This window comes from Camellia sinensis, chromosome 12 (assembly GCF_055761805.1).
Source record: "Camellia sinensis isolate YWXY chromosome 12, ASM5576180v1, whole genome shotgun sequence".
NCBI lineage: Eukaryota > Viridiplantae > Streptophyta > Magnoliopsida > Ericales > Theaceae > Camellia > Camellia sinensis.
In genome coordinates this window covers 97,824,409-97,896,497 of record NC_138972.1, presented here as the reverse complement: position 1 = coordinate 97,896,497, position 72,089 = coordinate 97,824,409, and the positions used below count along the sequence as shown (strand labels likewise).

Genomic DNA, 72,089 nt, shown 5'->3' with positions numbered 1-72,089 from the left:
CGCCAGATGGGCGAATGCTGGAACAGTCTATTCGTTTGGGGTTTAAGGCCTCAAACAATGAAGCAGAATATGAAACACTGATTGTAGGATTAAAGTTGGCAGTAGCAATGGACGCCGACGAGGTGATGGTCTTCTGTGACTCCCAACTTATCGTTAACTAGGCAACGGGCGAATACGTAGCCCAAGATGAAAGGATGATGGCCTATGTAAAGGAAGTGGGCAGACTGGTAGTCTTATTCCAGAATTGCCGACTACAACAAGTTAGTCGAGATGACAACAGCCATGCTGATGCCTTGGCCAACCTGGCTAGTGCAATGAAACCTGGAGAGGCAAGGACAATAATAGTTGACTGCTTGTTAGGTCCAAGTGTAGAACCACTGAACATAGAGTATGAAGCAATGTGTGTGGAGATGGGACCAAGTTGTATAGATGCGATAATAGTATTCCTTAGAGATGGGAAACTACCAGATGATCACAAAGAAGCACACAAGATCAGACTGAAGTCGGCAAGGTTTAGTCTAACAGCAAAGGGACATCTCCACAGAAGATCTTTTACTGGACCCCTTTTGAGGTGTGTGCATCCTTCACAAGTTGAAGACTTCCTATATGAAATACATGAAGGCGTATGTGGAAGCCATACTGAGGACAGGTCACTTGCTCATAGGGCCATTACTCAGGGATACTGGTGGCCCTACATGCAAAAAGATGCTGAAGTTTATGTCAGAAAGTGTGAGAAGTGTCAGAAGTTTGCACCTTTGATACACCAATCAACAGTGGATTTGAACCCAATGTCTAGCCCTTGGCCATTTGCCCAATGGGGCATGGACCTTGTTAGACAACTGTCTCAAGCAACTGGACAAAGGAAATTCCTGCTACTAGCAACAGACTAATTCACCAAGTGGGTTGAAGCTGAACCCCTTGCAAAAATTCGGGATATTGATGTGAAGAACTTCATATAGAAGAACATCATCACTAGGTTTGGGATACTGAGGGCAACAATAGCAGACAATGGTACGCAGTTTGACAGTAAGATAATCAAGAGCTTCTGTACAAAATACAAGATCAAGAATTATTACTCTACTCCAAGCTTCCCTCAGAGTAATGATCAAGTAGAAGCATCCAATAAGGTTATCTTGGATGGGATCAAAAAGAGGCTGAAAGCAACAAAGGGAAAGTGGGTGGATGAGTTGCCCAATGTACTCTGGGCATATCGGACTACGCCAAGAAGATCAACTGGAGAGTCCCCATTCGCCATGGCTTATGGCACCGAAGCAGTTATTCCTCTGGAGGTCGGCATCCCAGGGGTCAGAACCCAGGGAGTAGAAAATGGGACCAATGATGCATTCTTGGCCAGAGATCTGAATATGTTAAAAGAAAGAAGGAAGAAGGCGACAATTCAGCTGGGGGCATACCAGCAGCAGCTTGCCAGGGCTTATAATAAAAAGGTCAACCCACGAGAGTTTCAAGTTGGTAAGCTCGTCCTGAGAAAGGTCGTCAGCAACAAGAAGGATCCTAGAGAGGGCAAGCTTGGCCCAAATTGGAAAGGACCTTATAGAATCATCTCGGTCCTGGGGAATGGGGCATATCGGCTTGAAGACAGTGAAGGCAAAGAGTTGCCAAGACCCTAGAATACTTGCAACCTAAAGTTTTTCTATCATTAGATTTCTTTTTGTTTTTTGTTATTAGCCGAAGTAATAATAAAATTTTAGCTCGTTTTTTTTTCAAACTTGTGTAAAATGGTTGACTAGTCCCTTGGCGATGTTTCTGATTAAAGCATGACGAATAACTTAGACTTATTATATGGCAGAGTTGAATTATACTTGCATATAATAGAGTTGAACTAAGTTGGCAATATTTTTTATTGAAACATGACAAATAACTTAGACTTATTATATGGTAGAGTTGAATTATACTTATATATAATAAAGTTGAACTAAGTTGGCGATGTTTCTGATTGAAACATGATGAATAACTTAGACTCCTTATATGACAGAGTTGAATTATACTTAGACTCCTTACATATAATGGAGTTGAACTAAGTTGGCGATGTTTCTAAATGAAACATGACGAATAACTTAGACTCATCATATGACAGAGTTGAATTATACTTGCATATAATAGAGTTGGACTAAGTTGAATTAACCTAGACTTGTCATATCAGCAGAGTTAACACACAGATTGAAACTAAGTGCATAGAGGAACCAAGGTTGAGAACCTCGGCTAGTCTCTGTTTAGATATAACTTCGGCGACGAGGTCATAGCCACATGCTTAATGAGAACCCAAGTGGAACTTAAGTTCACATTAGGGGGCAGAGAGCTAGAGAATGATGCTTGGGAGTGAGAATTTACAAGCTAAAGTTAGTTTAACACTTGTTGAAATTTTAAGAAAAATTTACAAGTTAAAGTTAAACCGAGGTTATTCTGAAAGAAAGTTGATTTAACACTTGTTGTAATTTTAAGAAAAATTTACAAGTTGAAGTTAAGCCAAGGTTATGTTGAAAGAAAGTTGGTTTAACACTTGTTAAAATTTTAAGAAAAAATTTACAAGTTGAAGTTAAAGCCAAGATAATGTTGAAAGAAGTATCCACGTACTTGCCGATATTACCATGTTGCCAGTACTTGGAAGATAATGGAAGACAAGAGTCTTGATAAATAAAAGTAAAGTGGCAAGTTTTAAATAACACTTGTGAAAATATTTTTTACAATGTTTTCAAGTATTAAGCTAAGATCGAGATGAACAAGATTGGAAGTTATGTCCGAGGTATGTTAATCTGAGGAGACTATACAGCTAAAGGCATAAACTGAAGACATGCAAAATATTCTTAGTATGGAAGCAGTAGAGCTTACAAGCATACAAAACACTTGAAAGAAGAAATTATAGAATGCATTCAGATAAGGAAGTTCAAGAACAAAAAGGCACATCGGCCAAATAAAAGCTAAACATTGTTCAAAAGAAAAAAGCACAAGGTACAAGAAATAAGGAAAAACTTCAAAACTAGACTATTCGGCGTCATCGGCTAAATGGGTTTGGTGCTCAGAAGACATCTGGGAACTCTTCTCGGCAGCCTTCTCAGTCGCGAGCTCGGCATCGATCTCTTCAAGAGTCTGGTCGAGGCTCTTCTCGGCGATAGGCGCCTCGGATGTTGTCTTCCTAGTGAAGACACCTTTTAAGACCTCGTCCCCCTCATCTTAAGTCAAGTCTAAGACTTGCTTATTCAAAGTTAGGGACTTGGCCCCAGCAGTTTCGGTTTTCTCAGACTTATCGGCTTCGGCATCTTCCTCGGACTCAGCCTTGTCCTCGGATTAGCTTGGAGTGGGGGGGAATGGCAGGACGAGGAGGTTGTTATCTCAGAAAGTTGAGTCCTCGGGGATAGCCAACTCCTTCAAGGCAGCCATCCAACTAAGGGTATAACCCTTGTTACATGTCTTTTTGACTTGCTTCTTGTAGTCCTCGTGGATGTCAGTTGCCCCCTCGGCATATGCCTTCTCGTCCGCTGCTTTGATCTCAGCGTCCTTTGTGGCTAAGACAACTAGGAGCTCGGCTTGGGCTTCGGCAGTTTTTGCTTCGGCCTCTTTCTTCTCGGCGTAAGGACCTCAGTAATGGCCTCAACAGCGCCTACCCTCTCCTCGGCCTCGTCTTGAGCTTGCTTAGCTGCCTTGGCCTGGTCTATCATCCCTCTCATCTTGGTCTCAACGTTGTTTAGCGATTTGAGCAGGCCAGCAGCTTTCTTGGTCTTGCGGGCCAACTCCTTCTTAATGTCGAAAGCCTGCATCGCGAAGGAGTGGACATGCTGGATCGCTTAGAAGAAATGGAGAAAACAAAAATTAATAAAACTCTCTAAGTATTGAAAAACAGAAAATAGAGAGTACCAAGTGTTAGGAGATTACCTGTACAGAGTGCTGCAACATCAGTGTGAAATTTTCGTATTTATTGACCTCAGCGTTGCGTTCGAGGTCTTGGGGAAGGAGCAAGGCAGTAGAGAGGGCAACGTCGACTTCAATGTCAGTTACGCTGTTGCCGACTCTGACTGGCTTGTCCTCGATTGTGATTGAAGGGGCCTAGGGGTCATCGGATTTCATGGGCCCCGAGGTCGCAGCAGACTCTAACCTCGGCCTCTTTGATAGGGTGGATTCAGAGGGAGTAGCCACTGCTGGTCTCTTCTCGGCAGCGGAGGAACTTTTTTCTACCTCGAACATTTTTGAAATTAGCAAGGTATCCTCAGAATCGATTTGAGTTACCGTTGCCTTTGCTTGGGCTTTCTTCAGCCTCTTTGGCTTTGGCTTTGGCTTTGGCTTTGGCTTTGGCTGGGACCCCGATGAAGGAGATTGGACCGTGATAACGTTGGGGATGTCGGCTAGAAGGTCATCAGCAACAGCCTTCTTGCGACCCATCTCGTCGGCAGCAACGACGACGGTGACTCTAGTACCGAAGTGGATCGCTGGAAATGCAGTTGGAGGGTTGGCTGGATCGTAAGAGGACGCCTCAACACTTCGGCGTCTTCGGCTACGAGTTTTGCCTACTGGTGCGAACTGCGGAGCTCGACGTCGGCGTTGGCGTTGAGAAGGTGGAATCAGTTATGGGGCAAAAGTTGATGGTTGTTCTATAGGGTCGGATGTTAAGGCTTGGTCGGGCCTTGGTGATGAGGTAATTAGGGGAGTTATTAGTGAGGGTGGCGACTTGCTCTTTCTGGGGACGTTAGACAAAACAAATTTGTAAGTTGGGATGTAGTTAAGTAGCAGAGGGGCTTTCTGCTGCTCAACTGGCAAACCCAACAGCTTCTTGAAATCCTTGCTGGGATAGAAGCTTTTGCGAAAGTCCTTTGGTGGCTGGGGAAGAACTGCAAGTAAACAAGAAACCATTAGAACATATAAGAGGAATAACAATAATAAAGACTTGAAAGCGAGAAAAATGACACTTGGCTCTTACCGTCTCCCTCTCTGAACACTGATCGGCTTAAGGGGTAGAGGTGAAGGTCATCCTCTGGAGGGAACTCCCAGCTACCTGAGACGATGAAATAATCGTCTCTAGCACCCTTGTTGGAATCAGGGGGGTCGGCGATGAGTTTGTTTTCAGTTGACCTTGGCTTAAGGTAATAAATGTAGCTTTTTTTTGACTTAAGGCCATACATGGTATAGCAATATTGGATGTCGGCTAGGGTTATCCTAGCGTTTTCTTGGTGTGCTAAGGCAATGATACCGTTGATGACTCTATAAGAGTTAATAGCTAATTGCATTGGGTTAAGCTTATAGTAGTGAAGGACTTGGCGGAAAGGATGTCAAGAGGGAACCTAAGCCCAGACTCAATGAAGGCTACTACTAGGAAAGGCATGGAGTCCCCATCAGGCATGATGGAGTCCTCCTCCCCTGCCAACCTAGGGTGGACATCGGCAGGAATGGCAAACTCCTGCCTGAAATATTCTAGCTTAGTTGGGGTGTCTACCCTCTACTTCCATATACCCATGACGTCGGCTAAAGGGGGAGAGTGTTGGATTTCAGAAGGGAGTGGTTTGTTAGGGTTTAAAGGACCTCGGCTTAAACTCAAAACAGAAACTGGGGCAAGGGTTCTTCAGGATCTAGGAGGAGTTCGTTTCAATTTTTCCTAAGGATAGGAGTTCTAAAACAAATCCCAAAACCTAAGACTATGAAAACAAGAATTGAAGGCAGGAATTTGGAAAACACAACAAGAAAACAGGGCAAAAAGCATATTCAGACTCAAAAAAGTAGCAGAAAATCAAGAACAGTGATAAGCTATCAAGAATGTCAAATGTATGCACTGCATGTGTGTGTGTGTGTGTATACCAGAAACATATTGGACAAAAGCAAGCTTATGAAACAGAACATGTTTAAACGTGCGAAGGATGAAATTTAAGCAAGAGATTGGAGAATATGAATACATTTACCATGGCAATAAACAGAGGCAACAGAGTGTGAAACTAAAAAAGGGGAAGATAGTAACTCACCGAAGAAAATGAAGCCGGTGTGAAGTACGTCGGGGTCAGACGATGGCAGTGAATGGAGAAGAACAACAAATGCTTCGCCGGAGGAGGTGAACGTAGAGGTTACAGGGAGCTCGAAGAAGGCAACAATGGAGGTAAGGGATTTTTAGAGAGAGAAACTTGAAAGCTTGAGGGAAATCGAAGAACGTAAAGTGAAAATACAGGAAGAGGGGAGAAATTTTGATCAAAACGCGAAAATACGACAAATTGCAATTAGTGTGCCTAGGATGACGTTTCTGTCAGGCGACGTACGCAGGAGCGACATGACTTGATGGCTCGTGTCCGGTACGGTTCACTAGGGAAGAGACACGTGGCAGAAATGGTTGAGTTACTGTGCGTGACAGCTCATATGTGTGTAAAAACTCTTGGAGTTCTTGATTTAATGAAGCAAAGACCTCGGCTAGGGGAACAATCTCGGCTAAAAAACTTGGAAAAACTTGGTTCTCGGTTCTAAGGCATTGATGAAAATAGACTACAAGTCTTCGTCATATGCAGCCGATGAATGATGACCTCAATAATAAAGGATAGAGCAAGCTTAGCCGACGAGCTATATAGTCAAATGATATAGGTTCCATTACCTCAGGAGGCCGAGGTAATAGAACATAGAGGGCAGTTGTGGGGACATATTTTTTAAATAACAAACACGTGGCCAAGGTGGCACCGAAGTGCCAGCCGAGGTGCCACGTGTCCTGGTTATGGCGCCGAGGTTATCTCGACAAGGCCGAGATTATCTGCGGGAAAACCAAAATCTAAGATGAACGGATAAGTTATAAGAGTCCTAGAATGGGGGAGGACCTTAGCCTGGATAACGATAAAGCTCTTAGGGAGTTTATCTTTATCTACTAGAGAGTCCAAGATAAGCATTCGGCCAGAGTCCAAGAGAAGCTAGGCTTCTACAGGGATCAGGTTAGTGCTGGCTATAAAACAAGGGCACCCTCGTGGGTCTAAGGTACGCTTTTTGTATTCTAGCTAATAAGTTAAAGCACCGTTTGCTATCTGTGAAAGATAATTGTGTACTGACTTGATCGTCGGAGTGCCCTCGGGTGGACGAACCACCGCCGGAGTCTCATCTTTTTGTGACAGGTCGTTCGGCGCAATCTATTCTGCCGATGTTCTCCAGCTGAGTTATTATTTGGCAGTGTGGTCAGAAAACAACACACATAGTTTTATATATGGCTATGATTCTACTTTAAATGGTCCCCAAAAAAATTTCAAATTAGATAGCTTAAATGATGTGTTGCATGCCTGTCTGACTTGTTTCTTGTACTCCTCGCGGACGTCAGCTGCCCCCTCAGTATAGGCCTTCTCGTCTGCCGCTTTGATTTCGGCATCTTTTGTGGCCAAGGTACTTCGGAGCTCTAATTGGGCTTCGGCATCTTTTGTTTCGACCCCTTTTATTTTGGCTTTGAGCACCTCAACAGCAGCCTCTACAATGCCTACCCTTTCCTCGGCTTGATCTTGGGCTCGTTTAGCTGCCTTGGCCTGATCTAGCAAAGATTTCATTTTTGCCTCGACATTATTTAAAGACTTAAGCAATCCAGCAGCTTCCTTGGTCTTGTGGACCAACTCCTTCTTCATGTCCTTAGCCTGCATCGCAAAGGAGCGGGCGTGCTAGATCGCCTAGAAAAAACAGAATGAACAAAGTTAGTAAACTTTTTTAGTATGAAAACAAAGAATGAAGAGTACCAAGTGTTAGAAATTTAGACAAAATAGATACAATATTCTTCCCCCTTTCTTTTTTTTAAACATTTCAGATCATGTTAAAACGCCTCATAGTTCAAAGGAAAAAAAAAAAAAAACGTAAATAATTTTCAGGTGTGCAAGGTAAAAACAATCAGACTCGTACACGTGTATTTTTATGACAAATGAAACCTGTGTTCTAATCAATGGAAACAAATTCAAAAAATCTGGAATAAAATCGAAATATCTAAGAGAAACGGATTGAAACTTTCAACTCCAAAGGCCTACTAGGAACATTTTTAATAATATAGGTTTCAAGAGGGACACCCTCCTCAAAACACAAAAATACATGGAAAAAAAAAAGGTGCTTATAGATACATTCCCACACCCATCTTAGAGTGTCCCAAGAGATATTACATTTATGACTCACAAAATCACCATTAGATAAATTCTACATAATCACAAATAAACAAAAACAAAAACAAAACAAAAAAAAAAGACATCACCAAAAAGATAAAGAACAGTTTTCGAAACAAAATTAAAAAGGACTCAAAATAATAATTCAAATTAGCTTCGAATCAAAAGGCAATAGAAGCAATGCACCGAGCACAATCAACCCACCGAACTTGATCAAAAAACACTGTTGTTAGTCCACCAAGCCAAACTCACCTAATCAATTGATCAAATATATTATAGTAGCCGCACTATCTCCCAGAAATCAATTAGCTGCTGCTATATACTTCGGAAAAAGCAAAGACAATATTTATATATATTGTTGAATCTTGAGTTTTTTTTATCAAAATCCTAGTTGCTACCAAACTGAATATTAAATACCTATTGGGCTTTCAAAAGTTAGATATAATATATTATAGCCAACACCAAACCAAATTAAATATTTTTAATAAACTAATTGGGTCTCATACTCTACTAAGGAGGTATACCCAAAAATTCTCCTCCTACCAACTTAGGTGGAGACATTAACCATACCTGCCGAAGTTCGACACTTCAAATATTTGTCCCTCGACAAAGTCTTAGTCAACATATCCGAAATATTATCATCCGTGTGAACCTTTTCGAGTTGTAACAATTTCGAATCTAACACATCATGTATCCAATGGCATCTCACATCAATGTATTCTGATCTCGAATGAAAAGTAAAATTTTTACTCAAATGAATATCACTTTGACTATCACAATAAAGCACATACCTTTCTTATTTCAAACCCAACTCTTGCAAAAATTTCTTCAACTGTAACTTTTCTTTACAAGTTTTAGTAATGACAATAAATTCAGCTTCGGTAGTGAAAAATCTAGAAATCCCATAGATATTGATTTGTGATTATGCATCAATTTTAAGCACTAAATAACAATCCCAATCAAACAATCAAGACAAATCGACACAACGATTTTAACGTAGAAAAACCACAATTGGAGCGCCTTCAATTGTAATAAAAAAAAATCATAGGCAAAAGCCACAAAAAAATCCACTAAGAAAATATAAAAGAATTACACAAGTGTACTCTCAATTTCTTAGCGAACCCACACCCAAATCGAACCAACCCCTATGTGCCTCTTCCAGCTCCGTCTTCACCTCAGAATTGTCTTGTACAACGTTGAATCCACAACGCCGACGTCGAATCCACGACAATGAGCCACTCCAGAATCCATCAAAGCTTCAGGCTCAAATTCCATGGAATCCAGCGAAGAACAACTCTCTCTTTTGTATTAAATGAAACAAACAATCATTTGATGTATACTTCTCAAGCCATGAGTTAAACTCAAACAAACATCAAAGAAACTAGCAAAGAAGCTCCAGATATAAACCCTAATATCTAAGAAGAAGATTTAGAAGTCGTAACCCCAAAAACGGATGAAACCACATATTTATAGAAAACTAATCCGCGATCTCCGCTCGAGTGCAACAATGGCCGCTCGAGCGGACTAACGCTCGAACGCAAAAACACAACTTCTAGTACTTTTGCAGACAGTTCAAACTTCTGGAACATTCTCTGTTCGAGCACATAATTAGCCGCTCGAGCGGACAAGCAACTTCGACTGCATTTTTGTCAACTCCAACATAGTCAGCGAAGTGGAAAATATGAAATAATCATCACATACTCCTCTGCATGGGCACAATTCGGGTTGGATTCGTATCTAAAACTCATAGCCTCACTGAAATAAAAGATCGAATAAAATTACAACTGAAAGAAGTTTTGTCAAACGAGATTGCCAAGAATAAAAACCTAACAGGTAGTTGAGAGAGCAACAAATTTTTTTAATTTTGATTGCCATGCCACAGCTCCCCCTGCAATTGTCATCAAATATCCCAATGTAAATTTTCTAGAATCAACATCATCGGCTGTGTCAGAATCCGTGAATCTATCAAGCATCGGCTTACCATCCCCAAAACACAAACACACCTTCGAAGTCCCTCGAAGGTACCCTAGAATCCATTTCACTGCTGCCCAATGTTCATTACCTAGATTAGAGAGAAACCGACTCGCCACACCAACAGTGTGAGCAATATCCGGCCTTGGACAAACTATAGCGTACATCAAAGAACCAACCGCTAAAGCATAAGAAATTTTTTGCATCTCTTCCTTGTCTTTTTCACTTGTAGGACATTCATTCAAACTAAGCTTGAAGTGACCCGCAAGTGGACAACCAGCCGACTTTGTGTTATCCATGTTGAACCTCTCAAGAAATTTTTCAATGTAACTTTCTTGAGACAACCAAATCAGCCCCTTTTACGATCACGAACAATTTTCATACCAAGTATTTGCTTTGTCGGTCCCAAATCTTTCATAGCAAAAGACTTGCTCAACTCTAATTTCAACTTGTTAATCATAGTGTCATCTTGACCCACAATTAACATGTCATCAACATAAAGCAGAAGAATAATAAATTTATCATCCAAATTTTTTTTCACAAACACACAATGGTCCGAAGTGGTTTTAGAAAAACCATTATTCATCATCAAAGAGTCAAATTTTTTATATCATTGCCGCCGGGCTTGGTTGAGGCCATACAAACTTTTCTTCAATTTGCCAACAAATTTCTATTTCCCTCTCTCTACAAAACCTTCCGATTGCTCCATGTAAATTTGTTCTTCAAGGTCACCATGAAGAAATGCGATATTCATATCAAGTTGCTCAATTTCAAGGTTCATACTTGTGGCCATGCCAAGTACAACCTGAATAGAAGACATCTTCACAACCGGCGAGAAAATCTCATCAAAGTCAATACCTTTCTTTCGCCCAAAGCCTTTCACAACAAGACATGCTTTGTACCTCAGATTCTTGCCATCATTCTTCAATTTGAAGACCCACTTATTTTTTATAATTTTTTTCTCCTTAGGCAACTTGACTAAATCATAAGTGTGATTTTTAAGTAAGGAATTTATCTCCTCTTCCATGGCCTTTTCCAATCATCTTTCTTTGCATGCTTAATTGCTTCTTAGTAGCTCTTAGGCTCTCCTTGATCGAAAATCAACAAAAAATCATTGGGAGGATACTTTCTCAAAGGTTGTCGGTCCGTCGTAGATTTCCTCAACTTAAGTTGTGGTGACGGTTCTTAAGTTGGATGCTCTTCCTCAATTTCTAGATTAAGTTCATTAGGATTGGTATCATCCTCCACATCTTCAATAGGTGGTTGCACATCTCCCCCATTTTCATCATCCACCGAAGATGAAGGAGATGGATCTATGTCAATGAGATCACTAGTGTTTTTCTCCGGTTGATCACTTTTGCCAAAGTCTTCAATTGTTTGGTCTTCAAGAAACACACCATCACGGCTTCGAAAAACTTTCTTGTCGGCCGGATCCCACAATCTATAACCAAATTCATTGTGCCCATAGCGAAGAAAAATGCATTATCTTGACTTCATATCAAGTTTGGATCTCTTATCCTTTGGAATGTGAACAAAGGCTCGGCAACCAAACACTCTCAAGTACTCATAAGACACATCTTTGCCAATCCAAACTCTTTCGAGAACATCACCATTCAAAGGATAGGAATGAGACAAATTGATCGCGTCAAACGTTGTCCTTATTGCCTCACCCGAAAAGGATCTTGGCAATTTAGCATGTGAAAGCAGATACCTTGTTCTTTTCACAATAGTGCGGTTCATCCTCTCGACAATGCCATTTTGTTGAGGAGTCTTCTTAACTGTTTTTTTGATGCCGAATACATTGGCTGCGACATCAAATGGCCCAATGAATTCACCACCATTGTCTGTTCGGATGCACTTCAATTTATGTCTTGTTTTTCTTTCAACTATGGCCTAAAAATGCTTACATACATCTAGAACTTGATCTTTAGTTTTTAGTATAAAAACCCACACTTTCCTTGAATAATCATTAATGAAAGTAACAAAATAAAGTGCATCACTATGTGTTCTAACTTTTAAAGGACCACAAACATCTGAATGAATCAACTCCAAAACATTTTCTTTTCTAGAAGCAACATTTTTATGAAAAGAAACTATATGTTGTTTACCCACCAAACAATGAACACAAGTTTTAAGATGTGCTCCTTTCAAACCGGGTAGAACCTCTTTCTTAAACAAAACTTGTAATCCCTTTTCACTCATGTACCCAAGTCGCTTGTGCCACAATTCGGTAAAAGTATCATCTTCAAGTGCATTGACAATACCTTTACAAATTTTTCCTTCCATCGAATAACGTATATGAGTCTTCTTGCACTTAGCCACCAACAAAGAACCCTTTGTGAGATTCCATATTCCATCACCAAATTTATTATTGTAGCCTTCATCATCTAGCTTCCCGGTAGAGATTAAATTGAGGCGAATGTCAAGAATATGCTTCACATCTTTAAGCAACAACTTGCAGCCCAAATTTGTTTCCAAGCAAACATCATCCATGCCAAAAATCTTGGACAAACCTTTATTACCCATTCGAACACAACCACTTTGGTGTAGATAATAAAGAAATCAACTTGAGAAGTCACATGAAAAGAAGCACCAGAATCAAGCACCCAATTGCTCTCTTGGCCTACAAAATTAACATAATCATCTTCACAAACGACCATGAGATCACCATTAGTAGTAACTACTGTTGTATCTTCTTGTTTCTTATCTACACTTTTGTCACGAATTTTCTCCTTATTCTTTAGCTTTTGGCATTCCCGCTTCATGTGTCTTTTCCCATGGCAATAATAGCACTTAATGTCTTTCTTTGAAAAAGAACCATCTCTGATTTGTCACGGCTTTGATCACGGCCATGAGGAGTCTTACTCCTCCCCCTTGTTTTGCTTTGACCTCTCACAACAAATGCCTCCGAATGAGAAGAACCTGTTGATTTTCTTCTAGTTTCTTCATTCAACAAGCTACTAGTGACTTGGCTCATTGTGACAACTTCATCGGGCGTTGAATTACTAACTATCACAACACCAAAGTCTCCCAACTTTCGAGCAAAGAACTAAGTAGCATTAAAGCCTGCAACTCATCATCAAAACTAATTTTCATAGAAGCAAGTTGGTTAACAATACTCTTTATTTCATTCAAATGTTCTAGAATATAGCCGTCATCTTTATATTTTAAATTAACTAACTTTCGAAACAGAAAAATTTTATTTGTGGTTGATTTTTTGTCATAAAGACCTAATTTTTTCTATAAATCATGTGCCGAAGTTTCAGTAGCAACATGATGAAATACACTATCATCAATCCATTGACAGATAACACCAACGGCTTTTCGATTAAGCCTTTTCCATTCATTATCTTTCATACGATCAGGTTTGCCACTATCACTCTCAATATGTCCATACAAATCTTTACAAAATAATAGATCCTCCATTTTAGTTTTTCGAGTTGCCCAATTGCTTCCATTGAAGCTAGACATATGACCCACATTCCCCTCCATTGATTTACACAAATAAATAAACCCAAATAAATCGTAAACTCTGATACTAGTTGTTAGGGAAAATATATGATTTCCCATAAGTAAATCAATCAATGGAAATAAAAACTAATGCGAAAAAATTAAATCAACAACGACACAAAAATTTTTACGTGGTTCCCTTAATGTGAGGTACGTCCATAGGATCAAAATCCGATTCCACTATCAACCAGTTTTCAAACGATTACAAATGAGACATGAATGGTCTCACAAAACCACCATTAGGTGAATTTCAAATAATCACAAATAAACAAGAGGAAAGATCTCACCAAATAGATAAACAAAAATTTTCGAAACAGAATTGAAAAAGGCTTAAAATAATAAATCTGGGTTAAGTTATGTGTGGCTCACAAGAATAGCTTATGAACTCTGTTTTGGAGATTGCTGGTGATGATATCTTTTTCAATCTTTTCAGTAGAAACAAGGGTTACAATCTCTTGGTATTACTAGTAGCTATCAAGAGGTTTCTTCTTTATCAAGTGGGTTTTTTCATATTCAAGTCAAAATCAAAGAAATCCTAAAAATGTGTTTTGGTCCCAACTCTCCATAAACATGTACATATTATATATATATATATATATACATGTATCTTGTAGTAATTATTATTTTTATTTGTATATGTAATTATATATTCACATTGCATGTATATAATTTTATTCTCAGAAATGATACAGGCCTTTTTTTTTTTTTCCATATAACCCTCACAGACACATGTCAGCCAGAGATGGGAGAAAAAAAATAAAAAAACAAAATAAAAATAAAAAGTTGGCCAATCACAATGCATTGGAGGTGGTGGGGTTTCCCCAAAAAGGGGGTCCCAACCTTTTTACTTTTATTTTTATATTTTTTTTGTCTATTTTGTTTTTACAAAACTCTTGGTTTAATCTAATAAGCATTTTTGTATTTGAATGAAAGATTGAGAGATATTTTTCGCAATAACAAGTAAGGAAACAACTAGGGATAGGAAAATGAGTATAATTTTATCAAAGTAACGAGGTCAATATCAAGAGAAGTCATTGTAATTTAACTTTTTTTTTTAAAAAAAAAAATTATTTACTTACAATTTCAAATACATTTAGGACGTAGTTATAACGACATTCATAATGTCATTATTCGATTTCAATTAACTTACTAATTAAAGTAATGACGCTTAGCTAATATCCTTTTAAAATTTACATTACAATCTGAATTTCATAATATTGTTGATAACCATCATAGCATACGGGTAGTTCTATCAATTTGACCACCAAACCGCTAATACATAGACATAAGCATAATAATAATACAGTTGATTAGTGCAGTGATAAAATCATCTAAAATTTAAATCAAGTCATGTTTGCTTATCAAGTCTCAAGAAGCAGCTTCTTCTGACTCAAATAGCATCCCCTCTTATGGTTCTTGATTTCTATCAGATTCACATGAACTTAGTTCCCCTCTTACAGAAGTTTCTATTCTCCCAGCACCATCGTCCATTTGGGTCTACCTATCCAATGACACTCAACAACACTAACAGTTATGAACTCTTTAAGATTAAGGTAAGAAAGATGGCGAGCAAGGGAAAGAGAGATGGTCAGCAAGGGCACAATGGTGTTCCAGCAGACAGATGGCAACCAACGCTATATGGTATAAGGAAGCAGATTCTGCAAGAAGCCAATCGAGGTGGTGGGACAGGGCTATTCACCATTTTTGTGGACAACATACCCTGGTCCATGAGTCCAAAAGAGTTGTTCTCACTCTTCATAAAGTTTGGGGTGGTGAAAGATGTATTCATTCCAAACAAAATGAGGAAGTTAACCAAATCCCGGTTTGGGTTTGTGAGATTCGGCTGCCCAGTTGCTACGGATGTCGCAATACTATGGTGCGATGATAAAGAATTACGGGTCAAGAAAGCCGAGTTTGAAAAAGCACATGGGAAGCTCACAGAGGACAACCACATGAAGAGGGTTGGAGAGGCTGGTGGTAGATTACAGAAAGGTCGGGGAATGAATGAAGGATCAGTAACTATTGGGCGAATAGGACCTCAGTCTTATGCAGAAGTGGTACATCAAGGGAATAGAAAAGGCAATGAAGGACAGGTCATTCTGGGCTTTGAAAGAAGGAATGGCTGGCTGTATGAAAGTTTTATTGTCAGACTCAAAAGCTACCTTGTTTTTCCAAATTTTCAAAGGAGTATTCATGAAAATGGTTCCAAGGAAATCATAGTAAGGGAAGGGAGAGGTAAGATGGCAGTGGTCACAGTCAGTTCAAGCGCAGAAAAGAAAAATCAAATGATACATTTGAAAGATTATCTCAATGAATGGTACGAATCAGTTTCAGATTGGGAACAAGGGATACTGCTTGATCAAGAAAGATTAGTGTGGCTAAGTTTCTATGGTGTGCCTCTAAATTTATGGAGTACAGATACCTTCAACAAAATTGGCCGACTGTGGGTTGAAATGATAAGCATAAATGAGGAAACAATTAGACATTTGTCCTTCAGGTGTGGGCGAATACAGATTGCAACTAAGGTGATGAACTTCATTAACTTTGTGATTCATATCAAGTGTAGAGATACGTTTTATCCAATTAGAGTATATGAAGAACAAGTTGTGGTAATTAAAACCATTGGGGAACAGTGTCCTACTACCTTATATCAGGAGAGGACTAATCAATGGAGCAACCAAGGAATAGTGAAATAGTGTAGCAGCTATGGTGATTGCACAGGGAAAGAAGAAGCTGAGGTGGATACCACAGGACAGAAGGAAACTGCCAGAAAGGATGAGGTGGCTAATGACCAACTGATTAAGTTGGCAGCCAACATGGCTGATGAAAGGGAGATTTCATAAATTGGCACTGGGCTGAACTAATGTGGGCCGAGCTAAGTTGGGCCAAGCTAAGTCGGGCCGAGTTAGATGGGTTTAGTTAGAGTAACCTTAGACTGCTAGCCCGGTTGAACATATGCACCCCGCTGAGTTAGACAGGTTTAGTCTTCTGAAGATTAGACCGACTAAGGTGGAGCTCGGTTAGAACTTAAGAGCTCGGCTACACCACGGTGAGATTATCAAAGAAGTCGGTCGAGTAAAATGGTTGTATTGTTGAGGCGTGGCACCACGCTAAGAGTATCTCGGTTGGAAGTACTACGAGGCACCGCAAGACTACAAGAAGAAGGCTCTGCGGTTCATACGCATTAATTCGATTTGGCGGTTTCGTTAGGTGGTGTTTAGCTATTTTAGCGCTGACACGTAGGGAAATGTGAGAGGAGAGCAGGTCTAGGTGTCCCGAGGGAAATGGGCACAAAAGCGAGCACAGAAACTATATAAATGAGGCTGCGCCTCCATACACAGGCATGGAACATCCTCTGGTGAGAGCTCAACTACCACATTGTCTCATCTAATCTCTCTCTCTCTCTCTCTCTCTCTCTCTCTAAGTGTATGCTGACTTGACCGTCGGAGGGGCTTTCTGGCAGCGCACCGCCGAGTAGCTCACCTTCATTGTGTTCTCAGGACAATTAGAGGGAGGCGCAGCTTGGACACGAGGAGTACGAATAAGGTCAGATATTTGGCCCCTGTACAATTGGTGCTGTCTGTGGGAAGCTTTGATAGATAATACCTTGTCCTTCAAGCTCATCCGGTTATTTTTCATGGCGAACAACGACGATGTCCCACTGTCCACCATCGACGACATCACTCCAGAGTCCGTTCGGAGAAGAGATGGTCTTCCCGGCATCCTTACCGTGGCTAGTTTGGAGACCTCTCCTAGGGGGCTCTGTAGAGATGCGCGAGACAAGAGCGCAAGGAGCACTGACCACTCGTGAAGCCCCGACAGGCACCGACGGCGAAGAGAATTGCATGCTCAGCGCGTGGAGCATAAGCTAAGAGATCAAGATGCTATCATTCGAAGGATAGTAGCGGAGATTGAGGAACTAAAGCGGCAGGTCAAAGGAAAGGGTGTTGCTGGAGTGGATAACCACAATGAGTGCACCCAACCCCGTCGCTCAGGTAGTTAGAACCAGAGGTGGACACCATCCCTCTCCATCACCAGAAGTTATGGGATTGGTGACTCTGACCCTTCAGTAGAGAAGTCTTGCGCGCAAGACAGTAGTTATTGTCCATCATGTCCGTCGATGACGTCAAGATATTCTTATTTCGCCCGTTCAGAGGACCTGAGGGACATCTTGGAGGAGCAAGCTCACCAGCGAGAGGCGTAAAGGGTGCCAGCGCTGCAGCGGTTATCCCACGGAGGTCGCGCCCATGAGAAAGTCATAATGCCGCCACTTCACCCGACTGTACATGCTCCTTTGGACAGAGATTTGGCGCGGCTGAGCGCCACCCCCTTCTCCTTCGAGATAGAGACTACACCGCTCCCAGCGGGCTTTCACCAACTCAAGTTTATGCTTTATGACGGAAAAACTGATCTATATATGCACGTGAGCCACTTCCGACAGGTTATGGCTGGATACAGGCGTAACGACACTCTCATGTGCCTTATTTTCTAGTCAAGTTTGGGCGAGTTGGGCCTAAAATGGTTCGAGAGGCTGTCGAAGGAAAGTACCGAAAGGTGGTAGCAGTTGACGAAAGCGTTTGTGACCCAATTCAAACCCAACACAAAAACGCCGAAAGAAGTCGACCACCTTTTGAGCATCAAGATGAAATCGGGCGACTCACTCAAAGCATACAATGCGAAGTATTGGGAAACCTTCAATGAAATCCTTGATTGCCCGACCAGCTTGGCAATCACCCAATACAAGCGCGGTCTCCCGTTCGGCCATAGACTAAGAGACTTGCTTACCATGAACCAACCGGCGACCATGGAGCTACTGATGCAGCGCAACAACGAGCACATTCGAGTAGAGGATGATGCTACCGCAGCCATTACGAAGGTAAATCCGGTGGAAGTGGACAAAAAAGTGGCTAGAAAGGTTCACACGGTTGGACAGGAGGCAAACCGTCTGAATGACCGCGTAAAAGAGTCAAACCGCAGTGCAAACCGCAGCAACCGGGGTAAGGGTCACCGCTTTAACCGAGCTGATTATCCTCGTGACGTTGCTGTAGACGTGAAGAGAAGGCTTAACGCTCGGACAGGCATTACCATGGTTTTCAAGATCCCAATCTACCGCATCCTTAGCGAAATTTGTGACGAGGTGTACGTTCAGTTTCCGGCTAAGTTGGGCGACTCACAGAAGGGCTTCAATCCGTAGTATCATTGCACCTTTCATGGCGAGCGAGGGCACCGCACCGAGGACTGTCTGCCTTTGAAACAACATTTGGAGGAGTTAGTGGCCGCCAGACTCTTGGACCATTACATTGACAGAGGCGTCATGGCCGCACCCCACACCCCAGCTGAGCCAAATGGTTTGGCTGCCCTAGAAGCGCCCCCACACGATGTGATCAATGTGATCCACGGCATCGTCGAGCTAGTGCGAGTATGCGAGCTCCGAGGGATGATCAAAAGAGAAGAGCATATAAGGGAAATCCTGTCTATCCAGCCCGTGGTCAAGAAAGGCAAAACCAAGGTGAAAGATGTGCTCAGCTTTTCAAGCTAGGATCTTAAACGAATTCAAATACCGCACAATGACGCACTAGTGGTCACCCTTCGCGTCAAGGACTTTGAGGTTAGGCGCATTCTGATCAATCAGGGTAGCTCGGTCGAAATAATGTACTACGATGCCTTCAGCAACTTAAGCTAAGTGATAAAGACTTGGCCCTTGCAATCTCGCCATTGGTCAGCTTCAACTCGCAACCGGAGTGGCCCATGGGAAAGATCATCTTGTTGGTCAAAGCAGGGACCGTGGTCAAACAAGTCGAGTTCTGGGTGTTGAAGGTGCCTTCCACATACAACCTGATCTTAGGCCGAGGATGGCTTCATGCCATGCAAGCGGTAGCTTTGACCTACCACCAAGTCATGCGGTTTCCCTCCACTGCGGGGATGCTTGAAGAAAGCTAGGGTGATCAAGTCATGGCCAAGTAGTGTTTTGTGGCCGTGAATGGGAGCTGCGTAGCCAAAGGATTCATGCAAATGATTGAAGGACCAGAGGATCAAAATGTCCTGGATGATGTGGGTACCAAGGCCGAAGAAAAGGCTGTTGAAGACTTAGTACAGGTGAGGATCGATGAAGCTAATCCTAAGAAGTTCTTTCTATTGGGATCCAGCCTAACCTCCCAAGAACGACCGGAGATGGTGGAGTTTTTGGTGGCAAGTATCGAAGTGTTTGCATGGATGACTTACGACATACCTGGCGTCGATCCAAACTTTATTTGCCACCAACTCAACGTCTTTCCAGATGCCTGGCCTATCATTCAAAAAATGCAGAGATTAGCTCTTCATCATGCCGAGGGTGTGGCAGAGGAGGTCAAAAACTTGCTTGAAGCAAGGGCAATCCAAGAAGTGCACTACCCTCAGTGGGTTTCCAACACGATCGTAGTACTGAAGAAGAACGACAAATGGCGAGTTTGTGTTGATTATAAGATGGTCAACCGTGCTTGCCCTAAAAACAGTTTCCCCTTTCCAGAATCGACCAATTGGTGGACCTTACTGCCGGCCACAACCAACTCAGCTTTTTGGACGCTTACCGCGGTTATCATCAGATCGCCATGCATGAGCTAGACCGGGAGGTTACTTCTTTCACCCGAGGCTATTCTACTACCGAGTTATGTCCTTCGGGTTGAAGAATGCTGGGGCAACCTTTCAAACGATGGTCACAAAGATGTTCACTCCCTTGCCCGGCCGAACAATGGAGGCATATATCGATGACATGGTCGTAAAGAGCAAGCGTGCAGCCAACCACTTGTCTAACTTGGCGGAGATGTTCGCATTCTTAAACAACACAAGCTGCGCCTGAATGCATCAAAGTGTGCCCTCAGCGTGGGGTTAAGGAAATTCTTGGGCTTTCTGGTCACCAACCATGGCATTGAGGTGAACCCCTCCCAAATCAAGGCCATACAAGAATTGAAGCAACCCAACTCAACAAAGTGCGTGCAACATCTTGCCGAGATGGCAGCCGCGCTTAACCAATTTATAAGCTGGTCATCGGAATGTTGCCGACCTTTCTTCTGAGCCTTGAAGTCCAAGTTTTCATGGGACGAAGAATGCGACAGAGCCTTAGCCGAGCTAAAGACATACCTATCTTTGGCTCCACTCCTGGTTATGCCGAAGGATGGCGAAGAACTCTATCTTTATCTGGCTGTTTCTTAACACGCCATAAGCTTGATGCTCATTCGAGCGGAAGGCATCCAACTTCTGCCAATATTTTACATGAGCAAAACTTTGCTCCCCGCAGAGTTGAGGTACTTGCCGTTGGAGAAGCTCGCCTTGGCGTTGATGATGGCCTCAAGGAAATTGGCATACTACTTCCATGCACACACTATCGTGGTATTGACCGAGTTCCCATTGAAAGCCTTGTTTGAACGGGCAGACTTTTCTGGCTGAATTCTGAAGTGGGCAATTGAGTTAGGGCAATTCAACGTCAAGTTTCAGCCCCGAACTACACTCAAATCCCAGTGGATCTTACCGATGCAACCGAGCTTCTAATAGTCAGCCCGGTGGAAATTGCACAACCTCCATGCAACCAAATGTTGAAGGCGACGCAGAAGTTGCTCGCCCATCTACAAACCCATCACTTGAAGGTTCATTTCAGCCTAGCAATGCGTTGTTAGATTTGGAAATAACAGGACAACCTGTTGGATCTAACACCGCATCGCTGAGGGGGGATAAAGACATGTTTAGTGCAATCGTCAACGGTGAGCTTGCCACGAGAGTAGCCGAGCAACTCTGATTTCCTAAACCTTCGCACATCCCAGGACCCCACAAAATGTTGGAAGCTTTTCATCAGCAAAATGTGGAAACTCTTTGTCGATGACGTCTCAAACAGGCACGGAGCTGGGCTGGGAGTAGTTCTGATCTCCCTGGACAAGCTAACCATTGAACATTCCATCACACTAGGATTTTCGGCGTCAAATAATGAGGTTGAGTACAAAGCGCTCTTAGCCGGTCTGAAGAGCGCACTCCACATGCAAGCATTCGAGCTGATGGTCTACAGTGACTCTCAACTCATTGTAAACCAGTATTTAGGGAATACAAAGCCAAAGACAATAGAATGACCAAGTACCAAACGTTGGTTAGAGATCAAATCAATATGTTCCAAGCCATAAGAGTCCAACAAATCAGTCGAGAAGGTAACAACCATCCAGATGAGTTGGCCAATTTCGCTTCCATGGCCGACAAATCAACCCCCAGCCCTCTCCTGATTGAATTCCTTCCAAGACCCAACATTCAAGACTCAAAGCAGACGGAAGTTCTCTGCACCGAGCTAGGTCCCTCTTGGATGGACCCCATCGTCCTTTTCCTCAAAGAAAGAATCCTGCCAGCCGACAAGAAGGAAGCACACAAAGACTGGATGAAGTCTGAGCGGTTTTGGCTCTTTTCATCCGATGCTCTGTACAAGAAATCGTTCACCGGTCCATACCTCAAATGTGTTCACCTGAACAGAGTCAAAGCTTTCCTTTATGAGATTCACAAAGGCTTGTGTGGAAGCCACATCGGCAGAAGATCTTTAGCCTACCGCGTTGTTTCGCAAGGATACTGGTGGCCGTGCATGCAGGCGGATGCACAAAAATATGTGAGAAAATGCAAAAAATGCCAAAAGTTCACCCATCAAATTCATCAGCCAGCTAGATAGTTCCTTCCTCTCACAAGTCCTTGGTCTTTCGCAATGTAGGGGCTTGACATAGTAAGACCACTCCCAACCGTGCAGGGAAAACGCAAGTTCTTCATAACGGCAATAGACTACTTCACCAAATGGGTTGAAGCTGAGCCCTTCGCAACAATCAAAGAAAACGATGTAAAGAAGTTTGTCTGGTAGAACGTGATAACACGGTTTGGAGTCCCCAAGGCATTAATCTCCGACAATGGCACCCAATTTGATGGGCGGTTGTTCAGAGGATTTTATGAGGAACTAAAGATAGAATTCTACAACTTTACACCGGCCTATCCTCAGTCTAATGGCCAAGCCGAAGCATCAAACAAAACCATTCTAGATGGGCTGAAGAAAAGGTTGGAGAAAGCCAAAATGAAGTGGGCCAAGGAACTTCCAAGTGTTCTCTAGGCTTACCGAATAACACCAAGACACTTAACCGAGGAGACACCTTTTGCCTTGGCATATGGCACGGAAGCAGTCATCCCGTTGGAGATCGGAATGCCCACCATCCGCAGCGAAAGTTTTGAGCACGACTTAAACGCCGAAGCCATTGCCTTAGAATTGGACCTTGTAGAAGAACGCCAAGAAAGGGCCTTGATCCATGTTGCGGCATATCAACAAGAACTGTCCCGAAAGTATAACAAAACAGTTCACCCCAGACCATTCAAGGTCGGAGATTGGGTCTTAAGGAAGGTGATAGGCAACACTCTTGTGCCGGGCGAAAGGAAACTTGGGGAAAACTGGGAAGGGCCTTACAAGATAACCGATCTGGTTGGCAAAGAGGCATACCATTTAGAAGACTTAGAAGGCAAAGTTATACCCCAGTCATAGAACGCAGCAAATCTGAAATTATATTATTTTTAGTTTTAATCTTTGAATGTAATTTTTTGTAAGGGACTAGCGTTCCCTTCCATTTTCCAATGTAATTCTTTCAATCACCATGTGAACTCATGAATGCTATTATGTAATAAAAATGAATTACTTTACATAGAAAATTTGTTGTGGTTGAAGGGTTGTAATGAACGAGGGGCAATTGCCCCCAAAGCCGAGATGATTTTGCTCGGCCAATAGAATTGATAAATTGTTCAACTCTAGGATTTTAGTCGAGATGTTTTAGCCCGGTTAGAAGAATTGATGAATTATTCAACTCTAGGACTTTAGCCAAGATGTTTTAGCCCAGCTAGGAGAGTTGATGAATTATTCAACTCTAGGCTTTTTAGCTGAGATGATTTTGCTCGGCTAATAGAGTTGATGAATTGTTCAACTCTAGGATTTTAGCTCGGCTAAGAGAGTTGATAAATTATTCAACTCTAGGCTTTTTAGCCGAGATGATTTTGCTCGGCCAATAGAGTTTATGAATTGATCAACTCTAGGATTTTAGCCAAGATGATTTTGCCTGGCTAGGCTAGTTGAATTGTTCAACTTTAGGATTTTAGCCGAGATGCTTTTACCTAGCTAGAAGAGTTGATGAATTGTTCAACTCGAGTCTTTTTAGCCGAGATGCTTGACGAATCATTCAACTCTAGGCTCTTATCCGAGATGATTTTGCTTGGTTACGAGTTAGTGAACAGTTTTTCCTGGATAAGAACGTAGATGTTTTGTTCCATTCTATTAAGACCGAGATGTTTTTCCCAGTTCAATCAGTGGGTACTTTGTCTGACATGTATTGCGCGGTTGAGAGAAGAAGCACAACACACATGGCAAGAATGCAAGAGAAGTAGGAAAAACTTTTCATTTATTGAGATTATAATTACAAGAGTTGGGGCAAGAAGCTCGATTACAAAAGTGCAAAACAAAAAAACAAAAAAACAACGCAAGTCTAAACTAGCCTAAGAAGGAGAGGATAGCAAAGTCATCTCCAACTCCCTCTACAGTGGCTTCCAGGTCAACCAAGATAGTCTTTTCTTTGTCGCCGGGCTCCTCTATTCCGGTCTCCGTTCGACTGCCTCCCTCCTCGACCTCTTGTTCGGCCCTTTCACTAGCTCCCTTCTCGGCCTCTTCTTGTAGTGAGTTGAAGACCTCATTGGCGTGACGCACCATGTAGGCCGGCAGAAAGGCGGAGAGAGGAGAGGCGAACACCTCGGTTTCAAATTCTTGACCGAGTTTGTCGCAAGCCACTTTCTAACTAGACTTGAAGAAAATGTCCTTGGTGGCTTCTACCTGTTTGGTATAACTGTCCTCGGCCTCCTTGAAACCAAGATCGTTGGCTTCGTCCACATCGTTTTGCCTGGCCTTCTTCAGCTCTTCCAGCTCGGCGCATAGAGTATCTCTTTCCTGCTCGACGGTACCAAGTTGGTCGAGCAACCTGGCATTGTCTACGTTGGCCATCTCCAGCGAGGACTTGGACCCCCCCATCTCGGTCTCCAGATGTTTGGCCAGGTTGGAGACATCGGTTACCTTCTGTCGGAGCCTATGAATCCGATCCATGACAAGGTGTTATTTCTAGATGGCCTACAAGGAAATAGAGGAAGGTTAGCTCAAATAAGAAACTAACCAGGGTAACACTTGGAAAAAATTTTGAATTCTTACCCTAGTCATAGACTTGACCGCAGATTTCACCAGGCGGGTGTCAGGCACATGATCGCTGCTGGTGATGTCACTCGGCAGAAACAATGCCTTCAACAGATCGTAGGCCAAGAGATGCTCTTTATCTCCCTTAATCGAAGCATTGACCGTGATATCCTTACCCCGGTGCTTCAACTCCAGTCGCCATGGGGGTGTTGGTTCAGAACCCTCTACCAGCTGTTCGGTGCTCAACTCAATAACGAGATCGGCCATTAGATCGACGGAGTGAGGCCTCTTTCCAGCTCGGTAACTTTATTTGTCAGCTTGTGCTACAACAGTCAAAGCCAAGGCGATCACGGTCGCAGATGTTTGACCGGTAGTGGGGGCAGGAGGGGAAATGCTCGGCACCTCGGTGGATGCGGCGGCGATAAGATTCTTAATTCGGCTCCGTTTGGCCATTTCTTGCTCCTTGGTTAACCAGATTAAGGGCACGTCCAGAAGTGTTGGATCGAGAGGCGAAGAGAGTGCCCGCAGAAAATCTGTGACCTTGCTCTTGCGGGAAGCTGAGTAGCGGTAGCTCGGTACGTAACCGAGAAAATCGTGGCAATCTCAATGCCGGTATCTCAGAGCAGCCCTAATCGCCTCTTCGTTCAGATATTGGTAGTTGGCTTGTAACTCTTCGATAGCTGCAAAAGGAAGACAATTAGCCCGGCACAATTAATATTGACAGAATAAATCAGTCAAAAAGATGGGCTTACAAGAAGAACTGAAGTTCTTGCTAATGGACTAACCGGGTACGTCAACTATTTCGTAGTTACCGAACACCCAGAAGAAATCGTCATCGTGCATGTCCTTGTCTAACGTACCGGTCACTAATCGCTCTTTGCCCGGTCTTATTTTCAAATAATAGTTAAAATCATCTTTTGTTCTACCGAGCGTATATTGACATAGGATCTCGGCCAGGCCCAGATTTAAACCAAACCGGTGGTTTAACTCGGCCACTCCGTTTATGATCCTGAAGGTGTTGGTGGATACATGTGTTGGAGCGAGCCCGGTGTGTCTCAGGAACTCGCAGATTAAGGGTTGCACAAGGAACCGCAGTTCGCCCTCTACTATACTCAGCACGGTGAAGGGGCAAGAGTCCTACCTACTCCATGGATTTATGTCCTCCTCACCCGAGTTCCAAATACACGTCGGCCGGGATGTCGTACTCTTCACGGAATGCGGCCAATGCCCAGTGTGTCAACTAGGAAGCAGTATCACTCCGTGGAAGGCTGGCTTGTTTAGCACGACAGTGTTAAATTGGCAAAGTATTGCACAATGGCTGCTCAGTCTTTAAGAGCCTTGGTGTTAGTGTACCTGGTCACCTACGACTCTGCAATTAAAAACCAAGTGTAAGTGGAAGCGCGGTCATGCAGATGAGCTTGATTTTAGCTCAGTCACATCAACCTTCTCGACGGCTCGGCCTATTGGTTATCTCGATGGTGTGAGCAGGCCAAATATTAGCCTGGTCACACAACTGAGTATCCAATATCCCGGTTTTCCACCACCACTCCACGAACAACGAATTTGCCCAGTTGGCTAGTTCTTTCAAATTGAAAACCCCTGTTCATCGTCTCCTATGATGAACAAGTGGAGACTGGGGGCGCTTGGGCCTTAGAATATCAAAAAACAACGTAAAAACCTAATCCTATTCCCTTTGTGGTATGATTTGGGTGTTTTTGACTCCCTTCATGAATGAATGTGAGAGTTGGGGTTCGAAAAATTAAATAAATACCAAGAGAAAGGAAAAAAGGTATGAGAGAGGGAAGAACTTACAGGTTGATGCACAAATCGAAGCCCCCGATCGGTGGGATGCTTTGCAATGGCAACGGCGAGCTCAACTTCACTAGGAAAATGCTTGAGAGTGGACAGATAACGTAAAGGGCAATGTTTGGGTGTGTTTACACTCTGAATAGTCTATGGCGGGGACGGTGAATAGTGAAGACGAAGGGTTGGTTCAGGGATGATGTATATGGAAGAAGAGGGGGTGCCAAAAATTTGAATTCGAAGCGATGGCGTGTGACAGTTGGGTTGGCTGCACGAGGCCAATGAACAGATGACACGTGTCTGCAATAAGACCGGTGTGAGTATTGAAGAGACAGGCTTAAAAGTCGAAGTGCCGACCGAACAAATCATGGAACTGAGCAGATAAGCGACCTCGGCCAGAGAAGGTAATCCCGGTCACGCTGGCATGGACGGAATTAAGGGGCAATTGAGAGGGAGATTTCATAAATTGGCATTGGGCCAAGCTAATATGGGCCGAGCTAAGTTAGACCAAGCTAAGTCGGGCCGAGTTGAACGGGTCTAGTCAGAGTAACCTTAGACCGCTAGCCCGATTGAACATATGCGCTCCGCTGAGTTAGACAGGTTTAGTCTTCTGAAGATCAGACCGACCGAGCAAGAGCTCGGTTAGAACTAAAGAGCTCGGCTACACCACGGTGAGATTATCAAGGAAGTCGGTCGAGTAGAATGGTCATATCATTGAGGCGTGGCGCCACGCTAAGAGTAGCTCGATTGGAAGTACTATATGGCGCCGCGAGACAACAGGAAGGAGGCTCCGCGGTTTATACACGTTAATTCGGTTTGGCGGTTTTGTTAGGTAGTGTTTAGTTGTTTTAGCGCTGACACATAAGGAAATGTGAGAGGAGAGCAGGTCCACGCGTCCCAAGGGGAATGGGCGCAAAAGCGCGCGTAGAAACTATATAAACGAGGCTACGCCTCCATACACAGGCATAGAACATCCTCTGGTGAGAACTCAACTACCACATTGTCTCTTCTCTTTTCTCTCTCTCTCTCTCTCTCTAAGTGTATGCTAACTTGACCGTCGAAGGGGGTTTCGGCAGCGCACTGCCAAGTAGCTCACCTTCATTGTGTTCTCAAGACGATCAGAGGGAGGCGCAACTTGGACACGAGGAGTATCAAAAATGTCGAATATTTGGCCCTCATACAGCTGATATGATTATCTCTAGTCCAAATGATTACTCTATTTCGGTAGTTGAGGAAACGAGTAAAGTGGGATTGGAAAGCCAAATTGCAGTCCAAGCATGCGCTATCACAGCAGCTGGGACTTTCAAAAAGAAACAACTCAATATTAAAGATAAAGAGAGGGAGGAAGTTAAAGAGAAAGCCAACAGTTTCGTGGAAAGTTTAAGTGGAAATGGGCCTCAAACACAGGGGATTGATTTGGCAGTTGTTTTGAGTGGGGTTCAAATGGTAAGGGAGCCTGTTAGGCCATCTGGTAATGGGTTGGGCCACACTGATGTAGATTCACAAACCCAAGGTTGTAGGTCATCTTCTTCAAGTATTCAGGGCAATGGGTCATCCTTTGTTCGACCCACTTTTGAACTTATTAAACCAAAAGGAGGTAAAGGAAAGTCACTGCAGATCATCCATGGCAACATAAGAAAAGGGGGTTCAACATGAAAAAGAAAGGTAGTTGAGCATCGAAGGAAAGACAGAGGAGGACGATGCAGTAGACATTCTCCAATCTCTCTTGGCTGCTGCTGCAAGAAATAATGGTATACTCAGCTACTGGTTTGATCTATTGTGTTGATCTGTTGGGGATATGCTGCTGTGGGCTGCTATGTTTGGCTATGGGTTGCTCTACTGGACTGCCATGCTGCTCTTTTGTTTGTTGAGATGGTCTGGTTTTCTGTTCTTGTCATCTGCTACTGCTGATGCCAGTTGCTACTTCTAGCCAGAGTTTTTGCTGATTTGTTCTGTGCTTTGTTGTTCTGTCCCTTAGTAAAATGATCTGTTATTTGTGGACTGTAATGGGGATATGTTGAACTGATTTGTTAATATGCTGAACTGATTTTGGATGCTCCAGCAAAGGGATTTATTGCTAAATTGTCTTCAAGGGGTGTGTTGTTGCTAATGCTGAGATGATGTTCTGGTGTGGGTGGAGTTTAATAGTTGCAAGGGGTGATCTTTATCATTGGTTGATCCTAAATTGTGATTTCTGCTGATTGCAGTTTTATGGTTGCTAGTGATTGCTTGTTTTTGTTTTTGCTCTATATGTTGGTTACTCACCAACTTGGAGCTTGGAGTTTGTACTAGCAGATGATTTAGTGTACATTTAGGTGCCAACCTAGTTGGGATCTTGATGTTTCACTGTGATACTTTTTGCACTGTCCTCTTTATTAATGTACGTTATCATACTTTATATGTTTTTTCCATCAATAAGCTTTCTTTTTTTTGATCAAAAAAAAAAAGTCTCAAGAATCCCTTCCTCCGTCCCCACTCCCCTTGACTTTTAAAAAAAAATGTAAAAAATTAAAATAAAAATTACTAGAATATAGGTTGATTAAATAATGAGCTTTAAGGAAACATAATACAAGGAATTTGGAAGCTTGAAAGTTCTTTTAGCACCCGGGAGTCCCTCAAAACTAGTCCATTGATCACCGATGATGCCCCATACGTGGCACCCTTCATCAACCAACCGTTTCCTCGCTTCAGCTTTATAATTTTGCACTTCTCTGTATTCATCTTCCATACCCCTGTATTCATAGTTCCCATCATGTACTCTTAATGAAATATGATCATTTTTAAGATTCCAATAATAATATAACATCTAAATTAAAATGTTTCTGCATGACCATGAGATCTTCTAATTTCAAATGATACCTAGCTTGATCTAATTTTTAATTAAAATAAGAATCAAATCATGTAATTATGAGTGATAAGAAAATGACATTTGCTACGAAGGATTATTTATGTCCATTCTCTCATATCCCTATGTTCCGAATAATATTTTTATCACATATGAGTCAATCTAATTTTGAAACTTTTTTGAATAAAAAATCTCAACCCTCTAATCAAATAAAATGTTTAAATTAGTCAACGTTTACAACTCTCCTATGAAAAGTCATGCACCACTTATTAAAAATTGTATTCCCTGCTCTCCATTGATGTCATTCCAATGCTTAGGCCTAATAATTATCTAAAAATAAGAAAATTATATGAATGTAAAAATTAATTGATAAGAACAAAAAAAAAAATACATATATCTCAGCGTCTTAATGGCTATATATAGAAATAGAGGGTTACATACAAGTCTTAACAAGTAAGAAGATGCATATAAGAGCATATTCAATCCTTTCATTAAATGTTTATCAAATTAAGGGAGAAGTATTTCTTTATCAAATTGATAATTGAACAAATTCTTCATCAAGTTTTAAATTTGATGAAAATTTAAATAGATAAAACGTTTGGGATGATTTTTTTTATTTTTTTATCAAATTTGAGATGGTTTGATCATACACAACGGAGACCAACAGAGGCAATAATAAAAAGATGTGATACAGTGACGGTAGATGGTAGTGTTAAAAAAAAGAAGTAGACTTAGATTGACGTGGACTAGTGTAATAAATAGATATATAAATCTCCATAATTTAACTAACGAAATGACTTTGGATATAGTCGCGTGGAGAAAAAAAAAATTCATGCAACCGATCCCATTTGATGGGACTTTAAACTTGGTTTGGTTTGGTTTAAATTTGATAAAAAGAAAAATTTGGAATGAGATGAGAATTTCTAAAAAAAAATTGATGAAAGGATTTGAATAGTTTATATCAAATCAACTTTTTTACTTAAATTTAAAGTCAATTTATATGTATATATCTATAAAAAAAAAATTAAAAAAAAAAAGGTAATAAAGGGTAGAAAATGGATTTTAAGTACCTTATGAGAGAAGTCCATCCATGATATCCAACCCTGATGAGGTTATCAACAGTGGCATCTCTGAGGGATTCCCTTCTGGAGGATATCAAAAAGATCTTAATCCCCTTCCCTCTTTATCTCCTCGAACAGTCTCTGTGTGCGCTCAAGAACCGGTGCCTTACTCTCTCTCATCCATTTTTCCAAACAGCTCACATTGAGCTTCTCCCCCCTAATGAAAATGTAAATAGTAATTCTTAATCACAAATCAAAAATTTTAATTACCGAAGAAAAAAAGTGATGATATCATGTGTACGGGAAAGAAATACGTCTTCTCGTATAATCCTGTTGACCTAGTCCACGCTCCTCCGTACGACGTCGCTTGATCACCTGAAAACACAAACGTGAGCTAGCCGGCGGGTGTGTGCCGGAAACCTCTCCGATGCCTAAATCAGTAAACTTGACAAATAGACAAAACTCTATGTTTTCAGAAAGCAAAATTGTGTTACCTCCTCCAAGGTGATGTTTGTGAGCTTTTTATAAGTTTCGAATGGCACAATCCTAGTAGGATTTCTATTCCTCCATGCAGAGTCCTCCTAGGATTCATACTCCTAAGGATAATGCTTATCCTTTTACACCCCCCCCCCCACTCCTTAAACCAAGTGGGATGGTTTTCATCATGGCCGAACTGCCATACGACCGAGATAAACCTGGCTATACCGAGCCACAGAGTAGGCCGTACTAACAGTAGTTCGGTTCTTCTTCTTGCTACACCATATTTCGGTTCTCTCATGCACGAACCATGGTGTGTTTGGACCGATCTACCGAGTAGCAACATTCCGACCGACCTACCCAGAATACATCATGACCGAACTACCTCTGAGACCGTCCTAACTAGAAAAGTTGCACGGACCGAAGTAACTCAACATCTCCTCTGGGCCGGAGTAACTTTATCATTCTTGAACTGGAGTAACTTTCTTACTCTTGGACGGGAGTAACTTTTACATTTCCATTGGGCTTTTTTATCCAGTCCTTCGTACTTTGGGCCATAAAGTCCATCTTCGCAGCTCGGCCCAATTTTTACCAAAAATTACCCTCTCATCATGCTAGGATGATGAATTATTGTTCCGATCAGACATTTGGCTTGATGATTGTATAAATAGTCTTTGTGGTGTAAGGTTTTGAGTTTAGCTCATGTGAAGAGGAGTTTGATACTCTATTTGTAATTATTTTTCTATTAAATGATTAAAAGAAAATTTACTACTCCACCTTAACGAGCTTCCCCACAATGATATTAGACAATTTAATTAATTTTAATTTAAGATGGTTTGTTTGGAAAGTGATTTTTTAAATAATTTTTTAGTTAAAATATAGGTGAAGGTATAAAAAAATGTGTACAAATGACTTTTTTTTATTTTTGATGTAAAAAATGTTGGAAATGGTTATAAATTCTGGGTAAAACCAGAATTTTATCCTAAGTTCGGTCTATTTTTTAGGTGGGCCCCATGTGTCGATTTTCACGGGTCAAAGTGGTAACGCGTTCTATGCCGCGTTGTGATTCACGTAGTATATTTGGTTGCTCAAAACCATTACCGAGTGAATGGGAAATTGAAGCCAAAGTGTGCACCATGAAAATGGAGTTTTGGTGAAAATTCCTTAAAGGTTTGAATAAGGCTTGTTCCACATTGATTTGGTGGGAGGTTTTGAAAGGGTTTATAAGGCATGGGTTTGGTACTTGGGGTGTGCCCCAAGGGGTACTCAAGTATTTTAGAGAGAGAGGTTATGGGCAAAATGGGCTAGACCCATTGGACTCAAAAAACCACCACACACGCGAGCCGCCGCCGTCCGTCTAGGCGGGCGGGCGGGCTGGGCTTAGCTTGGGCGCGGGTGCGTGGTGTGTGGTTGGGTTGGGCTTGTCCGGCACAATACTAAATCGGATTTACTGTACACCTGTACGGGAAAGAAATAAACCTTCTCGTATAATCCTGTTGACCAAGTCTGCGCTCCTCCGTACGACGTCGCCTTATCACCTGAAAACACAAACGTGAGCTATCCGGCGGGTGTGTGCCGGAAACCTCTCCGATGCCTAAGTCAGCAAACTTGACAAATAGACAAAGCTCTGTGTATTCAGAAAGCAAAGTTATGTGTTACCTCTCCAAAGGTGATGTTTGTGAGCTTTTATAGGTTTCGTGGGGCACAATCCTAGAAGGACTTCTACTCCTCCATGCAGAGTCCTCCTAGGATTCATACTCCTGAAAGATAATGCTTATCCTTCAACACCCCCCTCACTGCTTAAACCAAGTGAGATGGTTTTTACCATGGCCGAACTACAACATGACCGAAATAAAACTGGCTATGCTAAGCCACAGAGTAGGTCGAACTACCCTCAGTTCGGTTCTTCCTTTTACTCCTTCCTTATCTCGGTTCTCTCATGTACAACCCATGGTGTGTTTAGACCGAGCTTCCGAGTAGCAAGGTTCCGACCGTTCTAACCACAATACGTTATGACCGGACTAACTCTGAGACCGGCCTAACTCCAAGTTGCCCGGACCGAAGTAACTTAACATTTCTTCTGGGCCAGAGTAATCTTTTACATCTCTTGGGCCGGAGTAATCTCACAGCCCTTTTACCCAGCCCGTAATTTGGGCCATAATGTCCATCTCATAGCTCGGCCCAATTTTCACCAAAATTACCCTCTCAATTGCCCCTTAATTCCATCTGCACAGCATGATTGGGATTACCTGTCTATCAGCCGAGCTGAAGTTTTTTAAGCCTTTCCAGCCAAGCTAAAAACCCTTTAGCCTCTCCAGCCGAGCTAAAAACTCTTTAGCCTTCCGGCCGAGCTTTTTTCACTCCGGGCTCTACTTGTCCGGTCAAAACGTCTCTTCAATCACAGCGACTATAACGTTTCCCATTCTAATGACACGTGGCACGCTCTGATTGACTGAGGACGGCTGTCACACCGTCTTCGTACTTCGTGAAATTTGAACAGTCCCGTCCTTTTTCCTTTCGTCCTTTTCACAAAACAACCTTCTACCACAGTTTTTCTTATTTCCCTCATTCTTTCTTTCAAGCTCCATTGCTCTCCAACTTTTGCAACTGTGAAGTTTGTTTCGTGTGCTTCTTTTACTGCCGTTGTTTCCATCTCCAGGTCTTCTTCTTCAATCTGGTAAGCAAATCCATTTTTCTTGTTCTGTTTTGCTTTCGTATCTGTATATTTTGTTTTGCGTGCTTTTTGCAAACACTTTTTCTGTCTTGCTTTGCTCTGTACTTTTATGAAAAAAACCTAACAACAGAACATATGAGTATATGTAATATCCTGTAGAAAACTAGCTCTTGATCCAGAATCATGATGCAACCGAACTAGGATACTGTTTAAGCTAGGTAAAACTTTAGTTAGGTTACAACCGGACTGACACTTTCACGTTTACACCAATAGCCTTGAATAAGTCAAACCATTTCTTGATAAACCTTAGTCGAAGTAACAAACTGAACTAGGTTTGCACTTAGCATACTGAGATACCTGAACCCCAACCGATCTAGGCCTTTGGGGCTATGCCAGCTTTCTTAGTTTTTTAGATGAATGAAAATTTGCTTGAACTCTTACTTTGGTTGATCTGTACGTTTGTACTTGTTATGATTTTTCCATAATCCTTTTACTTTCAACTGTTATCACGGTTTTAGCTGGTCAATCTTACTACGCTTACTAGCCAACCACTCTTTAGCCGACATAATTACTTCGGCTGAAGAGTACAAAGAGTTAAAAGCCAGCCAATCCACTCTTCAGCCATACCCTTACTTCGGCTGAAGAGTACAAAGGGTTGGTTTAATCCAGCCAACCACTCTCCAGCCTTGCCCTTACTTCGGCTGAAGAGTACAAAGAGTTGGTTTAATCCAACCAACCACTCTTCAGCCATACCCTTACTTCGGCTGAAGAGTACAAAGAGTTGGTTTAATCCAGCCAACCTCTAAGTTAGTTTTTCCAGCCAACTTAGAATATAATGTTTGGTTATTCTGACCAAACGTCCTGCAGCCTGGATCCTTATCCTGGGCTTAGAAGGGGTGTTGGTTTATTCCAGCCAACCTCTAAGTTAGTTTTTCCAGCTAACTTAGAATATAATGTTTGTAATGTGCCTAAACTTCACTAAAGCTAACTTTTACAGAGAACAACTTATGTTGAAAAGAATCGATTGTTTTATTGAGGAAAAAGAAATTACACATGTTTGAGAAGAAGAAAGCTAAAAATAAAATAACTTGAGATTGGCCGTGTTCCATGGCCTAGGGATTGCTTTGCCGCCCTTGTCTTCTAGGTGGTATGCCCCTTTGCCTGCTAACCCAACCACTTTATAAGGACCTTCCCAGTTTGGCCCTAGCTTGCCATCTCCTGGTACCAAGGTGTTTCCCATCACTTTGCGCAGTACCCAATCTCCAATCTTGAATTGTCTTGGATGCGCTGTTTTGTTGTATTTCTTGGATAACTCTTGTTGGTATGAGGCAATGTGAACCAGTGCTCTTTCTCTTCTTTCTTCCGCAAGGTCGAGTTCCAATGCTATGGCTTCTCCATTCAAGTCTGGATCAAAATTTTCGCTTCAAATTGTGGGGAGACCAACTTCCAGTGGGATTACTGCTTCCATTCCGTAGGCTAAGGAGAATGGTGTCTCTCCTGTTGATCGTCGTGGTGTGGTGCGGTAAGCCCATAAAACATGAGGAAGTTCATCCGCCCACTTGCCTTTCACCTTCTCTAACCTTTTCTTCAGTCCATCCAAGATGATTTTATTTGATGCTTCTGCTTGGCCATTTGCTTGAAGATACGCCGGTGTAGAATTATAGAACTCTATCTTGTACTCTTCACAAAAGCCTCTGAAGATTCTGCCGTCGAACTGAGTGCCATTGTCTGAAATTAGGGCTTTTGGTATGCCAAACCGAGTGATGATGTTTTGCCAGACGAACTTCTTCACATCTTTTTCCTTGATTGATGCCAATGCTTCTGCTTCCACCCACTTTGTGAAGTAGTCTGTTGCAGCGAGAAAGAACTTTCTGTTGCCGGGTGCTGTTGGAAGTGGTCCTACTATGTCTAAGCTCCACATTGCGAAAGGCCATGGGCTAGTCAATGGTAGGAGTTCTCTAGCTGGTTGATGTATTTGGTGTGCGAATTTCTGGCATTTCTCGCACTTCTTCACATATTTCTCCGAGTCTGCCTGCATGTATGGCCACCAGTATCCTTGTGAAATGGCCCTGTAAGCTAGCGATCTTCCTCCTTGATGGCTTCCACACACCCCTTCGTGTATTTCGAACAAAAATGCTTCCACTTTGCTGGGATGAACACACTTTAGATAAGGTCCTGAGAATGACTTCTTGTATAATGCCAAAGATGGGGAGAGCCAAAATCGCTGCGACTTCGCTCTTATTCTGTTGGCTTCTTTTTTCTCTTTTGGTAAGATGCCGTCTTTTAAGAACAGGATGATGGGATCCATCCAAGAGGGGCCTAGTTCTGCGCAACATACCTCTTCTGCTTCGGGGTCTTCTATGCTTGGTCTTGGTAAGTAGTCGATGAGCAATGGATGAGGGATAGATGTATCTGCCATTGAGGCCAAGCCTGCTAGTTCGTCTGCTCTATTGTTTTCCTCCCTGCCAATTTGTTCTATCCTTACCACTTCAAATTTCTTGATCTCCGTTCTGACCAATTCTTGGTACTTGGCCATCCTATCATCCTTTGCTTCATAGTCACCAGAAATTTGGTTTACCACCAGCTGTGAGTCGCTGTAGACCATTAGTTCGGTGGCCTTCATGTAGTATGCTGATTTGAGTCCTGCGAGAAGCGCTTCATACTCCGCTTCGTTGCTTGATGCTGGGAAGCCAAGGTTGATTGCTTGCTCTACAACCAGGCCGTCTGGTGAGATGAGGACTATGCCAAGTCCTGCACCATGCCGGTTGGAAGCTCCATCCACAAAGAGCTTCCACATCTCTCCAACGAACAACTTCCAGCAAGTGGAGGGGTCAGATGATGTCGTGGGGTCAAGAATGTTGTTGGTGTTTTCTTCAAGGTCCATGCTTACTATCTGCCCCTCGCCATCTGATTGTACTGTTGGTGAGTCTTGGTTTGATTCTTCCTTGCTGTCCTTAGTTTGGTCTGCCTTGGAGTCTGACCGAGTGCTTTCTGCTAGGGGTTGCACTATTCCGGCGTCAACTTCCATCCCTAGTTCGGTTGTGTCAGTTAGGTCGACTGGGCAGATATGATGACTTCCAAGAGTAACTTCTGCGATGAAGTCTGCCAAAGATTGGGCCTTTACTGCGGTTCTGGGCTGGAACTTGATGTCGAATTGTCCTAACTCTACAGCCCACTTCAAGATTCGCCCAGAAAAGTTCTCCCTCTCAAACAAAGCTTTTAGTGGAAAAGCTGTGAGGACGACTGTGGTGTGGGCATGAAAGTAGTGTGCCAATTTCCTGGAGGCCATCATTAAGGCCAACGCTAATTTTTCCAAGGGCAAGTACCTTGTTTTGGCCCCTAGCAATGTCTTGCTGACATAATAGATGGGCAGATGCTGGATTCCTTCTGCACGAACCAACACTGCGCTAATTGCGTGCTGAGAGACTGCCAGGTACAAGAAAAGTTCTTCACCAGGTACTGGGGTAACAAGCGGTGGTGGGGAAGACATATATTCCTTCAAGCTTTCCAGAGCTTGGTCGCATTCTTCATCCCACTCAAACTTGGCCTTTAAAGCTTAAAAGAATGGTCGTAGTCTGTCTGATGATTGGCTTATGAATCGATTGAGCGCAGCCGCCATGCTGGTGAGATGCTGCACTTCTTTGACTGAGTTTGGTCTCTCCAAATCCTGGATTGCTTTGATCTGAGAGGGATCTGCTTCTATGCCGCAGTTGGTCACAAGGAAGCCCAGGAATTTGCCAGATCCTACTCCAAATGCACACTTGGACGCATTAAGGCGCAATTTGTGCTTCTTTAGGATCTCAAACATCTCGCCTAGGTCCTTAAGATGGTCATTCTCATCCTTGCTCTTGACCACCATGTCGTCGATGTAAGCCTCCATTGTTCTGCCTAACAATGGTTCAAACATCTTGGTGACCATCCGTTGGAATGTTGCCCCTGCGTTTTTCAGGCCAAAAGGCATGACCTTGTAACAGTATAGTCCTCTTAGAGTTGTAAAAGATGTGACCTCCTGGTCTGGTTCATGCATGGAGATTTGGTGGTAGCCTCTGTATGCGTCCAGAAAGCGAAGTCAGTTGTGCCCTGCCGTCAGGTCTACCAGTTGATCTATCCGTGGTAGAGGGAAGCTATCTTTTGGGCACGCCTTGTTGACTGTTTTGTAGTCGATGCAGACACACCATTTGCCATTCTTCTTTGGCACTACGACCGTGTTGGAGATCCATTTTGGGTAGTGCACCTCTCTAATTGCTCCTGCCTCCAGCAAGTTACCTACTTCTTCTGCCACTATTTCGGCATGGTGAAGTGCCGATCTGCGAGTGCGCTGAATGACTGGCCTGGCGGATGGGTAGACATTGAGTTGGTGACAGAGGAAGTTTGGATCAATGCCTGGCATGTCGTAGGGTGTCCAGGCGAACACTTCGATGTTAGAGGTTAAGAATTCCAAGACCTCTAATCTCTCAGTGCTGGACAACGACGAACCGAGCAAAAAGAACTTATCCGGGTTCTTTTCATCTATTTTTACCTCTACCAAGTCCTCCACTACTTTCTGATCCGCCGCTTTGCCGACATCTGCGAATAGCTCATTACTTTCGGGTTCTTCCACCGAATGAACGTATCCTTTGGCAGCACGGCTGCCATTTACCGTGACGAAGCATTGTTTTGACATGATCTGATCTCCATAGACTTCTTCAATTATACCGGTGTCGTTGGGGAACCGCATTACTTGGTGGTAGGATGACGCCACCGATCGCATGGCATGCAGCCATGTTCTGCCCAAGATGATGTTGTAAGTGAAGGGGACCTTCAATACCCAGAACTCCACTTGTTTCGTCACGCTTCCTGCTCTGACTGGAAGAATTATCTTACCGACGGGCCATTCTGGCATGCAGTTGAATCCAATTAGGGGAGATACGGCGGGCGCCAAGTCTTTGTCTTGCAGCTTCAATTGTTTAAATGTTTCATAGTACATGATTTCACATGAACTACCCTGGTCAATCAGAATCCGCTTGACGTCAAAATCCTTGACTCGGAGAGTGACGACCAGGGCATCATTATGGGGGCAGTAAATTCGTTCCAAGTCTTTATCCGAAAAGGACATGACGTTTGTTACCTCTGTCTTCCCTTTCTTGATAGCAGGTTGGGCACTTAGCACTTCTCTAAAGTGCTCAGCCGTTTTGATCGATCCCCTGAGCTCGCATACACGCTCAAGTTCAAAAACTCCATGTATCACATTGATAATGCCTTGAGGCAGGCGTCGATTGGCATCCCATTGGGGTTATTATGGTCCTGGGGGGCTGGCTGCGTCCCTCCTTCAATGTATTTATCCAAGTGACCTGCCGCCTCTAACTCCTCCAGGTGCTGTCTCAACGGTGTGCAATTCTCAGTGCGGTGCCCCTTTTCTTTGTGGAAGGTGCACCGTGATCTTTCGTCATAGTCCTTCTGAGCTTCTCCTAGCTTGGCTGGCCACTTGACGAAAGGCTCATCTCTTATTTCGCTCAGAATCCGATAAATCGATTTCTTAAACACCGTGGTTATGGCAGTGCGGATTCTCAACCATCTTTTATCCGGGTCTTCTCCGTTATCTCGTCTACCACGTCCGCTTCTGTTCTGACGATCTACTGCATTGACCTTTGCTGAGGTTTTCTTTTCTGGTACTGTTGTCGTACCAGATTTCGCTTTGGCACGTGCGCCATCCTCTTCTACCCTGATGTGCTGATGCACTCTTTCCATCAGGGCTTCCATGGTGAGGGGTGGCGTCATGGTGATCGAGTCCCTTAGTCTGTTCCCGACTGGAAGGCCTCTTTTATACTGTGCAATGGCGAGATTGGTAGGGCAGTCCCCAATCTGATTGAACGTCTCCCAGTAGCGACTATTGGAGGATCTTAGGGTCTCTTTATCACCCATGTCGATGGAGAGTAGCTGGTCGATCTCCACCGGGGTTTTAGTGTTTGTTCGGAACCTCGTTACGAACGCCTCTGCCAATTGTGCCCAGGAGGCTATGCTGCCCTCTGGAAGTTTCTCGAACCAAGTCAAGCCTAGGTCGCCGAGGCTCGATGGGAAGAGTATATACATTAAGGCCTCGTTTCGCCTGTACACAGCCATGATCTGGCAAAAATGGCTCAAGTGTAAGTAGGGGTCCGTCTTCCCTTCATATGTAGTGAATTTGGGCTGAAGGAAGCCTGATGGTAGGGGCGCGTTTTCAATCGCCCGAACAAACGGCGAAGTCTGCAGCCTTGCTAATGCTTTGTCCGTTGGTTCGTAGGCAGGGCACGGTATTGGCATTCCAACCTCGACGTTTCCATGCGTCCGAGGAGCCAACCGTTGTAAGGCAGAAACTCTGTGTGGATCCCTTGCCCTGGCATCCTCCTTGCATCGTGCCTTTTCTTCGAGCACAGTTCGTAAGTCGAATGATCTGGGTAACTCCGTCTGTCTAGATCTGGTTTGGTGCGAATATGAGGGCCAATACGTGCTTCCTTCAGTGTATGATCTTTCAGATCTCGTCCTCTCAGACCTGGAGTGACGAGTTCTGGAAGACCAGGATTGAGTATCGCCTGTCCTGAGGCTTCTGCTCTCTCCTTGCGAGGGTGTGGTATTCCTACTACGATTTTCTGAGTGGCGAGGGGGCGTCTTGTTTTTGCGCCCCTCTCCTGTCGCCACTTCTTTTTTCTTCATCTGGCGCTTCAAGGCCTCCATGTCCGCCGCCATCTTCCTTATTAATTCATCTTGCTCCTTCACGCGATCTTCCAGAGTTTGAGGATCAATCCTCCTCCTTTACCTATCAGGACTTTGCGAACTAGAGTGACGGGGGCTGTTAGTTCGCCTCCCCCTAGTATCCCTCCTGGTGTTATGTCGTTGGGGCTCCAAGTCCGCCATGGGAGGGATAGAAGGTAGTCCTTCATGTCTTGCGCCCCCATCTGGAGTTTGTCCGTCGATGGCGGACTGTGGTAATTCTTCAATGTGCGCCATTGTTTCTGAAGAGGAGAAGCTTAATCAAGAGGTTTTGCTCTGTCTGTTTTTCCCACAGACGGCACCAATTGTACGGGAAAGAAATAAACCTTCTCGTATAATCCTGTTGACCAAGCCTGCGCTCCTCCGTACGACGTCGCCTTATCACCTGAAAACACAAACGTGAGCTATCCGGCGGGTGTGTGCCGGAAACCTCTCCGATGCCTAAGTTAGCAAACTTGACAAATAGACAAAGCTCTGTGTATTCAGAAAGCAAAGTTGTGTGTTACCTCTCCAAAGGTGATGTTTGTGAGCTTTTATAGGTTTCGTGTAGCACAATCCTAGTAGGACTTCTACTCCTCCATGCAGAGTCCTCCTAGGATTCATACTCCTGAAAGATAATGCTTATTCTTCAACACCCCCCTCACTGCTTAAACCAAGTGAGATGGTTTTTACCATGGCCGAACTATAACATGACCGAAATAAAACTGGCTATGCTAAGCCACAGAGTAGGCCGAACTACCCTCAGTTCGATTCTTCCTTTTACTCCTTCCTTATCTCGGTTCTCTCATGTACAACCCATGGTGTGTTTAGACCGAGCTTCCGAGTAGCAAGGTTCCGACCGTTCTAACCACAATACGTTATGACCGGACTAACTCTAAGACCGGCCTAACTCCAAGTTGCCCGGACCGAAGTAACTTAACATTTCTTCTAGGCCGGAGTAATCTTTTACCTCTCTTGGGCCGGAGTAATCTCACAGCCCTTTTACCCAGCCCGTACTTTGGGCCATAATGTCCATCTCATAGCTCGGCCCAATTTTCATCAAAATTACCCTCTCACAAACAAGGCCCTTCCCGTTTTTGTTATCTGTTTGAATTCAAAACCAACAGGTATCATACCTATTCAATTCAAAAACCTAGAGCCACCATTCCATCTATAAATAGGACAGCCCTCATTTAGATTTTGGAGAACTCTAATTTTCGTCCTTCATAATTCTGCAAACATCCTCTTCATTTTGTTGCATTATTTTCTTGTCAGAGAGAGTATAAACACTTTGTGTGTTCGTTAGACAAACAATTTGTAGTGCTAGACGTCCACATTCTGAAAGCACCGTGGAGAGGACGAATCTGTCTTAAGGACACAATGTCAAACACTGGACTTGATCAGATTATTCGAAGAAATTAAATCAAGTAAGTTATTTAATTAATTTTTGTGTTATTGTTATTTATTTAAATCAGATTTTAATTTTGTTTTTGTAACAAAATAAAATATGTTTTTATTTATTTATTTATTATTTCGAGTTTGATTTTTGTAATCAAACAAATTCTCTCCTTTTCTTTATTTCTTTAAATTCTAGTTGTTGTTTTGTACACAATAGAATTAAATCTTTTAAATACAGTGAAGATTGTCTAACAATCTTAAGACAGATTCCTTTTTGGTATCTTCATTGTATTTAATTTTCTGTGTTTTCAAAGTAATATTCTGGTTGGAAAAACAAATAGCGATTTATGCTATTTGACAGATAGTAGTAATATACTGTCTCTTTTCTTTGACAACTAGTAATAATATACTGGTGTCATTAACGATTGCAGAATATTATTTGGCGTTACAGAAAATTATTTTGGTATTTTATTTTTCTAGTTTTAGTAACAAGGAAAATAAAATTATATTATTTTCTAGTTTTAGTAACAAAGAAAATAAAATTATTTTGTGTTTTAATTTATTTTCTGATTTTAGTAACTAGAAAATTATTTTGTGTCTTTTCTGATTTTTGTAATCAGATAGTTTTGTAGTATTTTATTTTCTAGTTTCAGTAACAAGGAAAATAAAATTATTTATTTTTCTAGTTTTAGTAACAAGGAAAATAAAATTATTTTGTTGTTGTCATTTATTTTCTAGTTTTAGTAACTAGAATTTATTTTCTGGTTTTGATAACTAGAAAATTATTTTTTTTTATTTTTGTAGTCAGATATTATTTCGGTATTTTATTTTTCTAGTTTTAGTAACAAGGAAAATAAAATTATTTTATAGTTTTAGTACAAGAAAAATAAAAATATTTTGTGTTATAATTTATTTTCTGGTTTTAGTAACTAGAAAATTAATTTGTGGTATTTTATTTTCTAGTTTTAGTAACATAGAAAATAAAATTATTTTGTATTATAATTTATTTTCTGGTTTTAGTAACTAGAAAATTAATTTTGTTAATCAATCATGTAACTTTGTGTATCGGTCACAATCTGTAAATTTTGTACGTGACTTACGATTTCGTTTGTAAGATCACTTAATCTTGAACCCTTTGTGAAAAGGTGTTAATTCTTTTGACTTTATCATAGTTCATTATGAGTATACATGGTAGAATTTGATTCTAGAATAAAATATTAGTTTTACAAACTAATTTCATTTTTATTGCGAAGAAACCTTTATGGCAAGATTATTTTCTTTATTGGTTTTCTGAATCATTCTTTATTTTCTGTGTGTGGATCCGTAGTCGTGAATAGTTTCTGCACATGACTCGAAATAATATATATTCACAAGGACTTTTGCATGCATATTTAATTAGTTTATTTATGTACAAATCAAACTTATTAAATGAATGTATGTTTTGTCATTTTGGAGTTTAAAATTCAAAACGCATTGAATTTTATTTATGAGTTGAGAATCTTTTTATTTCATGATGCAAATTTTGGGATCATGCATGATTAATTTATTTTGTTAATTTATTATTTTTAGTTGATGCGTTTGATATGCATGTATGATGTCAACTCAAGTTATTTCTTAACAAAAATTTCATGTGATTTGGAATGTAAAATTGATATGTTGATTAATTTGAGTTTTTCCAATCAATTTTGAATGGGTGTTTAAACACCAAAGAAATTTAAATATGAAGCTGTATGTAGTTATATCGTTCAATTTAATTGGAAAATAAATTTAAGAAATCTTTTATGTTGATTTTTAGTTTATTTTGAATTATGTGAAATGAGATGTCATTAATAATTAGTTTACTTGCGTAGTAGAATTTGTTAAACCATGAACCATTTTATTAATATGGGGGAGTATCTCTTGCATTAGTTGAGATAATTTAATTTTCTTCTGTCACAAATATTTTTATGACAGTGACATTTATTTTTTATTGAGTTGCAAGAATGTATACAATCAAATGGGTTTTTGAATTGTTTGATTCTTAGGCAAAATTTTTTATGAGGATATGATTTTGTCAAAACATTAATTCTGACTTGAGTAGTCATAATTATTTTGGTTTTTTCTTGAATTTGTTTTAAAATTCATTGATTTATATTAGAAGTGATAAGGGTGGTGAATATGATGCACCATTAAATGTATTTTGTGCACAACATGGCATCATTCACCAAACTACAGCACTCATGTTACTAAGTTCAGGCTTACCACAGAACTTGTGGGGGAAAGCAATTTTTGTCTGCTAATTATGTTCTTAATAGAATACCCCACAAGAAAACCAACAGCACTCCTTATGAATTGTGGAAAGGTCGACCACCTTCCTACAAATACTTAAAAGTGTGGGGGTGTTTGGCAAAAGTTGAAGTTCCTGTTCTTAAAAAGACTAAGATTGGACCAAAAATAGTAGACTGTGTGTTTATTGGTTATGCTCAGAATAATAGTGTATATCGGTTTCTGACTTATAAATCAGAAATACCTGATATAAATGTGAACACTATTATAGAGTCAAGGATTGCTGTGGTTTTTGAACATGTCTTTCCTTACAAGAAAGGACAGGAATTAAGTTCACAGAAAAGAACTTATGATTGTACATAAAGTCAAGAGACTAATGACAATCAAACATAAGAGACTAGTAATAGTCTCGACCAATAAGATTTAACTGATGATGAACCAAGACGAAGTAAGAGAGCGAGAACATCAAAATCCTTTAGTCCAGATTTTCTGACATACTTGTTAGAAAATGAACCTCAAAGCTTTAAGGCAGCAATGACAGGTCCTGAAGCACCTTTGTGGAAAGAGGCTGTTAATAATGAAATTGAATCCATTATGCAAAATCATACTTGGGAATTGGTGGATCTTCCACCAGGTTCTAAACCTCTTGGATATAAATGGATATTCAAGAGAAAAATGAAAGCAGATGGTTCAATTGACAAGTATAAAGCAAGACTTGTAGTTAAAGGTTACAGACAAAAGGAAGGTCTAGACTATTTTGACACATATTCCCCTGTGACAAGAATAACATCCATTTGCATGCTTATTTCTATAGCAGCGTTGTTTAATTTAGAAACACATCAAATGGATGTTAAGACAGCTTTCTTAAACGGTGATCTAAATGAAGAGATCTATATGGAGCAACCCGAAGGATTTGTAGTATCAAGGCAAGAAAAGAAAGTTTGTCGACTTGTAAAATCCTTTTATGGATTAAAACAAGCACCTAAGCAATGGCATGAAAAATTTGATCATGCAATGCTTACTAATGGATTTAAAATAAACGAATGTGACAAATGCGTCTATGTTAAAAACACTGACCAAGGATATGTCATAGTTTGTCTTTATGTGGATGACATGCTTATCATTGGAAGCAGTCAAAACATGATCAAATCAACTAAGCAGATGCTTAACAAAAGATTTGATATGAAAGATATGGGGGTCGCAGATGTTATATTAGGAATGAAAATTACTAAAACATCTGACGGATATGCATTATCTCAATCTCATTATATTGAGAAAATTCGTGATAAATTTATCAAGGATAATTTAAATTTAGCTAGAACACCTGTAGATATTAGTCTTTATTTATCGAAAAATAAAGGTGATACAGTGTCTCAGTTAAAATACTCCCAAATCATTGGAAGCCTAATGTACCTAATGAATATTACTTGTCCTGATATAGCTTATGCTATCAGTAAATTGAGTAGGTACACTAGTAACCCCGGAGAAGACCATTAGAAAGCGATCATTCAGGTTCTTAGATATCTAAGATTCACCCGTGATCATGGTTTGAACTTTACTCGATATCCAGCAGTATTTGAAGGTTATTGTGATGCAAATTGGATATCGGATACTACAGATTCAAAATCCACAAGTGGATATGTCTTTACTCTAAGAGGCGCTGCTGTTTCTTGGAAATCCACGAAACAAACATGCATCGCACGATCCACAATGGAATCCGAGTTCATTGCTTTGGACAAAACAGGTGAAGAAGCAGAATGGCTTCGTCACTTCTTAGAAGACATACCAATGTGGCTAAAACCTGTGCCAGCTATTTGCATTCATTGTGATAGTTAATCTGTAATAGGCGGGGCACAGAATCACATGTATAACGGTAAGTCACGACATATTCGTCGTCGACATAATACCGTAAGGCAATTGTTGTCAAACAGAGTAATCTCAATAGATTATATAAAATCTAAAGAGAATATTGCGGATCCATTAACAAAAGGTTTGACAAAAGAGCTAATGTATAGTTCGTCGAAGGGGATGGGATTAAAGCCTATTACATAAGAGTCGTCATAATCGTAACCCTACTTATATGACTGGAGATCCCAAGAACTAAGTTCAAAGGGACAACTAAGTTATGTATGGCTCGCTAGAAATCACCAAGGGATTAAAATTCCTACCCATTCCTATGGTGAGAGTGATATCTGCAACATATGTTGTCTGTAGGGATATAAGGATAAGTTTTGCTTTTAATGATTACTTATATCTTGATTAAGGTATAAAATCAAGATGAGTATAAGGAGATACACACAATAAGAATCACCTATATGAGTGTTGAACTGGGGCCGGTTCTATGAGAATGAAGAGGCTAAATTCTCTAGAAACACTTATGAAAACCAGGTGCGTTCAAGGCCAAAATGAACACAACAGTGAGAACCACGATATGTTAGAAGATATTTTGTGTGAAATCTATTGTCTTGGCTTACACAAATGGCTGAACAATTCAAGGCATCGCGTCCATTGGTTAGCCAGTAAGTCCGATAGGTTATCACTAGGGAAGGTTCAAGGCCGAAAACTACCTATCCTGATGCACGATATTTTCGACTTATACTCTTTCGATAAATCTGCATATTGTTGCATTTCCGTTGTCATCAAATCCCATTCATGTGGGGGATTGTTGGAAATGGTTATAAATTCTGGGTAAAACCAGAATTTTATCCTAAGTTCGGTCTATTTTTTAGGTGGGCCCTGTGTGTCGATTTTCACGGGTCAAAGTGGTAACGCGTTCTATGCCACGTTGTGATTCACGTGGTATATTTGGTTGCTCAAAACCATTACCGAGTGAATGGGAAATTGAAGCCAAAGTGTGCACCATGGAAATGGAGTTTTGGTGGAAATTCCTTAAAGGTTTGAATAAGGCTTGTCTCACATTGATTTGGTGGGACGTTTTGAAAGGGTTTATAAGGCATGGGTTTGGTACTTGGGGCGTGCCCCAAGGGGTACCCAAGTATTTTAGAGGGAGAGGTTATGGGCAAAATGGGCTAGACTCATTGGACTCAAAAAACCACCACACACACGCGTGCGCGCCGTCCGTCCGTCCGGTGGGTCGGGCGGGCGGGCTGGGCTGGGCTGGGCTTGGGTGCGTAGTGTGTGGTGTGTGGTGTGTGGTTGGGCTTGTCCGGCCCAATACTAATCTTTTTGGGTCAAAAATATTTGAATTTAATTTTATTTTTGGTAAAATAAAATCCAAAATTCAAATTAAACTGGTTTGGTTTTTCTGTACATCCAAACAGGGCCCTTCCCGTATTAAACCGGAAATAATCTTATCCGGATTTACTGTACACCCAAACAAGGCCCTTCCCGTTTTTGTTATCTGTTTGAATTGTAACCCAATCGATTCAAATCTGTTTGAATTCAAAACCAACATGTATCATACCTGTTTAATTCAAAAACCTAGAGCCACCATTCCATCTATAAATAGGACAGCCCTCATTTGGATTTTGGAGAACTCTAATTTTCGTCCTTCATAATTCTGCAAACATCCTCTTCATTTTGCTGCATTATTTTCTTGTCAGAGAGAGTATAAACACTTTGTGTGTTCGTTAGACAAACAATTTGTAGTGCTGCTATTGTTTGCAGTAGATCATTTTATCCTGGGAGATAGACGTCCACATTCTGAAAGCACCGTGGAGAGGACGAATCTGTCTTAAGGACACAATGTCAAACACTGGACTTGATCAGATTATTCGAAGAAATTAAATCAAGTAAGTTATTTAATTAATTTTTGTGTTATTGTTATTTATTTAAATCAGATTTTAATTTTGTTTTTGTAACAAAATAAAATCTGTTTTATTTATTTATTTATTATTTCGAGTTTGATTTTTGTAATCAAACAAATTCTCTCATTTTCTTTATTTCTTTAAATTCTAGTTATTGTTTTGTACACAATAGAATTAAATCTTTTAAATACAATGAAGATTGTCCAACAAAAAGCAACGAGAATAAGAAAACATATTTGATTTTTTTTAAATATAAATTTCTTGATTTTTAACTAAAATTTATTAGCTTCCCAAACAGCCCCTTCATTGGCCATGATTGCCGAAGCAAATCAAATATTTTGATGCTGCCTATTTAGTAACAACAGCATGCTTGGTTTCATTTTTTCAAAAATATTTTTTAAAAAATTTTACTTTCTTATTTTTCATGTTTTTTATTTTTACTAATATTTTTTTTAATATTTTAAGTAATTTTTTTATTTTTTAGATACATCTAACATAAATACACCTAAAAAGTAAAAAAATTGTAAAAAAAATCTTTTAAAAATTCACTAAATATCAAAAATACAAAAAAAAAATACAAAAATTCAGTACATTTTTATATTTTTATATATTTATTAATTTTTTAAAATATTTTTTCACAAATTTTTTACTTTTTAAATACATCTAAGTAAGGTGCATCTAAAAAAGTAAAAAAAAATATTTGAAATTTTAAAAATATTCACTAAAAACAAAAAAAAAATACGAAAATCAAAAAACTCAATTTTCAAAAAACTTAATCCAAAAAACTCAAACCAAACACATATTATTTTTTCAACAATAATATTAGATTTTGTACTATATTTTATTTATCATATTATATGGTACATTCACACTTGTTGAATATTAATGACGTTCATTTTTTTTCACTTTAATCATGTTTAGAGAGTTATTTATTATTAAAGTAAAAAGAGAAAGAAAAAGTAAACATAGCTTGTGTGTTCCCTGTCACTATTATTTTAGAGTCACATAATTGCATAGAGTGTGCACTTGAGAGATGCTTTTCACTTATGGGAGAGAAAATTCATCCTCAAGAATTTATAAGTACATATATGATATGATATATAGTGATTGAAAGCATATTTTGATGACTCCTAGAGATGGGATTGGTTCGTTTTGGTCTTCCAAAGCCAACTGGGAAAGATGCTCTTAGTTTAATTTCACTGTAAAAAAATGGAAATTTAGATTCACCCATATAATTTTAACAAGTTCAAAAAGATTTGGTGAATCATTTTACCATATGTTGGACCAAACAATGTTTTGTGCACATACCCACACATAGTCTTTGTAATGAACTCAAATAATCGGAGCATGTTCTAAGAAAAACAAAAGTACTTTAAAAAAAAAAAGAATGAAAATCACCATAAAAAAACACAAGAAGGAGAAAAGTAATGAGAATTATTCTATTTTAAATTTACTTGTGAATAGGATTAGGCTGGATAACTTAACTTGGGATAAGTTAACTCAAGCAGAATAATTTAGTCATTTTACGTCAAAAGACTAAGGCTAAGTTTGGCAAGTCCAGAATAAGTCAAAAAGTCAAAAAGTTAACACTATTCACCAAAAGTCAATAATTACGGCTGCACAACTCTCAATTCTAATTTTCTCTTACAAATCAATTTTTATAATTTTTTATTACACATTTTTCCATAAAAAGTCAAAAAGTTAACCCAAACATCTATATTTTCTTCCTCAATTTTTTAGTTCAAAAAAACAAAAAGTATACTTATTTAGGACACCCCAAACAACCTCTAAGTTGTCCCATCTCCTCTCAGAATTAATTATTTTAGTATATGCGAGATAAAATAACTTCTCAAATAAGTTATTACGAGTCACAAAAATTGAACTAGGTATGGGATAATTTTATTCCCGAAAAAATTAATTCTAATCTCCTTTTCAGAAAAATCAAACATGGACATCATTCTATTTCCATTATGGCTTTGTCCAAATGAAACATCAATATACGGTGAAGAGTCAAAGGTTTTGTAATTTGTATTTTAAAATATTTACAATCATTAAATTATGTCACGAGATTTTTATATTAATAGAAATTCCACTACAATAATTAACACTTTTGGCAATAAAAAAATTGATCGTTAAAAGTCTATTTTTGGTCGGCAAAAGTTATCCGCGACCAATTTTTTTGGACGCTACTTTGGTCGCCAATTGAGGGTTGGCAAAAGTAATTCGCGACCAAAATTTTGGTTGGTCGGCAAAAGTTGGATTTGCCGACTAAATTTTTGATCGCTAAATATTTAATTACCGCGACTAATTTATTTTGTCGCCAAAACACTTTGGTCGCGAAAAGTGATATTTTCCCGACCAAATTTCTTAGTCGCCAATTGTCACATTTCGCGACCAAATTTTTTGGTCGCCAATTATCACATTTCGCGACCAAAAAAATTGGTCGCCATTTGTGTCTTTTCACGACCAAAACTTCTGGTCGGCAAAAGTGAGATTCCACGACCAAGAACTGTTTTGGTCGGCAATACATGTATTTTTTGGGACCAAAATTCTTGGTCGGCAATTGTCATTTTTTGTGAAAAAAAATTATTTTGAAAGAATCGACTTCCAACTTTCAAAATCAACTAGCTACACCAAAAAGTGAAGCAAATGTCTTCAATGATTAAAAACTTGTATAGGGTTCTGTACTATATCAAGATTTGAAAGGCAAAACAAAAACAGCTAGAAAGAAAGAAAATGGGTAATAGAAAATAATTACTTAGGAAACAAATGCATTACAATTCAAAAATAAAATAAAGAAATATTAGGGGAAAAAAGGTGAAAAAGAACCAATCTTCTCAATCTCAGCATGACCAGGACATTCTTTTTAAATGCATAAATAAGAGTAAAATGTTAAACACACTGCTATATTCAAGGCTTTGAGATACCTTGGGAGAAAAATCTTCTGTAAGATAAACAGCACTAGAATTCAACTCGGATATAGTAAAAGGTGGGTCAAGTTGTGTGTGAAGGTATCTGAGTCCCTGAGCAATGCCTATAACAATTTTCATTCGCCGTGTCCAAGATAATTGGCATCCTTCTCCATCTGCAATCACTATTACAAAAATAGTTAAAGATCACACTTCGACCCAAAAAAAAAAAAAAAATCTCACTTTTATTGGAAGTGTGATAAAAAAAATTAGATTGATATTTTAATCACACTTAATTTGATTGAGTGTGATAATATTTATTTTTTATGTCACTTTTCAATTAAGTGTGATTATATATATATTTTTTTAATCACACTTTCTAATTAAAGTGTGATTATATATACACTACTACTTTTTAATCACACTTTTTAAACAAGTGTGATTATATATATATTTTTTAATCATACATTCTAATTAAAGTGTGATTATTTATATATTTTTTAATCACACCTTCTAATTAAAGTGTGATTATATATATACTACTACTTTTTAATCACACTTTTTAAATAGGTGTGATCATATAGATATTTTTTAACCACACATTCTAATTAAAGTGTGATTATTTATATATTTTTTAATCACACCTTCTAATTAAAGTGTGATTATATATACACTACTACTTTTTAATCACACTTTTTAAATGGGTGTGATTATATAGATATTTTTTAACCACACATTCTAATTAAAGTGTGATTATCTATATATTTTTTAATCACACCTTCTAATTAAAGTGTGATTATATATACACTATTACTTTTTAATCACACTTTTTAAATAGGTGTGATTATATAGATAGTTTTTAACCACACATTCTAATTAAAATGTGATTATTTATATATTTTTTAATCACACCTTCTAATTAAAGTGTGATTATGTATACACTACTACTTTTTAATCACACTCCCTAAATAGGTGTGATTGTATAAAATATTTCAATTTGATTTTTATATAAAATATACAATTCCCAAATCCGCGCCTCTATTCTACCCATGAATGATAGAGATGACTCACTACTAGAAAATGAGGCTTTAGACACGGAACTTTTGCACTCATTTTTTTATCTTTCTATCTCTCTGTCTCTGTCTCTCTTCTCTCTCTCTCTCTCTCACTCATCACTCTTCTCTGTCTGTCTGTCTGTCTGTCTCTCTCTCTCTTTCTCTCTGTCTATCTCTCTTCTCTATCTCTCTTCTCTTTATCTCTCTCGCTCATCTCTCTCTGTCTCTCTCTCGTTTATCTCTTTTCGCTCTTTTTTTCTCTCCCTCTCTCTTTGTCTATATCTTTTCACCCATTTTTTCATCTTCCTCTCTCTCTTCTCTTTCTCTTTCTCACTCATCACTCTTTTCTTTCTGTCTATCTCTCTCTCTCCCTCTCTCTTCTCTCATCTCTTTTCTCTCTCTGTCTCTTTCGCTCATCTCTCTTCTCTCTATCTCTCCCATCTTTCTCTGTCTCTCTCGCTCATCTCTCTTCTCTCTCTTTCGTTCATGTCTCTCTCGTTCATCTCTCTTCTCTCTCTATCTTTTTTCTGTCTCTCACTCTCTATCTTTTTGTCCCTCTCTCTCTCTTCTCTTTCTCTCTCTCTTTCTCTCCCACTATGTTCGCGTTGCTCACTCTCTCCCTTCTGTCTTCTCTATTTACTGAGCTCCCTCTCGATTTATTTATCCACTACAAGAAAATGCACTTTTAGCGACCACTTTGTCTCTCTCTCGCTCATCACTCTGTCTTTGTCTCTCTCTCTCTCTCTCTCTCTCTCTCTCTCTCTCTCTCTCTTTCTCTCCTCTATCTGTCTCTCACTCATTTTTCTCTCTCTCACCACCCATCTCCTTTACCACCTTCACTACTACTGTAAACGCCATTCCACTACCACCATTACTACCACTGTCGCCACTTCACCTCTACGACTACCATTGCCACTACCATTGCCACCACTACCACTACTGCCACTATTACTACCATTACCTCTCATTCACCCTTGCCACTTCATCTACTCTACCACTACCACAACTTCACCACTAATCTCCTTCGCCACCACCACCACCATCATCTCTTATCCACCACCTTCACCACTCCAGCCACTACTACTACCATTACCTCTCATTCACCCTTGCCACTTCATCTACTCTACCACTACCACAACTTCACCATTAATCTCCTTCGCTGTTACCACCACCACCACCATCATCTCTTATCCACCACCTTCACCACTACTGCCACTCCCTATCCTCTACAAAAAAAAAAAAAAAAAAAAAATCATTAATTACAAAAAAATATATATTTTAACAAAAAATATTTTTTTTTGATGACGGCAACTCCCGTCGCAAAAAAAAAAAAAAGAAAGTTAAACGACATTATTTTGTTATTTAAATTTCATTTCTGACAAAAAAAAATATTTTTTATTCCCGCCTGTTTTTGTTTTCCATTCCCGCTCTATTCTCTCTCTCTATCTCTTCTATCCGTCTCTCACTCATCTCTCTCTCTCTCTCACCACCCATCTCCTCTACCACCTCTACCACTACTGCAAACGTCATTCCACCACCACCACTACTTCCACTGTCGCCACTTCACCTCTACGACTACCATTACTACTACTATCGCCACCACTCCACTACCACCACTACCACTACTGCCACTACTACTACCATTACCTCTCCTTCACCCCTGCCACTCCATTTACACTACCACTACCACAACTTCACCACTAATATTTTTCGCCATCACCACCACCACCACCACCATCTCTTATCCACCACCTCCACCACTAATGTCGCTCCCTTTCCTCTACCACAAAAAAAATAGTTCATGATTTTTACTAACCAAAAAAAATAGGCCGTAGAAAAATATTTTTAATTGACCACAGAAAATAAACTTTTATTTTAGTGGAAAATATTTTTCATTAAAATATTACCCCTACTTCTACCAAATAAAAAAATAATAATAATATTTTTTTTAATTAAAATAAAAATGAAACAAATAAATTTTCAATCTTAGTAACTAAAAAAAAATGAAATTTTTTTCATTAACTACAAAAAAAATTTTATTTTAACAAAAAATAAATTTTTTTAATGATTGCAACCCACGTCACAAAAAAAAAAAAAAAGAGTTAAACGGTATTATTTTATTGTTTAAATTTTATTTGTGACCCCCAAAAACAAAAGATTTTAATTTTTTTTTTTATCCACCCATCGTCTCCCTCTCTTTTTTTTTTTCATTCCCACTTTTTTTTTTGCCATCTCCCCCACCCCTCGGGCACAAAACCAAAATCCCTAATCTCAACATCACTGTCTCTCTTACTCTCTCGTTTTTGCACAGATCACCCTCTCACTCTCTCGTTGTTCATCTCATCGCACCGATCATCATCGCACAGCCGATCTACTCACAGGTAAACTCTCTCTCTCAATCTCTGTCTCTCTCTCTCTCCCGATTGTTGATTTTTTTTGTTTTATATATATATATATATATATGTCTCTGATCTGACCTAATCGGCTTCCTCACTCTCTCATCTCATCAGTCTCACACTCACTCTCTGGTTTTGCATCTCTGCACCGATCGACTCACACACAGGTAAATATGAATCTGTCTGTTAATCTGTGTTTGTTTTGGCACACCGATCGACTCTCACACTCACTCTCTGTGTTTGTTTTGGCCTCTATTTGGAATGTAAATATGAATCTGTTATTAATCTGTAAATATGAATCTGTTTTGGCCTCTATTTGGAATGTAAATATGAATCTGTTTTGATCTTAGTTGTGTCTTAGTTGAATCTCTTTGTTTTATTAATTGTGTTGTGTCTGTTATTAAATCTGAAATCAGAAAAAATAGGTGGAATAATTTTGGTCTCTAATTGTGGAATTCATATTGTGTCTGTTATTGAATCTGTTTTGGCATCTAATTGTGTCTGTTATTAATTGTTTTGTTTGGAATTCAGATTGACCAACTAGGTGGAATTTAGAAAAAATAGGTGGAATAATTTTGGTATGAATCTGTCTGTTAATTTTGGTATGAATTTAATAATAGGTGGAATAATCTGTATGAATCTGTCTGTTATTAAATGTTTAAGAAAGTTCTCGCCAATAGTGATGAAAATAACAGAGAAAAGTAGTATCCAGAACAGAATTGATAAATGCTGACTGACTAAAACGATTGAGTAAGCACTCCATAACTTGAAGAAAAACCTGCAACATGATTAACTATAGTTAGAAAACTGTTTTGTTGAGTGCTTTCATATTTAAAACATTTAGGGAAACTTGACCACTGACTTTTAGAAGACTTGATCACTGATGGCTCCCAAAAAAAATAAGTTCATTATATATTTGGAAAGACAATGAACAGGCCAAATCTTAGTGGATTTGTTGCCCTCCATGCCATATTGGTCATGAAAAAGTCACGCAATGTTCAAATAAGTATTACCAGCCCAGATTAGAGGCTAATATCAAACTCCAGCTACCTTCCTCAATTTTCAATCTTCCTCTGCTTGAATTTGCTATATTTTTTTATTTCTCTATTTTTTTTTGTTTTGAATTTCCTATAGTTTGAATTTTGAAAAAAAATATTACACGGAAATGCTGATTTTGTACTCATCTTCATTCTTCCACACAAGGTTTTGTGACCAGAGATTAGTCATTTAGCAATTCAAGCCTACAGTAAAGAAACTAGTCTCAGAGTTAGGCAACTTGGTAAGCAAATAAATTTTCTTTTATGATTGTGCTTCAGCTGAACACTCACTGCCCAGTTAATTTCATGAATCTGTGTCTATTAATCTGTGTCTGTTTACATTCAAACTGAATCTGTTTACATTCAATCTGTTTAATTGAATCTGTGACTGTATTTTATATTTTATTAATATTTTATTATTGAATCTGTTTAATATTGAATATTGAATCTGTTTAATATTTTATTAATCTGAATCTGTTTAAAGGAATTCAATATTTTATTAAAAAGGTCCAAAATAAAGATTGACAAAATAGGAGAAAAAAAGGTTTAGAAATGGACTATAATTGCTATAATTGCTTTAATTTTGCTCTGTTATGTTATTTGTTTATTTGTCACTTTTGTTCCACAAGTTTGGTCATAAAAGAGAGATCTTCATTTTACAATTTCGACTAGTGTTTTTGGTGTCGTGTATCAAATAAAATGAACTTGAGATTTCAATGACATTGTTTGGTATTGTTTGGTTTTGCTACTTTGGAATCTGATTTTCATAATTTTGCTTATGTTTGGTGTAATATGGAATGAAATGGACTATAATTGCTATAATTGCTTTAATTTTGCTTATGTTTCGTGTTTCATAATTTTGTGTTTTAGGCATATATAAGGAAACTTTGTTCATAAGGTTTGATAGAACTAGAGTTTGTCATAGTTTTATGTATATCATTTCACACCTAGATTCAATTAGCAAAGATTCTGAAGAAGCAAAAAAATAGCAAGGGGAGTTTAATTTGTATTTTGCTGGGAAATAATTTGAGAGAAGTGAGTGGATCTATAAGTGACACCGAAAAAACTTGAATGGTGTAGACTGTATTGTTTTAGACTAGCACAATACATTAATCTATAAGTGAGTGGATGTATACATAGTACCCCTACTCTCTTTGTTGTGTCATGCTTAGTATCTAATCTTTTATTAAATGTCTTGTTTCTCAAATAATAGTCATTTTCTACAAGTGCATATCTTGAGTTTTAGATCACTTTTTTGTTTTATTATTAAATTATTCTAGCTTAAGAAAGTTTGAAATCATTCATGCCTTGATGATTTATTTTGGCTTCTACAAGGGTATTAATATCTTTTGTAGCTTTATACTATTTTTGCATAAGAGTATCCTTATTGTATGATTTTTAACCCTCAGGATAAAATATGGAAATGCTGAAACACTCTATCCTAGATCATCCTTTGCCATCAATTGTACTGGTAAAGGTTTATTTACGTACATTTCTTTTGAGTGCACTATTTTTGTTCACTTCAAGGTGGTTTTGAAAATTTAAAGCTTCTTTGATTCTCTTTTCAGGTGATGTCTGCAAAGGAGATGTTGTTTTGTTTACACAGAAAGTATACAAGAAGTAACTCACTGGTTTCAGCTCTTGTTTTCCTTCTGTATATGAATCTCTTGATTTCCATCGTAGTTTGTAAATCATATTTGCTCGGTAAATGAAGGAGCTAATTCCGAACAGGTTTATATCCAAACAGGTTTGGAAAGAGAACTATTGCTGGGAGAGTTGTTAAGGAAAGCTATGGTGCTGCCAAACAACAACATACATTTACAGTAAGTTTGGGACATGTGTAGTGATGACTCGCTCAATTACTCAAGCCTCTCTTTTCCTAATGAAATCAATAATCTAGTGTTTTTTTCCTTTTCAATTTCCTTGAGTTAAACATTGTCATAGTTCATCCCTTATAAGTTTTTTTGCACAAAAATTCAGGATCTCCCTCTGTTTTGTCTTTATTAGAAGTTATTATTCTGCCCCTATTTCTGTGGGTCACCTATTATTTCCTAACTAGTGACAAATGGTAGATGTCTCCAATTGAGGTTAGAGGATTAACACAAGTTGTGGAAGAAGGCAACTATTGATCATAAATCTAGAGACACTTTCTAAGTAGAGCAACCATATTTTTATGTGGATTCAATGTACCCCCAGTACTGTCACTACAAATCTACTACTGTTCTAGATGCCAGATTTTTACCATCTACCTTATCTTTTCTACTTTCACATAGGGATTAACCTGATGAAATGATGTCCTGACTGAACATATTCTATGTAACAACATGAGGTGACATTGGATGAAATTTCAACATTATGCTGTTTGAAAGATGGATACCCTTGTTATGGTTATAATATTGTTATCTTCACTCTATTTATCCTTGTTTCTATGATCGGTAAAATACGTCCTTTTCAGACTTTGATTATGATATATGTATTACTATTGTTCAGTGAACTGACTGAAATGTTAAAACTATTTGCAGACATACTTAGGGATCCAAATGTTCAGGTTTTATTTCAAATGCACTAAGTACTCTGCTGACGAAAAGGTAAGGTCATTTATGCTAGTTCATTATTTCAACCTTTTGGGTGTAAATGCATTTTGTGTAGGCCTTGAACAATGAAGCCCAATTGCCATTTTAGTCACTTTTGTGATGTACTAGATTTATGTAAATGGCAGTAGCAGTGTCTATTGTGGGATTGAATTTATGTTTAGCTGGCAATACTATTTTATACCTGCAGAACTGCTTGAAGTAAGCATGTAGTTTGACCTTTTTTTTTTTGGGTGGGCTGCATTCAAGTAATCTTCTACTCACTTTTGAACATAATAGGTTTTGATTCAGGTTGCCTCCTTAACTCATTGAACTGAAAATTAACACAAATAATAAGTTCTAGATATATATATATATATATATATATATATATTAAAGTCTTTGAATGTCTATTTTTCTTCTTTTGAGATAAGTTATTTAAATGGCTGGTTTGGCATGCCTACCTAAAATCTGTTCAGTTTTAAGGCTAGGCACTGGCTGTATTGATCTGACGAGAATTTGATAGGGCTCAAATTCAAAAGCAAACTATAATTTTGCTGGAATTTGAGCTTCAGTATTTCTATACTTTAAACTGTTGGACCAATTGATGTCATAACAAATCATCCAGAGGTATAGCTATTTGACCACATCATAGCTGCAGTGTGAATTTGTCAAGGCAGCATAGGAACTCAAAACATGTGAATTTGGATACTATTTTAACCATCCTGCCCCCACTGAAGGGCAAGGTTGCATGGTCTAAGACTGTTAAAACATAGCAAGATAATTGTTAATTCTTGACATTGGTATACTTCCAAAGTTGGTTTCACAAATGGGCCTAAGTTGTATTTGAGGTGCATGGTGCAGAATCTAAGATATGATATCGTTGATGAGATCCGTATGAGCTACTTTTTCTGCCTAAAAAAATATGATTTCAGCAAATAATGTCATGGTCCAATAGAAAATTGGGTTCATATAAGAGTTAAGATATACTAATTGAATGAATTGATAATTACAAGTCTCCTACTTCAATTTTTGCGAATTGCTTTTATATGTTGTATGTGATGAATTTCATTGACATGCACAGAGAGAAGTGCTGGATAGTGAGGACCTGTTATTGTTTGTCACTTACATGGACAGACTTTAATTGTGGAGAATTTGCTATTTCAATAGAGTATTTTGTCATGGTTGAAAATCATATAATTCTCGTATTTTTGACAGTTACAATCTTTAAAGTATCTATCTGTGGCTGATCCTATTCCTATAAAGATGTGCTTCATCTCAAGTTATTAAATTAGGGAGCTGAAGGTTTAGATAAGGGGGTTGTATGCAAGTTGTTTCTTTTTAATTTAGTGTGCTGGGCTCTTATTATTTCCTCTACTTGGATTGCTTCCATACCAATTTGTAATTATTCAGGCTATGTGGTTTCTGCTTTTAAGACCAATAAGCTTTATTGATCCTTATTTGTTTTATATTTTTTAGTGAGTTATATGTTGATATCATATGATTTTGATTGTCCATATAATACTCCATTTTATCATTTATGTGATCCTTTCTGCATTTTTGCATATTGTCTTCTTTTGTGGTGCTATTTTACTGATATTTGTGTGGAGAATCAAAATAATTATGTCATTTTTGGTGGTTGTGGGGAAAGGATTGGGGGCAGTTTAACAACTGGATAAATTACATTATTTTTGGTGTGATCTAAATGTAAGTTTATAAATTAATTAGTAAGTTTATTCATATGCTTCTGGCGGTTTTTAAATTAATTTGTTTTTTTATTTTTCAGGTCAGAAATTTCTTGGAGAGATGCAAAATATGGTCAAAGAATTCAAGAACTTACTTTTTTCAAGTTTTTTATTTTTTATTTTTTAATGTATGTAATCACAGTTAATTTTTTTTTATTAATTTCTTTGTATATACTTTTAAACATTTAACTTTCATTTATGAAATATATGATATTATTTCATTCAATATATGGTTGTGATTCAAAATATAGTATATAGTGTGTATTACATTATTCAAATGCGCGTGCAAAAATAATATTGATTATTCTTTAAATATGTCAATTTTTTTTTATCACAGGTTTTATTAGTTATTAATCACACTTAAAAGGTGTGATCTAAATTTTTTTAATCACACTTAAAAGGTGTGATCTAAAGTTTTTAATCACACTTAAAAGGTGTGATCTAAATATTTTTAACCACACTTAAAAGGTGTGATCTAAATATTTTTAATCACACTTAAAAGATGTGATCTAAATGTTTTTAACCACACTTAAAAGGTGTGATCTAAATATTTTTAACCACACTTAAAAGGTGTGATCTAAATATTATTAATCACACTTAAAAGATGTGATGAAAGCATTTTTTAATGACACTTAAAAAGTGTGATTAAAAATGACCATTTTTAATCACACTCCTAAAGACCACACTTTAATAAAACTTAAAAGGTGTGATCTTTATCTATATTTGTAGTAGTGAATTATAAAGAAAGCTCAAATTTCAGCTACTGAAACATGTTGGAGTAACCAACTATTAGAAATAACAAGCTTTACTCTTACAATGGAGGTGCTCATACAACGTCCCATTTGATGCATATTCAAAAACCAACATCCTTGTAAATGGTTTACTCTCTGTGCAATAACCCAGTAATTTTCCTGTATTCTCATCATTTAATCTTGCCAAATCAGCTACCTGAATTGTAAAAATAAGTGAGATTTTAAAAGTCGTTTGCCACATATCTAATTACGTTCACCATCAATCTAATTACTTTACCTCTCTCTGGTAATAAAGCTCAAGATAGCCTGTCCAATGCTCTTCTTTAATGCAAAGCGATATTACAGCAATCTCAGGCCCACCTTTCATGGCCCCTTTGTAGACTAGATTGTCTGGAGAGGACCCAATAATGTTGCTGAAATCTTCACATGCTACTTCGAGTTCTTGTCTGCTAAATCTCAATACATCCTTCAACATCTCAGAATCTGTATAGACTCCACCAAGTCAACATGAGATCTATCATATTTAAAGAGCACAACTTTGAATCTTAGATGTAATCTTAGATGTAACCCAATAAAAATGTACAACGTTGAATCATATTTAAACACCTAAACAAGTGATGTGTAAACTTTGTGTCACAGAAGTTTAATGGGTTGTTCACAAAGATGCCACACTATGAATTTATAGATTGTGTTGATCAGCTCATCAATATTCTAGCTGATGGAAGAATTATACAGGAATAGGAAGTGCAAGTATATAGTAGTTATACATTTTTATTTTCTTCATTCAAGTTCACATGTTTACTTACCACAAAAAATTAAATTAATATTATTCACATTCTTGCTACAAGCAACTATTTTCAGTGAAAGCGCATCAAATCGATCCCCAAATAGATAACTGCAACATTTAGAGGAATTATAGTGTAATTATATATGAATCTTTTACTTACATCCCATGCATGCTGGATGTAAAATCTGAATTGTTAGTTGCAGGAACGTTTCCCTGAAGCTTATTCCTATCCAGCCGAAGTTCCTCAAGGTATTTCAAATTGCCAAGTTCAGAAAGCAGTTTTCCAATCAACCCATTGGATTGAAGGTTCCTGAAACAAGAAAAGCAAAATCTCAAACCAGAAGCAAACACATAAACTCAATTGAAGAAACAAAATGTCAAACACCATTTACATTTTCAGAAGGCTGGTCAAGCTCCCAAGCTCGGAAGGAATTGGACCTGATAGTTGATTATTTCCCAAATTCAAGACCTTTAGGTACTTTAACATGCCAATTTCTTTGGGTATTGAACCAACAGATTGTTCCCATGCAAAATTCTGTAATGCATTAGGATGTTAGATTAAGTTTCAACCATTCTCAGAATAAGTTTTCAAACATTTTGTGCTCTACTTAACAAATAACAGAATAATTGGAAGACAAAAAAATAAGAGAGAAAATTGTGTAGGATGTACAGATGGAAAGCATACAGTTCTTGTAAGGAAGAGAGTTCTCCCAATTTTGGAGAAAGAAAACCCTTCAAGGATGACCAAGCAATGTTTCTGCAAAACAGAGTTCCAAAGCAAATGGGTCGCAACAATTAGCCTTTACATGCATGCTAATAGAGCACCTCCAATCCTTCACCAATTCTTTGACCAAAATTTTAATTTGAAGAATAGAGGGCTAAACAAGTGAGCTCCAATTATTTCATTGAACTTGTATCAAATCAAACTTGTATCAAATCAAGGGAGAGGCAAAATTTTCAGCAAAAGGATGAACCAAATCCTTCACCACATATTTTTACTCAAATTCAACGAAATTCTAAAATGATTAGGATGGGAGATGATTTTCTTTCATCAAAAATGGTTAAAACAGGTTTGATGAAAAAGGAGAGAGTAAGAATCGGAGTGTTGTATAGCAGATCAAGTTTTTAACTAAATTTTCACTCAAACTTGATGAAAAAAAGAGAGTAAAGATTGCCACAACCTGAAGTATTGTAATTCCTGGACTTTTATTATATTGTAGAGCAGTTAAGTACAATGACAAGACTCGAACCATGCAAGGTATGGAACTATCAAGACCCAAACTTGAGAAAAATACAAAAAAGAGATGACTACTCTGATCATTGTAGAGAGTACCGACCTAGTAGAAAAATAATGTAATGCATCAATCACAGTGGCAACCAAAAACAAATGTAATAGAAGTGGAGAACTGTAAGAGAAGTATCAAACAGAAGACAACTGACATAGAAGTTCTTATATGCAAGCACTGTCACCTTGTGAGTCGGGACTCTTTCCAGAATTGTCTTTTTCTGAACCAAGTGTCGGAAAGTCTCCAGAACTCAGAGAGAACCCATCCTTCTTGGAGGTTGCCACTCCCTGCATACATAATATGTTAGGTCAAGTTGCCAAGAGATAATGCAGCAACCTTAACAGGAGTAACTACTATAAACACAAAAAGGGTTAAAAATGAAAAAAGGCAGCTCCAACTAAGAAATCTAATCATTCATATAAATAAGATTTGAGACAATGTATTGCAGCAATTTTTTTAATAACTAGAAGCAAGACAATAAATATTTTTTTAACTAAAAATTTATAACATGAATATTTAATGCTGAACTTAATTATGCCATCCTACCAATTTCTCTGAGACACCAGTTGGACCCCATGCAACTGAATTATCAGATGAGGAAAGATCATAAAAAGGTGTGCATGTCTCCAAGTGCTTGCACATGCACGTGTGTGTGTGTGTGTGTGTGTGTGTGTGAGAGAGAGAGAGAGAGAGAGTATATATCACCAAGACTATGTATTACTCACTTGGGAACAATTTCCACACTTGGGTTCAGACCATGATTTTCTAACCTTGAAACAACATTGAACAGAATTTCAGAGAGAGAACCCCCATAATTAACATAGGAAAATGGAAATAATTAAGCAGCAAGCTAGATACCTTTGGCTTGGTAAGTTTAAAGGTTTTGGAACAGCAAATTTTCCCAAAACAGTCATGCCACCTCTTCTGGTGGAGGACGCCCACCTGCAACAATGACCGAACAACGTTAATGCATATAAAGCTGTCCACAAACTATGAAATAGCATAATTTAAAAAATAAAAAACATAGTTTTTTACAATACTTGAACAGAATTACATTAGAAGATGGAGGAAACCAACACATGACTCCTCTAATAGACACTAAAATATATATATATACACAATAGGTGTACTGAAATCCATCTTGCATACACTTGGAAGACACAGGTAAAAACTCACAATTCAACAACCACATAATATAAAAAGAATCAGAACGTCATAGCCCTCAATAATATATATGCCAACTACTAGAAATTATTTAAAACAACAAAAAATACATAATTAAAAGTGGAACAAGATCATGATTTTCCTTTTAATAAGTAAATTTGAAACAAGATCATGCTATTAGACATTTGCATGTAGAAACATTAATTCCCCAATTAGACATCCACAGAGGGAATGGTTTGTCCATAACCAAATGGAGGCCCAACATAATAAATCTCTGATACAGAACATATCTAGGCAGATCTTGTAGAGAAATTATAGAAAGAAAAGAAGGCACACACAGTAACAGACACAATCTTTGATGTGCCCTAGAGAACACCACAACTAAAAAGAGTGGAAATATATTGCCACAACAAGGTTAACATGGTTCATGAAAAAGTAACCCATGTCAGAATGAGATGAGAAGATCCACCATCATGATAGATGGACTATGGTAAACTCATTACCCTCACATATGCTGGCAATGATGTTGCATAATTATACATATTACCTAAATTAGTATGAAGCAAGAAAAATCAACACAAAAACAGAACTAAGAGGATTCTCGGCAATCTTAAACCACATGTGATGTAGCTAATCCATCAGGCTGCAATTCAGAATTCCTTGTAAAGGAAGACAAGAAAAATAAAATTCTAATATCTTTGATTAGGGTAAAAACAAATAAACAAAAATCATAGAGGTTACAGTAAGAAAAAGTATTGATCCATTGACATGTATACTTAATGTAGGAATTGAAAATATCCTAAGACATCTAGGGTTCTACAATACAATACATTCATACATTCATATTAATAATCGAACCCGAATCGAGCGAGTAAAGCTTCTTTCCCTCAGCCAGATCCCACAACAAAATAACCCCATCTTTCCCACCACTCGCACACAGCGACCCATCGGGCAACACGGCCACCGTATTCACATACCCAGAATGCCCAGCAAGCGAAGCCCTAATCTTACAATTGGTCAACTTCCAAATCTTCACAGTCCGATCCCAAGACGAAGACACAATCGTAGGCTGAAGATTATTAGGGCTAAATCGAACACAACTGACCCAATCGGAATGAGCATCACCATCCCGAATCGTGTACTTACACTCACCCAAAGTGTTCCACAGCTTGATGGAGCGGTCTCGAGAAGCAGAGACGATTTGGCGGAGAGTGGGCACCGATTGAGGGCACCGATTGAGAGGAAGAACACAGAGAGGGAGAGGGCGGACCGAGAAACAAAGAGAGAGGGCACCGATTTGATTTTTTTTTTTTCTGATTTCATGGTACAAAACGACGTCGTTTTTAAATTAGCGACCAAATTTATTTGTTGCCAAAAAATTTCAATTCCCGCCCCCACTAAAAATCAAATTTCCCTCTCAAACTTTTGGCGACCAAAAGACCATATTAGTCGCAGAAAATGTACCTTCGCCGACAAACTTTTTTAGTCGCCAAATCTCATTCAACGACGACTAAAATATTAGTCGCTAAAAGTACTAATTTGGTGACTAATTTTTTTTGGTTGCTGAAAACAAGTTTTTGGCAACCAAATTTTTGGTCGCCAAAAAATATGTGACCTTCCGCGACCAAATTTTTAGTTGGTCGGCAAAAGCATACCACTTTCTGCGACCAACTCTTTTTTTGGTCGCCGAAATATAACCTTCTGCGACCAATAATATTTGGTCGCCAAAATAATGATCATTCGCGACTAATTAATATTTTGTCGCCAAATGTCATTTTTTTGCGACCAAAATTTTTTTGGTCGGCAAAAGTGTAAATTCTTGTAGTGTTCTCATCTCGTATAATCTAACAATGACAAATGTTTTTGAATCATAGAAAAACACACAAAAATTTCAGAGTAGATGGGAGACTTACCCAAAGTGGTGTTTCTTGAAGTAAGGTAGAGTAGATAAGAGGGTGTCATCAATGTGAAAGATCCATGCATCTTTGCCATCACCTTTGAAAGAGCAGCAACTACTGAGATAGAGTGAAGACTCTTCGATGGCCCTCTCGGAGTCAGCCTTGTACTGAGAAGAGGTCATGTATTTTCCTATGAAGTCAATATATTCTTCAGAAACTACTTCAAATCCCCTTATGTTGTTCATCTCCACATTCATCCTCCAACTCTCGCAGTAATTCTTCAGGCTGCCGCTGTGACTGCCACCGCCGTTGCCACCACTCACATGTACATTTACATTCACATTGAATGGCCTGTTTTTGTGATGATGATTCAAAATGTTCCAATCTCCTCCACCTGCAGCCACCAAGCTAATGAAGAGGCCTCCACTAATGATGGCTAGAAACAAGCACACTTCTCTTTACATTTGTACCATTTTCATTTCACCCCTATAGAGAGAGGGAGGGGGTGGAGCAATTTTTATAGTATTTTTTTGGTGGAGGATGGGATGGGATGGGATGGGATGGCATGGCATGGGATTAAGATCTGATTTTAGGTCACATGGTGGGGTAGGTTGTATTATCAATGACCTCTTCTGAAATTCACATGGTTTAGGTGTAACTAGTTAGATGGGAACTTAATTTAGGAAAAATTACCCAAAGGTCCTATTTGAAATATGTGCACACTATTTAATCTAACAACTTTTTGAGTAAACCCAAAAGTCCTACTTTCCTCTCTCTCTCTCTCTCTCTCTGTGTGCTTTTTGCCTCACTCTTTACGTTTTCCTCTCTCTCTTTTTTTTTTTGTATTTTTCTCTCATCTTCTTTGTCATGGACGACGACCGGTGATCACGTTTTTCTCCATTGATCGGGGTTCGCCAGTAACCACCAACCATCAAAATCAACTCGTGACTTCACCCTCACCGATGGCGAAGAAGATATATTTCCGACGAAGAAGATGAGTAGATCTACTTAGATCTGATGTAAATCTACATCAGATTTGAGTAGATCTACATCAGATATGGCAAGATCTAAACAAAAAATAATTGTCGGAATACAATCCTCTCTCTATATCCGCCTCTCTCCTTCGATCTCTTATTTTTTTCTACATTTTCTCTATTATACACTTCTCTTTTTCTGTTCTAATGGAGAAAATTTTCAAGTTCTGAACAAGTAGTTTTCGAGTTTTAGTTACAGGCGGTGAAAACTGTAAAATTTTGCAGTTTCAAATTTTTTTGGTGCTAGAATGAATCATGGTATAAAACTGTAAAATTTTACAGTTTCATAACATTCTTTGGAACTTTAAAATTTTACAGTTTCATAACATGTTTTTCAGTTTGATTAATAAGGATAAATGCTTAATAGATTTTTGCTTTGAAACTGTAACATTTTACAATTTCAAAACTTACTTTTCAGTTTGATCAATATTGGAGATTATTTGCCTAAACCTTACAAAAATTGAAAAATAGCATATGTTTTTTCCATTGTTGTTGTTTTTTGTCGTTTTATTTTTTTTTCTTTTAGTTTATCAATATTTAACACATTTTGCTATATTTTTTTGCTCTAATTTCTTCATTTATTCTTTTTTTTCTGCAATATTCTAAACATTCCGGTGAGTCTCCAATGATGTGCTTAACATCCAGTGAACGTTTTGAACATTCCGACGACTTCCATTAACGTTCTTAACACTCCGGTGAACTTTCGGCGATACTCCGGTGACTTTTCAACAATACTCCGGCGACTTTCCGGTGATGTTGAACATTCCAACGAGTCTCCGGTAACCGTTTGACGGAAGTCCGACGGTAGTAAGATATAACAGTGTCTGCAAATTTAAAAAAAAAAAAAAAGATTTTTTGGTAACAATTAAAATTATATAAGACTAATTGGTGCAAGTGTTTTGTTTGAGAATTAGATGAGCCTTGAACTTTGTATATGGGACTTATTGGTAAGTTTCCCCCTAATTTACTAGCATAAATCATAGATTTAATTGAACCTGAACAAAGAGCCCATTTTACCATGGGCCCCACAATGATTTCTAATAATACTATAATAATGAAATTGATCCCTTACTATTTTGTTTATTATTTTATGTGTTAAAATTAATTTGTTTGAATGAGTTCATCCACTCATATTAGTTACCGATCAATAGTAAAATCTTAATAAATATGTTTCTTTTGGCATTATAAAATAATTTTATATATTTATTTTCATGCACTTCTCTCTTACATTAGCATGAAAAAAGGCTAAATGAGAAAGAAAAATGGACACCAACATTTTGGGTGTTTTACATTAAGAGCTATAAATAAGTTGACTCAAGTCAAGTAATAGATTGTTTATGTTAAATGTATTTAAGATTAACTTGCTTACTTTTTCAACTAATTGCAAATAAACTTTAATCGAGCTAATGACGAGCTGAGTTTGAGTAATTTAATTTTGTACATGTAAGTTTATTGAGTTGAATAATAAATTGTTCAAATTTAACTTTATTTATATTACAAATGGATCTTGAACAAATTTTTTAACACAAGTCCATATAAAATAGCATAGTTGGTTTTACTACCTAATCACATTAACAATATTCCAAAAAATGGAAGAGTAGATGGGAATGTGATTTGAGTAATTTTACATATACAAAATTAAATTATAAAAAATATCATATAAGACCCATTCTCATTTGAAACTATCCACATTATTTTTACCAAAAATAAATGTTTGACATTTTTTATAATTTAATCTTGTGTGTATAAAATTACTAGGGATTTCATATTAAGATTTTATAAGATAGTACATGTAACATTTTCATAGTAGTTGGGGTTCTTCAATATTTTCAGAGAAAAATTTAGACATAGAAATTTCTACTCATCACAGAAAAATTCGTCACAGAGAAACAAGCTGAAATTTCTCTAATAATATTATTGAGAGACCTTAATTAAGAAAAAAAATATATTAAATTTCTCATACTACCAAAAGTTGAAGAGAAATGTTTCACTAATTTTTTCAAATTACTAAGGTGATTTTACAAGTGTAATAGATTTCGCCCAAGGAGAGTTTTGGGTAACATAAAATCTACAAGCCTCTAATTGACATATGGAGGTGAGTTTCAATTTAAAATATATATATATATATATATATATATATATATATATGTGGGGACATATTTTTGGGTAGTCCACGTGGCCGAGGTTGTTAGCCGAGGAACCACGTGGGTGGACCATGATGCCGAGATATAGTGCAATAATACCGGAATTCGAGAGGACTAGAGTCCTAGATGACATCAAGCTACCTATTTGGATAGAGATAGGACTCTTGAAGGAGTTTATCTTAATCTGAATAATGTGAGTTGTGATAAATGTTATCCTTGTAAAAGATAGAGTCCCATGAAGTAAGACTTCTAGGGGAAGTTAGACACTGACCACTATAAAAAGTGAGGCACCCCCATGGGTCTAAGGTATACTTTTTATATTCTGTCTAGTGAGTTAAGCACTATTTGTTATCTTTGAGAGAGATTGATTACTGACTTGATCGTCGGAGTGCCCTCGGGTGGAGGAACTACCACGGTATTCTCATCTTCTTGTTGGCAAGTGTTCGGGCTTAATCTATTCTGCCGGTGCTCTCCAGCTGAGTTTCCCGTTTAGTTATGTGGTTGGAAATCAACACCCACAATTTGGCGCCGTCTGTGGGAACTTAGTAAGGATAGATGGCCAACAACGAACAAGAAATGAGGATTGGGGACAACATCCACAATAAAGAGGAGGAGCATGTAGATCCTAACACTAAAGAATTGGACCATAACAGAAAAGTGCAAAAAGTGAATCCTAAGGCGAATAATGTCACCAAAGGCCGGGAAGGGAACAAAAAGAGTAGCCGAGATGAGTTCTACTGAGAAAGGGACCTTCAGGTATGCAGGGACAAATGCTGGAGAAAAGACGAGAAAACTGAAAAACATGGCAAATATGTTGACAAATCTACAGACAGTGGTCAACCTCATGATGCAGAACAACGTGATGCAACCGAACATCCCCATTCTAGGACATGTCGGCACCAACAACCAAAACTGGTGCCGAGAAGACAAGATCTCGGCCTAGATGATTAGGTCCGAGAAGACAAGAGCTCAGATCCCGAATTCCAGATCCTAGAAGACATGATCTCGGCCTAGATGATTAGGTCCGAGAAGACAAGAGCTCAGTCTAAGTGAACAGATCCCGGATCCCAGATCCTAGAAAACAAGATCTCGGCCTAGATACTTAGGTCTGAGTAGACAAAAGCTCAGATCTTGGATTCTAGATCCCGGATCCTAGATCCTAGAAGATATGATGTCGACCTAGATGATTAGGTCCGAAAAGACAAGAGCTCAGCCCAAGTGAACAGATCCCAAATTCCAGATCCCGGATCCCAGATCCTAGAAGACAAGATCTCGGCTTAAATGATTAGGTCCGAGAAGAGAAGAGCTCAGCCTGAGTGAGCAGATCCAAGATTCCAAAAGACAAGATCTCCGCCTAGGTGATTAGGTCCGAGAAGACGAGAGCTCAACCTGAGTGAGCAGATCCAAGATTCCAGAAGACACGATCTCGGCTTAGATGATTAGGTTCGAGAAGAGAAGAGCTCAGCCTGAGTGAGCAGATCCAAGATTCTAGAAGATAAGATCTCAGCCTAGATGATTAGGTCCAAGGAGAGAAGAGCTCAGCCTAAAGTGAGCAGATCCCAGATTTCAGAAGACAAGATTTCGGCCTAGATGATTACGTCCAAGAAGAGAAGAGCTCAGCCTAAGTAAGCAGATCTCAGATCCTTGAAGATAAAAAGGAAGCACACAAGTTCAAACTAAAGTCGGCCAGGTTCTGCCTGTCGGCAGAAGGCCATCTATACAGAAGAGTTTTAACTAGACCTATATTACGATGTGTACATCCTTCCCAGGTTAAAGAATTTTTATATAAAGTCCACAAAGGAGTATGTGAAAACTATGCAGGGGGCAGATCCCTTGCCCATAGAGCAATATCGCAGGGATTCTTTTGGCCTTAAATGCAAAAGGAAGCCGAAGCCTATGTAAAAAAGCATGAAAATGTTGTTGAAATCCACCTGCAACGTGCGAGAGAATAGCAATTCGGCTGGGGGCATACCAGCAACAATTTGCTAGGGCTTACAACAAGAAGGTCAGCCTAACAAAGTTCAAGGTTAGGGACCTCATCCTGAGAAAGGTTGTCGGCAATAAGAAGGATCATAGGGAGGCCAAACTTGGCCCAAATAGAATCATCTCGATTGCTGGCAATGGGGCATATCGGCTGAAGTAATAATAATGTGCTAGTTTGATTTTTGTGAATTTGAAATCTATGCGATACGACCGACCAGTCCTATGACGATGTTTCTGAATGAAACATGATGAATAACTTAGACTTATTATATGGTAGAGTTGAATTATACTTGCATATAATAGAGTTGAACTAAGTTGGCGATGTTTCTGATTGAAACATGACGAGTAACTTAGACTTATTATATGACAAAGTTGAATTATACTTGCATATAATAGAGTTGAACTAAGTTGGCGATGTTTCCGAATGAAACATGACGAGTAACTTAGACTTATTATATGACAGAGTTGAATTATACTTGCATATAATAGAGTTGAACTAAGTTGGCAATATTTCTGAATGAAACATGACGAGTAACTTAGACTTTTTATATGGCAGTTGAATTATACTTGCATATAATAGAGTTGAACTAAGTTGAATTCACCTAAACTTGCCATGTCGGCAGAGTTAAACTCAGAATGGAACTAAGTTTGCTTTAGAGAAACCAAGGTTGAACACCTCAGCTAGTCTTTGTTTGAATCAGACTTCGGCAAAATTGAAGATGCATGCTTAACGTGAACATAAGTGACACTTTGGTTCACATTAGGGGGCAAGAAGCAGGAATAAGGAATAGGCTTAACACTTGTTGAAATTTTTTACAAGTTGGAGTCAGCCGAGATATCTAGATGAGGGGACACTCGACTTGTTGGTTACCCGAGATCACCAACCAGTTCGTCAAACCTGGAAATATTGGAAGGCTGTAAGTACAAGTAAGGAAACAATGCTTGTTGAATGTTGTTTAAAGAATTTTTATAAAATGCTCGTTGGCCGAGATCACAGTAAAAGGTGAACTCCGAGGTAAGTTGGTCCGAGGTGGCCAACTAAGGGTGTACCCCAGATGAAGTGGATCCGAGGTGGTAAGTGTCAGATGTGTTCTAACTCAACGTGATTACACAGTTAAAGTATACTTGGAAGAAGTACAAAAATATTCTAAGTATGGAATCATATAAGACAGTAAAGACAGAGACAAGCATTGAACACTTAGTCAAAAAAAAGACTTAATTCAAAAAGACAACTTGTTCAGATACCAAAGAAGGCACCTCGGCCCAAAGCAAAACAAGATATCAAGATGGAATCTGACTTCACCCTCAAATGATAGATACTACATGGAAGGGCATATATGTCTCTCCAGGCATCATGGAATCCTCCTCCCCAGCCAACCTTAGATGAACGTCAGCTGGAATGAAGAATTCCTGACGGAAGTATTCTAGTTTATTGGAGAAGTTTACCCTCCATTTGAACATCCCCGTGACCTCGGCTAGGGTGAATTTGGCAAGGAAAGTTGGACTATGTGGGTTAAAGACCTCGACGAAACCTTAAGGACTGCTGGGTTATTAGTTTTA

The 72,089-nt window shown here is 39.0% G+C and overlaps 1 protein-coding gene and 1 pseudogene across 1 annotated transcript; both read right to left on the bottom strand.

Annotated features, from left to right (window-relative positions):
- Window positions 1-29,104: 29,104 nt before the first annotated feature.
- LOC114294480 (acid phosphatase 1-like) lies at window positions 29,105-65,808 on the bottom strand (annotated as a pseudogene).
- Window positions 50,587-60,710, bottom strand: LOC145804647 (putative LRR receptor-like serine/threonine-protein kinase At1g63430). The gene is made up of 3 exons (XM_082899341.1): window positions 60,511-60,710; window positions 60,297-60,429; window positions 50,587-50,854 (listed from the first exon to the last, which is right to left on the bottom strand). The coding sequence occupies exons 1-3, from the start codon at window positions 60,706-60,708 to the stop codon at window positions 50,613-50,615; spliced, it is 573 nt and encodes a 190-aa protein (XP_082755467.1). The 5' UTR covers window positions 60,709-60,710; the 3' UTR covers window positions 50,587-50,612.
- Window positions 65,809-72,089: the final 6,281 nt, after the last annotated feature.

Coding starts and splice junctions, on each gene's coding strand:
- LOC145804647 (XM_082899341.1), bottom strand. CDS start 60,708: ATGTTGAAGGATGTATTGAGATTTAGCAGACAAGAACTCGAAGTAGCA. Junction 60,430..60,510: donor AGCTTTATTACCAGAGAGAG/GTAAAGTAATTA, acceptor TTTACAATTCAG/GTAGCTGATTTGGCAAGATT. Junction 50,855..60,296: donor GTTGTATGAGCACCTCCATT/GTAAGAGTAAAG, acceptor TAGTGATTGCAG/ATGGAGAAGGATGCCAATTA.